The 68,169-nt window shown below is 50.1% G+C and overlaps 4 protein-coding genes and 1 long non-coding RNA gene across 12 annotated transcripts in view; 3 read left to right on the forward strand and 2 right to left on the reverse strand.

The window, feature by feature from the left end:
- Nucleotides 1-1,389, reverse strand: part of ZNF689 (zinc finger protein 689) — a 10,603-nt gene extending 9,214 nt beyond the window's left edge. Inside the window, exon 1 of the mRNA XM_027612653.2 lies at nt 1-1,389. This exon is cut by the window's left edge and continues 1,522 nt beyond it. The gene's annotated coding sequence lies outside the window, so the exon portion shown is untranslated.
- A 3,038-nt stretch (nt 1,390-4,427) lies between these two features.
- LOC113931803 (zinc finger protein OZF-like) lies at nt 4,428-8,865 on the reverse strand. 3 transcript variants are annotated; one of them, XM_027609854.2, is made up of 3 exons: nt 7,466-8,865; nt 6,780-6,893; nt 4,428-6,126 (listed from the first exon to the last, which is right to left on the reverse strand). In XM_027609854.2, exons 1-3 carry the CDS (start codon nt 7,605-7,607, stop codon nt 4,913-4,915), a joined length of 1,470 nt encoding a protein of 489 aa, XP_027465655.1. In that variant the 5' UTR covers nt 7,608-8,865; the 3' UTR covers nt 4,428-4,912. The 3 variants fall into 3 exon arrangements, with proteins under 3 accessions (XP_027465655.1, XP_027465654.1, XP_027465656.1); XM_027609853.2 differs by having other exon boundaries at nt 7,094-7,539; XM_027609855.2 differs by lacking the exon at nt 6,780-6,893 and having other exon boundaries at nt 7,094-7,539.
- Nucleotides 8,866-20,159: 11,294 nt separating this feature from the next.
- LOC113932831 lies at nt 20,160-24,676 on the forward strand. The gene is made up of 3 exons (XR_003523142.1): nt 20,160-20,437; nt 20,779-20,780; nt 24,665-24,676. It is a non-coding gene; the product is annotated as an uncharacterized LOC113932831 (long non-coding RNA).
- Nucleotides 24,677-31,907: 7,231 nt separating this feature from the next.
- Nucleotides 31,908-37,898, forward strand: PRR14 (proline rich 14). 4 transcript variants are annotated; one of them, XM_027614192.2, is made up of 12 exons: nt 31,908-32,092; nt 32,879-32,950; nt 33,075-33,243; nt 34,076-34,197; nt 34,270-34,468; nt 34,699-34,742; nt 34,927-35,036; nt 35,344-35,932; nt 36,271-36,340; nt 36,421-36,512; nt 36,809-36,880; nt 37,031-37,898. In XM_027614192.2, the coding sequence occupies exons 1-12, from the start codon at nt 31,923-31,925 to the stop codon at nt 37,248-37,250; spliced, it is 1,929 nt and encodes a 642-aa protein (XP_027469993.1). In that variant the 5' UTR covers nt 31,908-31,922; the 3' UTR covers nt 37,251-37,898. The 4 variants fall into 4 exon arrangements, with proteins under 4 accessions (XP_027469993.1, XP_027469994.1, XP_027469992.1 ...); XM_027614191.2 differs by having other exon boundaries at nt 31,919-32,092; nt 34,972-35,036; nt 36,971-37,893; XM_027614190.2 differs by having other exon boundaries at nt 31,921-32,092; nt 36,971-37,892.
- Nucleotides 37,899-38,626: 728 nt separating this feature from the next.
- Nucleotides 38,627-51,580, forward strand: FBRS (fibrosin). 3 transcript variants are annotated; one of them, XM_027612747.2, is made up of 18 exons: nt 38,628-40,368; nt 40,658-40,837; nt 41,573-41,608; nt 41,727-41,756; nt 42,846-42,894; nt 43,169-43,286; nt 44,731-45,032; nt 45,284-45,489; nt 45,605-45,649; nt 45,908-46,003; nt 46,250-46,318; nt 47,121-47,150; nt 47,530-47,601; nt 47,912-48,032; nt 48,138-48,218; nt 49,204-49,287; nt 49,439-49,646; nt 49,741-51,580. In XM_027612747.2, exons 1-18 carry the CDS (start codon nt 39,913-39,915, stop codon nt 50,345-50,347), a joined length of 2,790 nt encoding a protein of 929 aa, XP_027468548.1. In that variant the 5' UTR covers nt 38,628-39,912; the 3' UTR covers nt 50,348-51,580. The 3 variants fall into 3 exon arrangements, with proteins under 3 accessions (XP_027468547.1, XP_027468548.1, XP_027468546.1); XM_027612745.2 differs by having other exon boundaries at nt 38,630-40,368; nt 42,986-43,286; XM_027612746.2 differs by lacking the exon at nt 41,573-41,608 and having other exon boundaries at nt 38,627-40,368; nt 42,986-43,286.
- Nucleotides 51,581-68,169: the final 16,589 nt, after the last annotated feature.

Genomic DNA, 68,169 nt, shown 5'->3' on the forward strand with positions numbered 1-68,169 from the left:
CACCTGCTATGGGCAAAACGCTACCCCAAAGCCTGCAAGGAGTGAAGACAACATGTCAGGAATTCACAAGATAACCTAGGTAGCAAGAGATTCCAAGGACGATGACTTTGAACAGAGGAGGTAGGAAACACACACACAACTGCAGTAAACATTGAGTTCTACTCTGTCCCAAGCACAGTGACGGTTTATTGAACAAACTACTGGGGGAGCAGGTGGAATGTCAAGATTGCCAAAATAAGTAAGACAGAGTCCCTCTGAATGACTTTCCAGATTGATGCATCAGGTGGGAAATGAGTTTGGTTTATGAATGGGTAGGATTTAGGGAGGGCAGTGGTGCTCAATGTACATCTGTTGAATAAACAGCTGAATTCCATGGCCATAAAGATCTCTGGTACAAAGCCAGGAATTCAGGAAAGTTCTGAGTGTGGAGGGAATGAGGACACTTTCTGATGCAGTACAAAATACTGTTAGGGTAAAACTGAAGGATCGAAAGGATATGTTGGCACCAGATATTGGACAGCTTCATCCTGCACATTGGGGAGCTCCAAATCAGTCTAGAGGAGTGAATTACCTTCCAATGTTTTCGGAAAATTACTCTGGCAGTCTGTTTGCACGGCAAACTGATAGCTTTGTGTCTATGCTTTCTGCCTATACATAGTTCAGTTTGGAGAAATAAGAAGAACTTAGGCTCCAAGGGAATACAAAGGCCAATGGACAGCAAACCATTTCATTTGGAAGAAAGTGACTAAACAGAAGGCTGGAAAGGAATCTGTGGACATTTTGCCTAAATGGTAATGATGTACTGTCAATGATGCTGACATTGCACAGGAAGGATGATTAACTACTGAGGTGAAAAGGTGCTGAGCCCTCTTCCCATAAGCAGGAAATGGGAGGGCAGGCTGGGCTGAGGTGCAGCCTAGCCCTTTGGCCCTGGGCTGGGAAGGCCCCATTTGGCCTGGCTTGCCACCGTCCTGGTGGGAGCTACTAAGGCAGGACCGAGGAATCAGGCAGAGTCGGAGGCTCTTAACTGCGGGAGATATTTTGGAGAGAGAAGCACCCAGGACTTAATGTGAGAGCAGAGGTTCTTGCTCCTTTTCTGTATAAATTCCTGGATCCACATTGGGCACAGGGACAAGCAGGGCTCCTCTTGAAGACTGCCCACTGTAGAGAAGGATGGAGAAGATCTAGGGAGTCTACACACCAAGAGGCCACATAAAGACTAAAGACACCTTGTTTTGGACAAAAGGAAATGGTGTTGAGGGCCAACTAAGTACCAGGTGCCACCTTGTAGGCACATCGATATAGATGATCTCAACTGAAACTCACCTTCCAGGGGCACCTGGCTGGCTCAGTCGGAGGAGTGTGTGACTCTTGATCTCGGGGTTGTGAGTTCAAGCCCCATGTTGGGTGTAGAGATTACTTAAATAAATAAAAACTTAAAGAAAAAAAGAAAAAAGAAACTCACCTTTCAAAGTCCTTATGAGGACAGTTATCAGACAGTTGCGCAGCTTGCCCAAAACCTGTTAGTAAAGGCAGGGGTGAGATTTGAACCTAGAATGTCCTCTGCATTCCACTGGCAGCTCTAAGCTGGGTGCAAGGCTTTGAGATTAATTTCTTCTTGTTGCATACTCAGTGAGAGGGAAGTAACTGGCAGTGCAACCTTCGATTACAGCACACATGGATTTCACCTTATAGACTAACTGGAACCCAACCTTTGCCTCAAATGTCATTGCACCATGAACCCAGACTCCAGCAAGCAGTGTTAGTCCTGGGAGAAAGTCATGCCATGAATAATGAAGGAATCTCATCTTTTTTTTTTTAAGATTTTATTTATTTATGAGAGAGAGAGAGAGAAAGCACACAGAGAGAAGGAGAAGCAGACTCCCCGCTGAGCAGAGAGCACGACGTGAGGCTTGATCCCAAGGACCCTGAGATCATGACCTGAGCCGACATCAAGAGTCAGACACTTAACTGAGTGAGCCGCCCAGGTGCCCCTTGGCTTCTCCATGTTTGCCCAATGGATCCCCTGGTGGGCTTTCAGGGCAAACTTTCTCTGGGAGCTTTCCCCACGCTCAGTGCCATCAGAGTGGATGTGCCCATGGCTGAGCAGGAGGGAGGAGCAGGAGAAGCAGATGCCACATTCTGGGCAGGGGTACTTTCCTGGGTGTGTGTGCGTGTACCTGTGAATGGCGAAGGGTGCCTGTGGCAGAAGCCCCACGAACAGCCCCAGCACCGCTAGGGCCTCTTTCACGTGTGGATAAGCTGGTGCTGGAGATTTTCAGAAAGAGTACCATCCCTTCTCACCGCAGGCCTCCAGAACTGTAGCGCGTTCTCATAAAGAAGGGTTGAATTTTTTTCAGAGGGAAGCTGGCACCTCTCCCTGGTTAAAGGCCTTACATATGGACATTTCAGTGGAAATATTTCTCAAAAAAACAAAACAAAACAAAACAAAAAAAACAAAACCCACACCTCAGTGCCTTTGGAGCACACAAAAACACCTGTTTTCATCCTAAATGAAAGGTGGCAGTCATTAAATTCTACAGAGGGCTCTAGGCAGCTTCCCGTGGCAGGATATGCCCTGAGAAACAGGGGCAGGCCAGCGAACCAAGTGCACTTCTGGCCTCTTTCCAAGGCCCGTCAGAAATGCACCATGCCTACTCTCTAGGCTTAAGTTAATTAGAATGAAAAACTCACTTCCTTGGGCACAGGAGCCACATTTCAAGTGCTAAATGGCCACATGTGGCTAGTGCCTTCTGTGTTCGGCAGCACAGATAGAACATTCCCATAACTGAGGAAAGTTCTATTGGAAGCAATAATCTAAGTACTTAGAGGAAAGAAGGCAAAAGACCTCAAACCCCAACTGCTGCCTTGCCCCAACCCCTAGTTAGGGCCAGAGGGACCCGCTACCGTTGAACGCAAGGAAGCCTCCAGGTCTGGGAAAGAGAATTTTAGAAGAGAAGGTTCATCGGATTCTTAGGAATTGGGGTCCTTAAAGAGAAGGGTGCGGTGTAGGTGTGGCTGCGGGAAGAAAGGGCCTGCCCTGGCTCGCTCCCAAGAGAGGCTGCAGAACGTCTCACCCCCACTTTCCTCACCTAGAGCAGATCCCGTGTGCCTCGCCCCCTCCTCCGGACGTTTTCCGGGCTCCACGCCTCCTTCTTCCATTTTCAGGAGACGAAGGCGGCTTTGGGGTCTGCGAATCCTAACGAGAATAGGCCAACAACAGGCGGGGTGCGAGGATGGAGCCTAGACAAGGCGCTTCCTCTGCAGGGGTGGGTACAGCCTCCTGAACCCGAGCGGCGAAGACCCTCCCCAACAACACAGGCGCATCCGCAGCGATGCGCGCTGGGACCCTTTGATCATGCCCAGGTGGTCCGGGGTCAGGCGCATCACGTCCCTGCGGAGGGCCCAGTGCGTGGCACCAGGTCCACAAACCCTTCGTCCTCAAGGATAATGACACCGCTGGGCTTCACGCCCTTCTCCCTCCCGTGCACGGCCATTGGGTGGCGCGGGGCCGGAAGCCAGGAGCCGCGTTCTGATTGGGTCTCGGCGAACCACTCCGTTACGGGGAAGCCGGCGGCCGCGTGCGAGCCGGCCTTCCTCCTGGAGCCCCAGCGAACCCCGGGCCTCACCCGCCGAGCACCTGCTCGGTGCCCCGCGCGGTGTCGGGCAGCGCGTGCGAAGGGACGGGGCGGCGCAGCCCGGCTGCCCGAGGGCCCACAGCACCGCTCCTCCTCCCGGGCCCGCTCGGCCCCGGTCTCTCCAGAGCCCCGTCTGCGTCGCTGCGGGGGCTCCCTGCCGCCTTCGCACTCAGACTTGAACGACGCTCCCCCTTGCATTGAACGCGAACTTGTGTTGAGTACAGCTCTGGGAGCCGGGTCAAGAGCCGGGACCTAAACAAAGTCCGCTCGGCCCCGGAGGTTACATGGCGCTCCACAGCCTTCCAGATTCTCAGGTCCCCGCTGGGTTGGACCCAAGGTTTAATCCCTGAGCGCCTGCAGCTCTGCGTGTCTGGTGATGATTAAACGCGGCATCTCCAGACATAATGTTGGGGACTGGAATGAGGTGGCTCTAAGGGTGCCCGCTCTCAGCGGTGCTTGCAACTTGGTGAGACAGAGACCTAATACATAAGCAAAGGTCTGGGTGCCTAAGCCATAGTGACACACTGCAGGGAATTATGAGACAGTCTCTCATCTCTGAATAGAGCACAGGAAAAGATAAGCACTGTGAATCCCTTAAGGAAAAAATAAGGCAGTAATAGTTTCTAACTTGCTAAGACATGTAAAAGAGGTAGGAATTTTACATTAAAAGCCGTTGTTTTCAGCAGGGGTGATTAGGTAAGGCTGTTCTCAATATTCAAGAAACTAGTGTAACGTGCAAAGCTTGAAAGGATATACACAAGTGAGAAATATTGTACTAGACAGTTCTGACTGAATATGTATTATTTAATCCTCACAACCACCTCGGGAGCAGTATTAATGTACTCATTTTATAGTCAGAGAGATGTTGATGATGCAAGGGATGAGCCAAGATTGAACATGGGATAAACTGGTTCAAAGCCTATGATCCTCCTCTTACATTACGGCTCCTGGTCCAAGGAGGTTTGTTCTCCTGAGATCTACAGTCAGGGGAAACCGGAGCTGAAAGGTCAGAGGTCAGCAGTCCGGGCTGGGAGCTGACTGAAGGAGTCTCATGCTTTTCCTGACAGGTTCTTCACTCCGGATGTCCTGCCTCTCAGCTCCCAGGTCTCGCATAGATTCCAGATGTGGCTCAGCCCCCACCATCTCCATTTTGCCTGATTCCCTTTTTCTCCCCTCTCCTATCCCTTGCCCTCTGTGCACCTCCTTCCCAACACTTGATGAGGGAGAACCTTAAAACATTTGTTCCTTCACACTGCTTTACTCAGACACTCACACTACTGGAACATATCGGGAAAATGTCGGAAGTGTACGGACGGTTCCTGACCCTCAGGGACACAAGCCTGGGCTGGGGGTGGTAACAGAGGTCTGTCACCCCTCTGACTTGTCCCGCCTGTACGATGGATCCATTGGTGGGCTTCCAGGGCACTCTTTCGTTTAAAGGTTTTCCCACACTGGGAACAAGGGAAGGGCCTCTCAACAGAATGGATGCGTCTGTGGCTGTTGAGGACACAGGAAGAGGTAAATTGGTGCCCACACTCGGAGCAGGAGTAGGGCTTCTCCCCTGTATGTGTGCGTCTGTGGATAGCCAGGGAGCCGCTTTGCCGGAAGCAGCGGCCACAGTCGGGGCACGCATAGGGCTTTTCCCCTGTGTGAATGAGCTGATGCTGGAGCAGGTTATTTTGCTGGGCAAAGCGGGCACTGCAGTGGGTACAAGGGTAGGGGCGCTCACCAGAGTGGACCCGTTGGTGACTGGTCAGGAGGGAGGGGTAGGCAAAGCTCCGACCACAGTCAGAACAGATATGGGGCTTCTTCCTAGTGTGGGTGCGCTGGTGGATAGCCAAGAGAGAAGGGTGTGTAAAGTGGCGTCCACACTCAGTGCACACATACGGCTTCTCCCCACCATGTCTGTGTCTATGGATGGCCAGCGCCCCAGTCTGGCGGAAGCAGCGGCCACAGTCTGGACATGAATAGGGCTTGTCCCCTGTATGAAGCAGCTGGTGCTGGACGAGGTGAGCCCTCTGGGAGAACTGAACCCCACAAGGTCCACAGACATATGGACGGTCTCCAGAATGGATTCGCCGATGCCTGACCAGCATGGAGGGGTAGGCAAAGAGCCTCCCACAGTCTGGGCAGGAGAAGGGCTTCTCCCCTGTATGTATGCGCATGTGGACAGCCAGGTTGCCTCTTTGGCGGAAGCAACGTCCACACTGGCCACATGGAAAAGGCCGCTCCCCCGAGTGGACCCGCTGGTGGCTGGCTAGGAGGGAGGGGTAGCTGAAAGAACGGTTGCATTCCAGGCAGGGGTAGGGCCTCTTGGGAGTCTGGGTGCACTGCTGCTCTGTGTGTGCAGACAGCTGAGGCAATGGATGGCTAAAGTCCCTGAAACTAGGAACCAGCCTGGCCTGCACCGCTGGCGCGTTCCTCACAGGGGCTTCCTCAAGCTCCTCGGCCCCAATTTTGCTGCTGGGTTCGTTCTTTTTCTTGCTTTCTAAAGAGACAAGAGAATTGAAACAGAATTGTTGAGTGCTTGTACGACCATGCCTGTGTTTTCCCTCACGGTGGGGGGATGGAGACGAAGGGGGTGTTTCTCTGTTCTAGACCCTGTTACAGAGCCCCCCAGTCTCATCTCAGGCAGCAGCTCCCCACTCCATGGCCGCCAGGCCCTTTAGTCCCCCCTCATGTAGGGCTTGGAAAATTGCAGTTTGTCACAAGGTGAGGGATCGTACTACCTGTTGGAAACAAGCAATCACCTGCTGTGTTAAAGGCCCTAAATGCGGGCATTTCAGCAGGGACGGCGATTTCTCCAGGCACTGGAATGGACTGCAGGTCAGTGTATATAAAACCGGCAGTCACTACCTGCGCCAAAATTACCGGCGTCACGAAGTGAACGTCTGGCCCCTTTCTGAGGCATGCAGACACTCTAGGAACATGAGAGAGCAAGGCTCACTAAATTTCTAACTCCAACCTCACTGTCCTTGACCCAAGGTCTGGGAAAGGGAACTTTGGAAGAGAAGGCTCAGAGGATTCCCAACTGGGCTCTGTAAGAGAGGCTGTGTGTGGGAAGGAGGCTGCGGGAAGAAACGGCCTGCCCTGGCTCGCTCCCACGAGAGCTGCAGTCCGGCTCAGCCCCGCCTTCCTCACCTAGCCCAGATCCTGGGTGCCTCGCCCCCTCCTCGGGATCCTCGGCCTCCGGGCTCCACACCTCCTTCTTTCTCTCCAGCCAGGAGATGAGGGCCGGTTTGGGGCCTGCGAATCCTAAGGGAGGAGAGGCCGACAGCGGACAGGGTAAGAGGATGGAGCCTAGATAAGGCGTTTCCTCCGCAGGGGTGAGTACAGCCTTCTGAACCCGAGCGGAGAAGACCCTCCCCGACAACAGACACTCAAGCGCGTCGGGACCCGAAGTCTAAAAATCTCCGTGTCACAAAAAGGGAGAGAAGGGGCGGGCCGGGGCTCACCGAGCGCGCCCAGGTGGCCGTAGGTCTCCCGCATCACGTCCCGGTACAGGGCCCTCTGCGCGGGCCGCAGACAGCCCCACTCCTCGGGGGAGAAGTACACGGCCACGTCCGCGAAGCTCACGGCGATCGGCCTCCCTCGTCCCGACTGGGTTTTTTCCTGCCCGCCGGCGAGGCGCGGGACCCGGGGCGGCGCCATGGGTCCAGAGCCTACCCCCCACCCCCACCCCGGTTCGCCGGCGGGTCCGGGGTTCTAGACGCGGCCGGTGCTCGGGCTCAGAGGGCCGCCCAGGAGGCCCGAAGGGCACCGGGACCAGCCTCTCGTGGGGCCGGTGCAAACCCCTCCGGAGTTATTCTTACGGGTCCTGCAAGGACCTGGGTTAGAGCACTGCAGGATGCCTTTTGCCACGGTGGAAGCACCGGAGACGCTCGGCCGCAACGGGGCAGGAAACCCTTCGCCCTCAAGGATAATGGCACCGCTGGGCTTCACGCCCTTCTCCCTCCCGTGCACGGCCATTGGGTGGCGCGGGGCCGGAAGCCAGGAGCCGCGTTCTGATTGGGTCTCGGCGAACCACTCCGTTACGGGGAAGCCGGCGGCCGCGTGCGAGCCGGCCTTCCTCCTGGAGCCCCAGCGAACCCCGGGCGCTCACCCGCCGAGCACCTGCTCGGTGCCCCGCGCGGTGTCGGGCAGCGCGTGCGAAGGGACGGGGCGGCGCAGCCCGGCTGCCCGAGGGCCCACAGCACCGCTCCTCCTCCCGGGCCCGCTCGGCCCCGGTCTCTCCAGAGCCCCGTCTGCGTCGCTGCGGGGGCTCCCTGCCGCCTTCGCACTCAGACTTGAACGACGCTCCCCCTTGCATTGAACGCGAACTTGTGTTGAGTACAGCTCTGGGAGCCGGGTCAAGAGCCGGGACCTAAACAAAGTCCGCTCGGCCCCGGAGGTTACATGGCGCTCCACAGCCTTCCAGATTCTCAGGTCCCCGCTGGGTTGGACCCAAGGTTTAATCCCTGAGCGCCTGCAGCTCTGCGTGTCTGGTGACGATTAAACGCGGCATCTCCAGACATAATGCTGGGGACTGGAATGAGGTGGCTCTAAGGGTACCCGCTCTCAGCGGTGCTTACAACCCCTTAAGGTAGACACACAAATATACAAAGGCCTGGGTGCCTCAAGGGCTGGAAAAGCCCCGGATTGGAGCCAGCAGTCCCAAGGTAATAAAGACATCATAATGCAGTGCAGACTTCACACCTAGCTTAGTATGACTTCTAGAAGCATCTGAAGGCAGGCCAATCGGCCTCTTGAATATTTCACTTCAGGTGACACCCTTTTCCCAACATATTGGTAAACCTGTGAAGATTCACACGGGATCTACCATTGAGAAAGCCACAGTGATAGCACCGACTCACTCCAGGGAATTATCAGACAGTCTCTCAGCGGAGTTGAGAAAGACAGAAAAAGACAAGCATTGCGAATCAGTTAGGAAGAAGAAAGAAAGAAAAAAGGCAAATAGCTCCTCACTGACTGAAACCTGGAGAAAGAGCTAGAGAAATTACATTAAAAGCAGTTGTTTAGGGCTGTCTGGGGGGGGCTCTGTCAGTTAAGCGTCTGACGCTTGGTTTTGGCTCAGGTCGTGATCCCAAGGTGGTGGGAATGAGCCCCGTGTGGGGCTCCCCGCTTAGTGGGGAGTCTGCTTCTCCCCCTCTGCCCCTCCCCATGCTTGAGCACATCCTCCCACATTCTCCCTCTAAAATAAATAAATCTTTTTTTTAAGCAGTTGTTTAAAACGGATGATTACATAAAGCTGTTCAATATTCAAAAAAGCTGTGCTGTTCTCCAAACCATTAGGAGGCCTACTACAAACAAAATAAAACAAACAAACAAAAACAAAACAAAACAAAAAGAATAAAAGAAAAGAAGAGGTGCTGGCCCGGATGTGGAGTAACTAGGATCCTGCGCACTGTGGGTGGAGATGTAAATGGTGCCGCTACTATGGAAAACTGTATGATGGGTTCTAAAAAATTTAAAAATTACTTTATGACCCAGCAATTCCACGTTGGGTATGTGCCCCATGAATTCAAAGTATGGCCTTGAAGAGCTATTTGTCTACACGTTTATAGCAGCAAATTCACAACAGTCAAGAGATGGAAGGAACCCAAATGTCTGTGGACCGATGAATGGGGAAACAAAATGTGGTAGATAACATGCTATGGAATACCATCCAGCTGAAAAAGGAAGGAAATTCTGACACATGCTACAACTTGGACTGAACTTGAGGACATTAAGGGCGCTTTGGTGGCTCGGTCGTTAAACGTCTGCCTTCGGCTCAGGTCATGAACCTGGGGTCCTGGGATCAAGCCCCACATTGGCCTCCCTGCTCCACGGGAAGCCTGCTTCTCCCTCTCCCACTCCCCCTGCTTGTGTTCCCTCTCTCACTGTGTCTCTGTCAAATAAATAAAATCTTAAAAAACAAACCTTGATGACATTATACAAAGTGAAATAAGCCATACTGTATGATTTCACTTATATGAGGTGTCTTCTATAGTATCAAATTCATAGAAGCAGGAGGTTGGGTGATTGTGATAGTGGTTGGGTGATTGGCACAGGCTGAGGTGAGGGGGGAAGGGGGTTATTTAATGAGTATAGAGTTTCAGTTTTGCAAGAGGAGAAAAGTCTGGAGATTGGTTGCCCAACAATGCAAATGTATAGTTAAAAAATGGTTAAGATGGTAAATTTTATGTTGTGTGTATTTTACCACAAATAAAAATAAAAATACTTAACCAAATCCACTAACAGACCAAATCGAGCAACGTATAAAAAAGATTATATACCAGAATTGCACAGGACTAACCCAGAAATGTAAAGTTGGTTTAACATCTGAAAATCAATTAATATAATACATCATATATCAATAAAGACAAAACCCACATGATCATCTTAACAGACATGCAAAAAGCACTTGATAATATCCAACACCCCTTCATGATAAAACCACTCAAAAACTAGGATTCAAAGAAAATGTCCTCTACCTGATGAAAGACTGAATGCTTTCCCCCTAAGATCAGGAACAAGACAAGGAAGTCCACTCTTGCCACTTCTATTCTATTCTACTCACCAATTATTCTCATCACTTCTATTCCATTACATTGTACTGTTCTAGCCAGAGCAATTAGGCAAGAAAATAAAATAAAAACATCCAGATTAGAAAGAAAGATGTAAGACTATCTGTGGATGACATGATATACAAACTCTTGAGGAATTCATTGAAAAAGCCATTAGTATTGGGACGCCTGGCCAGCTCAGTCAGTAAAGCATATGACTCTTTATCTCGAGGTCGTTTGTTCAAGCCCCATATTGGGTGTAAAGCTCACTTTGAAAAAGAAAAAAAAAGCCACTAGTACAGCCATTTTATAAGACTGTCAATTTCTGGGTGCCTGGGTGGCTCAGTTGGTTAAGCGACTGCCTTCGGCTCAGGTCATGATCCTGGAGTCCCTGGATTGAGTCCCGCATCAGGCTCCCTGCTCAGCAGGGAGTCTGCTTCTCCCTCTGACCCTCTTCCTTCTCGTGCTCTCTATCTCTCATTCTCTCTCTCTCGAATAAATAAATAAAATCTTTTAAAAAAAGATTTTTAGGGTAATGATACTATAATGATTGGTGGATACATGTCATTATGCCTCTACCAAAACCCATAGAATGTACAAAACCAAAAAACCCTAATTTAAACTGTGGACTTTGGGTAATAATGACATATCAATGTAGATCCATAGGCTATAACAAATGTACCAATCTGGTATGTGATGCTGATAGTAGCGAGGCTAAGATGGGGGTAGAGGGTTATGGGAACTCTCGGTACTTTCAACTTAACCCTAAATTACTTTAAAAAATAAAATATATTAAAAATGTTTAAAAAATGATTCATGGAACAACATGGATGAACCTTCAAAACAGTATGCCAGGTGAAAAAAAGCCAGACACAAGAGACCACATATCTTATGATTACAATTATATGAAATGTCCAGAATGACAAATCAGTAGACAGAAAGTAGATTAGTGGTTTCCAGGGGCTGAAGGGGGTGGGGGAGAACAGGATCGTGATGACTAAAGGGTTTCTTTCCAGGGTGATGAAAACATTCTGGAGTTAGATTGTAGTGATGGTTGTACAACTCTCTGAATATACTAAAAATCACTGAATTGTTTACTTTAAAGGGAGGAAGTTTACGGTGTGTTAATTATATCTCAATAAAGCTATTTAAAAAAAAAACCCAACTATGTTGTAGTCTTAGACAAGGAAAGAGGGTTACGTAAATTATTTAAAAAAACAAAGCAAAAAACCCCAAGGCTTCCAGGAGGCATTCTAGAACAGTCCCTCCCTAAGTCTCAGCCCCGCCACTTTACCCCCTCTGTCCCCCATCCCTTCTAGGCCTTTTGCACGTCTGGGTGGTTTCCGTGGCTGCAGCTGTCGCCCAAGAACTGGTTTAGATACATTGTGAAAAATGAATGAGTGAGCAGCAAAAATGGGCAGAGCGAGCGCCCCCAAGTGACCTTAGGTCTCCGGCATCCCATCCGGCACAAGGCCTTCTGAGCCTCAGATTTCTCCCTTCCCCCAAGAAAAAATACACGACCACCGCGGCGAGCCTCCTCGGCTCCGGTCCAGGTTCTGCGCTCCAGATGGGGAGCAGGGCTGGAGGCGGCGCTTTGGACTCTTCCAGTCCCCAGATCCTGGATGCTCCAACCCCAGGGTCACTGTCTTTTCCGGGCTGAGGAGACACTGCCCCACTGGGCCCGGCGTCTGAGCTGGCCCGGACGTGGGGCCAAGCTCCGGCTGCAACGGAGGAATCACGGCATCGTGGGTCACTCTGGTACTCAGAGTGGGACCGGAAAATGCCCCAAGAGAATATGGCAGCGACCTGCCTTCACAACCGTCATTCAGATGCACTCGGAAGTTTGTTGTTATTCGTTCCGGTTGACCTTATCTGTCAAGTGTCAGCTCCGAACGCTCAGCTCCTACAATTCCTAAGCCCGTATTGGCGCTGGCGGAGATTGGCTAGAGGACGTTGCTTCTGGCAGCGCCCAGTGATTGGACCACTCCATCACTGAAATAACTAGGTCTGCGCTGGTTGGTCCCTGGGGCCAGACTCTAGGACGCTGTTGCTAGGTAACGCCTGGCAGGGGGCCGGTTCACACGCGCAGGACCAGGCGCTCCGACGAGGTTACTGTGTAGTGAGCCTGCACTGGTCAGAGTCCTCTGCGCGATTCTACCTCGGCTCTTTCTGTTCCGCTGACCCCCAGGCCTCCGGGAGTGCTTCCCGGCTGCAAAATGAACCGCGTTCCTGTCCCGAGAGAAGCCAATTCTAGGGAAATTTATGGAATTTCTTCATTATCTATGGAAATTTATGGGATTTATGGAATTTCTTCATTATCCCAGGTACACAACAGCCTCCGTGTGAATCATCTAATTCTGAGCAACGCTCCTCGTGAGGGTAAGGAGTGTGGTCCCTGTTTAAGAATAAGAACATTGAGACTAGCTCGATGGTACTCAGGCCTATCTGACTCCAAGTCCAGTGCTCGTTCTACTGATATAATCAGTAGAACTTTCCGTCCTGAGCCATCTCAGCCCTTGAGCAGTTCACACACACTCCTGGGATAGAAGTCCTGGCCACCAGTTGCACTGCAGTGGGTTACAGAAGCGCCCTCTTCCCTTTTATCCACCGCTCTGAAGGCTGAGTGGGCAAAGGCAGAACCTTATTCTTTGTTGTTCCTAAACATCTAATAACTGTAGTGTAATAACAAAACAACAACCCACACAATGTGCCAGAAACTGCAGAAACACTTCAATACGTTATCTCATTTAGTCCTCGAAACAACCCCATGAGGCTGATCATTTCACTTTCTGAGCGGGGGCACTCAAACTCAGTCCAGTAAGATACCCTCCTCTGTAACACTGCTAAATGAAGGAGCCAGCATTAGAATCCAATGTATCCGACTTTGAAGCCCATTTATCTTAACCACTGTGCTATACAGCTACGCCTAAGCACAGCAATTGTTCAAAAATATCAAAGGAATTAGGGCACCCGGGTGGCTTAGTCGGTTAAGCATCTGACTCTTGGTTTCAGCTCAGCTCATGATCTCAGGGTTGTGAGATCAAGTCCCACATCAGGCACTGGGCTCAGTGAGGAGTCAGCTTGATATTCTTTCCCCGTTCCATTCCCTCCCCCTCTTCTCCTCCCCATGCTCACGCTCTCTCTTTCTCTCAAATAAATAAATAAAACGCCTTTTTTAAAAAATCAAAGGAAGGAAACATTTTTTTCTTTGCTTTCCCCTTGCTCCTGTGCCCTACCCCCATCTACAAAAGAGATGGTCCTTCTACTTCGAGAGGTTTGCAATGGACCCTCAGTCTGTAGTTCACTCCCATTACAGATATGAGACACAGGACCTGTGATGGACTCCTAATTCAGCGGGAAGAGCTCAGGAGAAAGGAACCTCTCTTGAGCCCTGGCTCCACCTTTTGGCAGCTGGGTGATGTAAGCAAGTTACTTTACCTTGCCAGTGTAGGTTTCTTTGTAAGACTGGGGTTGTACCATCTGTCTCACAGACATGTCATTGAGATTTAAATAAGTTGACTGGGTAAAGTTTGGGGTCTGGTAGGCAGTTAATTGAAGAGAATTATTATCTGAAGGAGATGGAATTTGCCAACAGGAGAGATGTTTCCTACCATGTTCTACTATCTTGAAGCAGTGAGAAATGCCATAAGTTTATATTTTTTATTCTTGGAGAAGCTTTGAAGGGTGGGGGTATGGTCTTTGCCCCATCTTCTTCAGAGTCCCATCCCTTAGCTATTCAAGTATCTCCCAAATTTACATCCTTGGTGTCCCCCTCACTCTCCCAGACTCAACTAACCTAGACTTCTGGAAGATACCTGGATAGTGCTTAATGCCCTCAGGTGAGTCTGGATCTAAGAAAGACCCCAGTTCTTTTTGCTACTTCTTAACACGTTTCTGGATTTTTTTTCTACTACTGAGGGTGATTCTGTTGATGCTTAATCAGAGCTAATACATGGAAAAATATTTCAGCCCCTTGGGAAAGGTGTGAGGTCACTCCCCATCACTCATCCAGGTGATGTCCTTGTAAGAGCTAAAAAGGGCCCAGCACTTCCTGTACCAGTAGTGAGATATTTCTGGGCACTGCTTCTGTGGCTAATCAGTTCCTAGGCCCTAGAGAAGCAACAGTCACACCCAGGAAAGAGGCAAGGCCATGAACCTTGGTGCAAATCCAAGGTAGAAAGTTTCCAGAAGGCCCCGTTACAGTCAAGGTAACATATCTGATTCCAGGGTTTATAGTGGGGGATTAACACAGATGGATGCAGACCGCAGGTTCTAAGATGTCAGAGCATCATGAATGCCAGGCCATGGTCCTCAGTCTCAGGGTGAGGCACCTGCTCTGGCCCCAATATTTCTACCTCCCAAGGTTTTTTGGCTTTTGGTCCCTTCCTTCTGCATCTCCTTCCTCTTATTTTCTGCTGGAAAATAGGGAGAATCTCAGAACTTAGTCTGTAACCACTTTTGGTCCATGGAGGCAGTGGGTAAATTCACACTTGAGTCAGATCTCAAGTTGATTAAGAGAGGTGCCCAAGTCCCCACAGTTGGCTCACAGTCCTATAGAATCCTGGGACCATTAATCCCTCACCAAGAGCCCATCTTGTCGATGAGGATTGATAGAATACCTCAGTGAGGGCATTATTCTCCACCTGTGAAGGTAGACTCCCCCCAACACTCCTTTCCAATAACAGGAACCCTCTAGGGACCTTCTAGGACTAGCTCAGGAAAGACAAGGGCCCTGAGATCCTCACCCTATAGAGAAACTACTTCAATACTCTTTCCATTTTAGGTTTCTAAAGGCCCAAGATTAGTAACACATGAGTGTTCAGAAAAATGTCGCTGGAAATCTGGGGAAAAAAACCCACTAGATTTTAACCTCTTTTTAATGAGTGGCATACTAAAATCCTGATCTTCACCTTGAAGTGATCATGAACATCAACTTACCTCATACAACTCTCCCACCCCAACCAAAGAAAATGTACCCTGAACTCCAACACTTAATTCATTTTTGGGACCCTTTCCAAAGAGTTTGTTTCCTTGTGAATTCCCATTTATAAAGCACTCTGATCCTATGCTCCCCATTAGCAAGGGACTAAAATTCTCTGCCTTAATTTTCTTACCTATTAAACATGGATAATCATTTCTTTTTCTTATGGATGTTGTGAAGATTAAATGAGATAATGTAATTAAAGATTCTCTTTAGGAACACTGAGTTTCAGGACCTGAGTTCAGTAAGTGCTGAAGAAAATTTATTTCTCTTCCCCAGTTCCACATCAGGACACCCTCTCTCTGTATCATTCATTGGAGAAAAGATGTGTGGAGAAAGAATAGTCAAGGGTTATTTTTAGAAACTTATTGTTATATTCCCCAAAACTAGAAGCAGCTTGGTACCACTTGTAATCTGAGAAAATGGAACTAACCTAGAAAAGGTACTGAATTTGCACCAGATAGATCCTTTAGAGGGAGATCTTTGTGAGGGATGGGTCCTTGAGGCTTTCCAAGAAGTCTAACTTCAGGCATACATTGATCCCCTCAACTCAACAGACTTCTCTGGGATATGCCTTGTCTTTGGCATCTGGAGCTTAAGAGAACCACAGACCTCAATTTTTTGTCCTACCCAAGAGACAAAGGTTCTCTCAGATCCTAGGGAAGAAGAAATGAGTCAGAGATGGTATAGGAGTCCAGAGGAAGTGTGTGTGTGTGTGTGTGTGTGTGTGTGTGTGTGTGTGTGTGTGTCAGCGGTGGGGGGGGGGGGATACAACTCCTGCGAGGCCTCAGGTAGGCATTATTGGAACCATTTTAACATTAAAAAAACCTGGAGGCTCAGAGAAATTAACTGGTTTGCCCAAGCCCACACCACATGTAAGAGAATCAGGATCAGAATTCAAGTCTCTCTAATATCAGTGCCCAAGTACTTAACCACTTAGAGGTACTGAATATGCTACCTCTGGGACCCACAGATTGGAGCTTCAGAAGCATGGCCTAGGCTGGTGGGAGGCAGAGGGTCTTTGGCCCCGGGCCTTATTTTCAGGAACTCTGAAATGTAAACTTTTTTTTTAAAGATTTTATTTATTTATTTATTTGAGAGCGAGTGAGCGAGAGAGCAGGGCAGGGGTAGGGGCAGGGGCAGAGTGAGAGGAAACAAACTCCCCGCTGAGCGGAGAGCCCAATGTGGGACTGGATCCCAGGTCCCTGGGATCATGACCTGAGCCGAAGGCAGCTCCTTAACTGACTGAGCCACCCAGATGCCCCTAGAATGTAAACTTTTGATTTTATCTTCAAACAAGTAGTCTGGACCCAGAAACTATTACTAGACCTTCCCTTATGTATTATTTTTCTCTTATAGTTATTTTGTGAATAGCACAATTACACTGCAGTGTATTTTTGTATTAAAAGCATCAGTATTCTAAATGCATTTAAGATACACCACTGCTGTACTTTTTGTTTTGTTTTTTTAGTCGTTACCTGGCCCCCCCCCATTTAAAAAATACGGCCGCTTGGGAGGGGGTGGGTATGTAGGGCTAGGACTTCTACCGACTTCTTAATTAGACCCACGTCGGCCTGGGGCAGCGCACCCAGGACGCCTCCTTCTCGCCCAGGGATCCTCCCCACTCGGAGCCCCAGGCCGCCCCTTAAGTTTAGGAGCCCCTTGGAGGACCTCTCATTTTGGATCTGTATCCTGAGAAAGTCCCGTAGAAAACCTGGCGACGCCAGCTTCACCGGGGCTGCCACAGCCGTGTGAGGACCTTTCCTCGCTAGGTCAAGTTCACCTCACTAAAGCAAGCACGGCTGGCGCTCCAGGCTCTTCACTGCCTTGGGCGCTGGGGCACGCGGCTCTGGGCGCCGCCGGAGCTGGGGGCCGTCCCACGACCGCGCTCGTTGATAGGCCATTTCCGGTAGAACGCTGAAACAAGCTGCATGGTGATTGGGCCTCGGGGGCCGGGGAGGTGTGAATGGCCCCTGCGTGGAGTGACCTGCCGCCGCGCCTCTCTGGATCCTAGTGGGGCGGGTGACCCCGATACCTGGAGGAAGAGGTGGCCCGTGGCTGCTCTCACTTGCAATGCAGCGGCCAGAGTGAGGGGGGAGAACCCAGGCGGCTCTCCCCGCGGAGCTCGGGGTTAGCTCCGGGGCTGCTGGATGGAGGACCGCGGCCTTCCCACTCCGGAGTTCAACATAGCAGCTCCTCTAGGCAGCGAATTCGAAATCCATGTGCAAGTTTAGGTTTTACACATCCTCAACAACGGTCAGTTTTCTCCTGAAAAATAGGGGTGTTGATCCCCAAAGATTGTAAAAAAAAATTCCCACGAAGAGAGGTCCTTGTGGGAGTCAAATTAAAATGTGTGAAGGTTGGGCGCCTGGGTGGCTCGGTTGGTTAAGCGACTGCCTTCCGCTCAGGTCATGATCCTGGAGTCCCAGGATCGAATCCCGCATCGGGCTCCCTGCTCAGCAGGGAGTCTGCTTCTCCCTCTGACCCTCTTCCCTCTCATGCTCTCTATCTCTCATTCTCTCTCTCTCAAATAAATAAAATCTTAAAAAAATAAAAAATAAAATAAAATAAATGTGTGAAGGTTTATATGAAATGTCCAGGATAAACAGATCTGTAGAAGGGCTGGGGAGGGGGTTGGGAAATAGAAAGTGACAGTAAATGGATATGAAGTTTCTTTTGGGAGTGATGAAAATGTCCTAAAATTAGGTTGTAGTGATGCTAATAGAACGCCTTCGAATTGCACTCTTCGAAGAGGTGAATTATGTGGTAGGTGAGCTCTACCTCAGTAAAGCTGTTTTTAAAGTGTGTGAAAGTTCTTTGTCACCTCGCTAAAATTTGAGCGCACTCTAGTATTCCAAAACTTCCCCGTGTATTATCTAGTTTGTCCTCCATCCAGTTCTTTGAGTTGAGCAGAGTTTTAGAAAGGAACACAAATAATTGCAGGGCAGAAGGGACAGTGAGAAATGCCCTAGAAGATCAGAGGAAGGCACTTGAAGAAGGCTTCAGGGAAGAGGTGCCATTTGATCTGGGCCTTCAAGGATGGACAAATGGAGACCTGAGGATGGCCTGGGAGAGGGTGGGAAAGCATAGGATACATAGCATGGTAATAATTAGATCACTTTGGCTCTAGTGTAGAGTATCTGAGGGAGAGTTTTTGCAAATGTCCCCAGAAATGTTCAAGTCCTAATCCCCAACAGCTCAGAATGTGACTTTATTTGAAAATAGGGTCTTTGTAAATGTAATCCCGTTAGGATGAGATCACACCCAATTAGAGCGGGCCCTAATCTAATAGAACTTGTGTTTGTATGTATGTATGTATGTATGTATTTATTTTAAGTAAGCGCTATGCCCAACTTGGGGCTTGAATTCACGACCCCAAGATCAAGAGAGGCATGCTGTACAGACTGAGCCAGCCAAGTGCCCCAGTGGCTGGTGTCTTTATAAGAAGGGAAAACAGACACCCAATGACAGACTCAAAGAGAATGCCATGTGATGACAGGACAGAGATTATAATGACGCAGCTGCAGGCTAAGGAATGCCAAGGATTGGTGGCCACCATCAGAAGCTGGGAAGAAGTAAATTTTGCTCAGGGTCTCAGAGGGACCATGGCCCAGCTGACACCTCGATTCTGGATTTCTAGCTTCCAGAACTGTGAGAGAATAAATTTTTGTTGTTTGAAGCCACCCAGTTTATGGTTCTTTTTTTTTTTAAGATTTTTTTTTTTTTAATTTGACAGAGAGAAAGACAGCGAGAGAGGGAACACAAGCAGGGGGAGTGGGAGAAGTGGGCTTCCCGCCGAGCAGGGAGCCCGATGCGGGGCTCGAACCCAGGACCCTGGGATCATGACCTGAGCCGAAGGCAGACGCTTAACAACTGAGCCACCCAGGCACCCCCAGTTTATGGTTCTTAGTTACAGTAGCCCTAGAAAAGGGAGGAATCCCTTTCTCTGAAAATGAAACAAGAATTTTGGTCCTTACGCTGTAGGTGGCAGGGAGTTATTAAATGTTCTTGAGCAAGGGAGTTATATGGTTTTAAGATTTGGAAGAGGAGAACCCGGAGGTGAAAAGAGGTTTTTGCTTTTGTTCATTCACATCAGAGTAAACAGGGGTCTTAATTCATGGAAGAGTAGTAGAAATGCACAGGAGTGTCCTTTCCAGAACCTTCTGTGGTCTACTGTGTTCTAAAAGAATGGCATGGTCTCATACTGTTTAGAAAATTCTCTTTTTTAGATCAACTTTTTATTTTTTAAAGTATTATTTATTTACGTCATCTCTATGCCCCAAATGGGGCTCAAACTTGAGACCTAGAGATCAAGAGTCACATACTCTTCCGGTTGAGCCAGCCAGGTGCTGCAAGAGAAAATTCTTAGGGCTCCCAATCCAGGAAGCCAATCTCTTGAAATTAGTCTGAGGAAGCTAAGGGTCGGGTCCAGATCCCATTTCATGCTTTTCTCCAACGTAATTTGTTTAGGGCTCTGCTCCCTTCTTCCTTCCTTCAACAAACATCCTCTTTCCCTCTTGAGAAGGGGAAAGATTGATCCTCTGTCCTTTCGAAGACCCTCCAGGAATGAAGAATGGTGGTGGAATACACCTTTGCTTTCTCTCTTCCCAATTTCCCTGCAGCTTCACCCTCTCTGATTCTTTCTCTCTGCTTTTGACCATGTTGTTCCATATTTGCCTGGTCCCTTTCTCGTTGCTAGCTACCAGACTGCATCTACTTTTTCATCACCTGTCTCACCTAGTTGTACACAAGCACACACAGACACACTGCAACAGGGTTTTGTCATGCAATTCCATTAAAACAATTCTCTCCCAAGTCCTGCCAACTTCCTCATTAAAACACTCTGCCGCTTGCTTTCATTGGCTTATGAATCCCTTTTTGTTTTGGTTTGGTTTTACTTTTCTGGTTTTTCTGTCTTTTGTTACAGCCTTCTTTTTTTTTTTTTTAATTTTAAGTAGGCTCCATACCCAGTGTGGAGCCCAACACGGGGCTTAAATTCACAACCCTGAGATCAAGGCCTGAGCTGAGATCAAGAGTCCAACACTTAACTCACTGAGCCACCAGGTGCCCCACAGCCCTCCTCTTTATTTACTTATTTTAAAAAATTTTTAGGTCCATTTCTATATCAGTCAGGGAGGACGTTAGGTTTGAGGTTGGTGTTGAGGAGAATAACTACCATGACTTCCAGTGCTTTGACGAAACCTCAGATGCGAGGCCTTCTGGCCAAGCGTCTGCGATTTCATATTGTTGGAGTGTTCGCTGTATCCCTGGGGGTTGCAGCTTTCTATAAGTTTGCTGTGGCCGAACCAAGAAAGAAGGCATATGCAGATTTCTACAGAAATTATGATTCCATGAAAGATTTTGAGGAGATGAAGAAGGCTGGTATCTTTCAGAGTGCAAAGTGATTTGGGAATGTAAAGAATTTCTTTGGGTTGAGTTCCATTGAAGTCTGTCACTGACCTGTGTTCTGAACTATGAAACACGCGTGCTTATGGAATAGTTTGTCTTGATAAATAAACAACTAACAAATAAAAAAAATTTTTTTTAAAGTTTATCTGTTTATAAGTAATCTCTGCACCCAACGTGGGGCTCGAACTCATGACCCAGAGATCAGGAGTCGCATGCTCTTCTGACTGAGCCTGCTAGGTGCCCTGACAATCTTCATTTTTAAAGTACATTTCCCCAGGATTCAGGGATCCAACCCCTTTCCCTTGGGTTCAATTGTCATTCTATCCTCTAGGACAGTGATCCCCAACTGGCGGTTGGGTGGTGATACCCCTTCCCCGGGAACGCTTGGCAATGTCTACAGATATTTTTGGTTTTGAGGAGGGAGGGCGGTGGCAGAGAGAGGAGGACAGGGAGGGTTGTGTATGCTACTGACGTCTAGTGGGGAGAGGTGAGGGCTACTTCTTCTAAACATCTTACCATGCTCCTCACAACAAAGAAGAATCGGGTCCAAACTCTTACTAGTGCTGAGGTTGAGAGGCCTCCTCTAGGCCTCCACATCAAACTGGCTGCTTGTCACTTTTTCTAGATATTTTAATTGACTATTCAACCACACTTCACTCCTGTTACTGGCATATCAGACTTACTGATATCTGACCCCTTCTTTTTCATGGCTTTTCCCTGCCAATCCTGAGAGTCTGTTATATACTAGAAGCTTAAGATAAATCAGTGAAGGGGCGCCTGGGTGGCTCAGTTGGTTGAACGTCTGACTCTTGGTTTTGGCTCAGGTCAGGATCTCAGGGTCGTGAGATCGAGCCCTGCTTCGGGCTCCATGCTCTCAGTGTGGCATCTGCTTGAGATTCTCTCTCTCCCTCTCCATCTGCCCCTCCCTCTGCTTGTGCTCACTCTGTCTCTCAAATAAATAAGTAAAATCTAAAAAAAAAAAAAAAAGATAAACCAGTGAAAAGGTAGGCAAAGATCCTCTCAAGGAGCTTACATTGCAAGAAAAGAGTATAAATAATTTCTAATAAACAGAAGTAAGAGATACTTCTAGATGATTGCTTTACCCTTGCTATCTTTTCCATTCCCATCATTCTACCTATGTGTAATACATGGCCTCAAAATTTTTAGCTTTTTTTTATGTTATGTTAATCACCATACATTACATCATTAGTTTTTGATTCAAAATTTAGTAGCTTAACAACAAGAGTTATCATCTTGGTTTCCATGTGTCAGGAATTTGGTAGAGGCTTAGCTGGATGGCTGTAGGTCAGGGTTTCTCATGAGGTGGCAGGCAAGATGTTGGCCAGGTCTGCAACCATTTGAAGGTTTGATGGGGCCTGAAGGATTTGCTTCCAAGTTCACTGACGTGGCTGTTGGCAGGAGGCCTCAGTTTCTCTCATGTGGGTCTCTCTATAGGATTCCATAGAGCCACTTACAACATGTCAGCTGGCTTCCCCCAGAGCAAGTGATCCAGGATAGAGCAAAAGAGGGTGTCTTTTTATGACCTGGTCCCCAAAGTCACACGTTGTCAGTTCTGCTTTCTTCCATTTATTAGATTCGAGGTACTAGGTCCAGCTCATACTCAAGAGGAGGGAATTAGGCTCCAATTCTGAGGGGAGAAGATTCTAAGAATCAATGGATATACTTGTAAAATCACCACACCCCCCCTCCCTATTATATCTAGCCTATTTTAATAACTTGCCCCCATATATAACTACTCCCAAATTCATCTTGCACAGGAGTTGCTAAATCTTCCTAAAACATCATCTTAATTTTGTCTTGTCCTTCTTCAAAAATCTCCACTATAGGGACACCTGGGTGGCTCAGTCGGTTAAGCAGCTGCCTTTGGCTCCCACCATGATCCCGGAGTCCTGGGATCAAGCCCTGCATCAGGCTCCCTGCTCAGCAGGGAGCCTGCTTCTCCCTCTGCCTGCTTTTCCCTCTGCCTGCCGCTCCCCCTGCTTGTGTGTACTCTCTCTCTGCCAAGTGGATAAATAAAATCTTAAAAAAAAAAAATCTCCAGGGCGCCTGGGTGGCTCAGTCATTAAGTGTCTGCCTTCAGCTCAGGTCATGATCCCAGGGTCCAGGGATTGAGCCCCACCTCAGGCTCTCTGCTCAGCGGGAAGCCTGCTTCTCCCTCTCCCACTCCCTCTGCTTGTGTTTCCTTTCTCGCTGTGTCTCTCTCTGTTAAATAAATAAAATCTTTAAAAAAAAATCTCCACTATAAAATACAGGTGCTAAGTGACACATATGTAAAGGTTATCATTGAAGCATTGTTTATAGTACTGAAACGTAGAAAACAACTTAAATCCAATCAATAGGCGAGTGATTAAAGAAACTGTGGTATAGTCACACAATGACCAAGTAGGCAGCTGTTGAAAATAACACAGAAGTGCTCTACGCACTGCCGAGGAAAAAGCTTCTGGATGTATGGATGAGAGCAGAACGGTGTGTGTTGTATGCTACCTTTTAAGTATAAACAAGGCAGGGGGAAGAAGAGTAGATTGGATATTTGCTTTTATATGCACAAAGAAACTCTGGAGGATAGATAAGAATTTGATAAGAATGATTTCCTATAGGGAGCTAGGACTGACTAGAAAATTATTTTAAAAATATAAACCATGTGAATATACTACCTATTAAGAAGTGAATTTTAGGGGCGCCTGGGTGGCTCAGTCGTTAAGCGTCTGCCTTCAGCTCAGGTCATGATCCCAGGGTCCTGGGATCGAGCCCCGTGTAGAGCTCCCTGCTCCGCGGAGAGTCCGCCTCTCCCTCTCCTGCCTCTCCGCACCCCCAGCTTGCTCTCTCTCTCTGTGTCAAATAAGTAAAATCTTTAAAGAATAAAAAGTGAATTTTATTTACTTATTTTAAAGATTTTATTTATTTGAGAAAGAGTGCATGCACAAGCAAGGGGAGGAACAGAGGGGGAGGGAGAAGCAGACTCCCCGCAGAGCAGGGAGCCCGACGTGGGACTTGATCCCAGGACCCTGAGGTCATGCCCTGAGCTGAAGGCAGATTTAACCAACTGAGCCACCCAGGCGCCCTAAGAAGTTAATTTTATTTTAATTTTTTAAAGATTTTATTCATTTATTTTAGAGAGAGAATGAGATAGAGAGAGAGCATGAGAGCGGAGAGGGTCAGAGGGAGAAGCAGACCCCCCCCGCTGAGCAGGGAGCCCGACGTGGGACTCGATCCCAGGACTCCAGGATCATGACCTGAGCTGAAGGCAGTCGCTTAACCAACTGAGCCACCCAGGCGCCCCCCTAAGAAGTTAATTTTAAAAGTCAATAGTTTCTTATTACCTGCAAGCTTCCATTCACTCATTTGTTCTCGGACTCACTTAACAAATCGTTACGGATTACAAGCCTATTAGTCCCACCTTTATCCCCCCACTACATTTTTCCTCCAACTAAGCTGACTTTCACTGAGCTCTAAATAATCTTTTCACCTCCCACTTCTTTGAGCATCCCTCCCCAGTTGCTGATCTTTTTTTTTTTTTTAAGATTTTATTTATTTATTTGACAGAGAGAGACACAAAGAGAGAGGGAACACAAGCAGGGGGAGTGGGAGAGGGAGAAGCAGGCTTCCCGCGGAGCAGGGAGCCCGATGTGGGACTCGATCCCAGGATCCTGGGATCATGACCTGAGCCGAAGGCAGACGCTTAATGACTGAGCCACCCAGGCGCCCCCTCAGTTGTTGATCTTTATGCTCTAAATCTGTGGCCCTAAACCAGTGGCTTTAAACAGGGGACAGTGCTACCCCCTAGGGAGTGTTCTGTGAATTTGTGGGGACATTTTTTGGTCACAGTGATGGAGGACCTATTGGCATTTAATGGGTGGACCCAAGGATATCAGTTGTCTTACACAATAGCAGATAGCCTTGTTCAATGAAAAACATGTCCCTTGTCCTCCACCATTTTCGGAATGATTCATGGACCTTCATGTAGGTCAAAACACATTTATGATTATCCAAGTACAGAACCTAAATCCATTTTATATATAAACACACATTTATAAGTATAGTTCTAATCCTGGTGTACCTGGCTGGCTCAGTCGGAAGAGCATGTAACTCTTGATCTTGGGGTCATGAGTTTAAGCCCCACATGGGGTGTAGAGATGACTTAAATAAAACTTTTTTAAAAACTGTTTTAGGGCGCCTGGGTGGCTCAGTTGGTTAAGCGACTGCCTTCGGCTCAGGTCATGATCCTGGAGTCCCGGGATTGAGTCCCGCATCGGGCTCCCTGCTCAGCAGGGAGTCTGCTTCTCCCTCTGACCCTCTTCCCTCTCATGCTCTCTATCTCTCATTCTCTCTCTCAAATAAATAAATAAAATCTTTAAAAAAAACCGTTTTAAAAAGGAGCACAGGTTTTTTTTCAAAGATTTTATTTATTTATTTGAAAGAGAGAGAGAGGATGAGCGGGGTGAGGGGCAGAGGGAGAAGCAGACTCCCTGCTGAGCAGGGAGCCTGGTGTGGGGCTCCATCCCAAGACTTCGGGATCATGACCTGAGCCAAAGGCAGACACTTAACTGACTGAGACCCCCAGGCGCTGCAAAAAGAGTAGTTTTAATCCTCACTTTTCCAGAGAAGCAGACACCTTTATATACCAAGGGAAGATTGTATTTTGTTTTGTTTGGAATCTCACCAAGAATTATTTGCCATTTTGGAAAATCATGGCACAGATGGGCCCACTTGAATTTGAGTCTGAGCTTGTAGCTGCTGAATTCATAGAGATCCTGCATGCAGATGCAAGCATATGATGACTTCATTATGACCACTTCACTAAATCTTCTGACAAAGCCCTCCCCAAGCATTGACATATTGCGATATACATTATTTAATTTTTTAAAGAATAATATAATACAGGGGCGCCTGGGTGGCTCAGTCGTTAAGCGTCTGCCTTCGGCTCCGGTCATGATCCCAGGGTCCTGGGATCGAGCCTGCTTGGCGGGAAGCCTGCTTCTCCCTCTCCCTCTCCCCCTACTTGTGTTCCCTCTCTCGCCGTCTCTCTCTCTCTGTCAAATAAATAAAATCTTTTAAAAAAAAGAATAATATAATACAGAAAAGTGCACAATTCTTAAGTGTAAGCTCAATGAATTTTCACAAAGTGAATACATCCACATAACCAGTACCCAGATCAAGAAACCAAAACATTTCTAGCACCCTAGACCCTCCCATGCACCTTCCAGTCAGTGTCCTTCCCAAGGTTACTAGTCTGATTTCTAACATTATAGATTAGTTTTGCCTCTTTAAAAAAAATTATATATATATATATTTTAAAGATTTATTTATTTGAGGGAGAGAGCGTGAGTGAGCCGCAAGCTGGGGGAGGCGCAGTGGGGGAGAGAGATGGACAAGCAGACTCCATGCCGAGTGCAGAGCCCAACATGGGGCTCGATCCCAGGACCCTGAGATCATGACCTGAGCCGAAACCAAGAGTCAGATACTTTACCCAACTGAGCCACCCAGGCACTCCCTAAATATATATTTTTAAGTTTATTTATTATTTTTTATTAATCTCTACAACCCCAAGGTTAAGAGTCACAAACTCCTCTGACTGAGCCAGCCAGGCACCCCTAGTTTTGCCTCTTTTTAAATGTAATACAAATGGAATCACACTATATATATACATATATGCATATATGCTCTTTTGTGTCTGGATTCTTTTCCTTCTAAAATTCGTATTGTTGCCTGTAATTGTAATTTTTGATTCTAAATTATGTATTTAATTATTATATTATACTATTGGATACACATTTTAAAATAAATGACTTTGTCTTTTATAGTGAGGATTATATTGAGTTTTTAAATGTGGCACTGTAGGGGTGCCTGGGTAGCTCAGCCAGTTAAGCACCTGCCTTTGGCTCAGGTCATGATCTCAGGGTCCTGGGATCGAGCCCTGCCTCTGCTCAGCAGGGAGCCTGCTTCTCCCTTTCCCTCTGCCTCTCTCTCTCAAATAAAAATCTTTTAAAAGTAGCACTGTAAATGTGTTACTTCTCCATTCATTTCATCGTAGTAAAAGGAGCATTCAAAATATTCTAAAAGGCAAGCAGTAGTTCTGATAGGCTGCCGAGCAAATTGTTTGCAGCCTCCTGAGTTTGCCCTCTAGCCCTTTGCACAGTTGAGGTAATCCAGGGAAAGCCTCCCTTCCTGACTCCCTTTCCTTCAATTCTCAGATGATTCATCACTTTCTCAGAGATGTCTCCTTCTCCAGCTCTGCTTCTGTGCTCTTTCAGGAACCTGTACACAAGTTGAGTTCAGCATTTATCTCACTATGCTCTGTGTCTATTTACTTGTCTCCCTCTGTCTCGTTCACCATGGTAGCTTTTGTGTCTGGTATGTGCTTGGGATTCAACAAATGTGTTGAGCAAATAAATGGACACCTTAGCCCATATTTAGAGCTTTCTCCAACAGCCAGGGCCCTTGCTGTCCCCCATCTAGGCCTCTCTCTCTGAAGGAAAGATCATGGAGGTGTGAATCTGTGTGTGTGTGTGTGTGTGTGTGTGTGTGTGTGTGTGTGTGTGTGTGTGTGACGGAGCTCCCTGCCCCAACATTGTCACTGTAGCCCTGAGTACCACTGTCCCTCGGCCTTCCCAGCCTGCAACACCAAGCACAGTCATTTCCAGAAACCTCTACCTACACTTGTTTCCTGAGTGCTGTCTAGAGCTGACCTGCATCTGAAACCAGATGATGCCAGGGATTGCCTTTAGACGACATGGCGGCTGTCCAGCTCAACTTCCTCCATTCCAACTGAGCCAGCTGTTCTCACAGGCACCATCTGCGCTCATTTTCTTCTTTCTTTCTTTCTTTTTTCTCCTCAAGTGTGAAAGGAGCATTCAAAATGCCTTTATGGAATATGTCTGCAATGCAGACTTTAAGCCTTTCTTGAAAACGGCCTACTCTCTCAAGTATCTGCATGTAATTACAGTAGGGACTCTCAGATCTTCTGTTTTATTTAATGATAAAATACTAGTATTTTTGTTGGCGACAGCGTAAGTCTGCGTCCAATCAGGAGGGGGAAAGTACACAGTAATTTGAACAAGGACAAGTTTATTCTACAGAATTATTGGGGCAGGGGCACCTGGGTGGCTCAGTCGGTGAAGTGTCTGCCTTCCGCTCAGGTCATGATCCCAGGGTCCTAGGATCCAGCCCCATGTTGGGCTCCCTGCTCAGCAGGGAGTCTGCTTTCTGCCCCTCCCTCCCCACTCATGCTCTGTCTTCTTTATCTCAAATAAATAAATAAAATCTTAAAAAAAAAACAGAAGAATTATTGGGGCACCTGGCTGCCTCAGTCAGTGGAGCATGAAGCTCTTGATCTCAGGGTTGTGGGTTCAAGCCCCACACTGGGTGGCGAGATGGCTTAAAAAAAAAATCTTAAAAAAAATGAATTATCAACTATAACAGGGTAGAGAAATGAGGGCTTGGAATGTGTATTAGTTTCTCAGGGCTGCCCTAACAAGTTACACAAACCAGGTGGCTTAAGACAACACAAATCTATTCTCTCATAGTTCCGGAGACTGGAAATCTGAAATCAAGGCAACAGCAGGGCCATACTCCCTCTGAGATCCCGGGTAATAACCTTCCTTGCCTCTTCCTAGCTTCTGGCGATTGTTAGCAATCTCAGGCATTCCTTGGCTTGGAGATGCATCACTCCACTCTCTGCCTCTGTTGCCACATGGCATCTTCCTGTGTCTCTGTGCATGTCTTCACGTGGCGTTCTCCTTTCTATCTGTGTCCAAATTTCCTTCTTCATACAAGGACACCAGTCATTGGATCAGCACCCACCCTAATCCAATATGACCTCACTTATAATCCCAAAGATTCTATTTCCAAATAAGGTCACAGTTACAGGAACTGGGGGTTAGGATTTGAACATATATTTGAGGCGGGGGGAACACCATTCTGCCCCCTACAGATAATAGGAAGTAAAGATTCTAAAGAATGCAGGAATAGCAGATGTAAGAAGTCACTACCTCAGCTGGGGATATAGCACTCAAGGAATAGCCTCTACCTGGGCCTCCCTGGGGTGAGATCCAGAACTTTTTGGAGAGAGCACAGAAGTTGCTGGGGTGCTGCCTCTGGTGGCACTTGCTGGAAATCAGGGAAACTTGCTGGGATGCCAGGGAAAACTGTTCACAGGAAGGTGTCTCAGAGGCACTCCAGCAGAGAACCGTCCAAGGAATATACCGGGGGGAGCTGCTGGCCCCGCCCGGAGCCCGCCAGGAGCCCGGCACTGGAGAAGCTGCCTGCATTTCAGAACCTGGGAGCGGGGGAACCCACTTGTACCCCAGGAGCCTGCCAATAGGGCTCACTGGAACCAGGCAACGAACCCCTTTTTTTCTGCAATGGCTCCCCAGCTGTCTACTGACAAATTTAATATGATGCCAGTTGGCAAATATATTTAAAGGGCTCAGATCCTTTTCACAGAGGAGGCAAGAAGGATGAATTTGGAGCTGATAGGTAATAATTTGGCAACTGGTATAGCGACATACCATTGTTTCAGATATTAATGGACATCTCCCTTCAGCCTTCTTGATTCTACTTTCCTCAACCTTCTCCCCATCTCACCATAAGCCCTATCACTTTATCATTCAGTTCTTCTACACTTGACACCTTCCTATCATCTCTCCCTCAAAAAGAAAAGAAAGAAAGAAAAAGGAGACAAAGAAAGAAAGAAAAAGGAGACAAAAAAGAAAAAGAGAGAGAGGAAAAAGGAAGGAAGGAAGGAAGGAAGGAGACAAATACAGTACTGGTGGCAGGTGGCTCTCTAACTGGGCAAGTGGAGTTAGACCAGAGGCAGGACCAGCTTTCTCAGACCAATATAAATTCTGGCAACTCATAGTAGCTGACCAGAGTGGAAAGCCCCGACAGGTGGGTCTTGAAAGCTCCTCACCTGGGGAATTAAATTGATCAGGAATTGCTGACACCTGGCTGGGACAAGCCCTTTAAGGGGAAAGAGAGCTGAAGCTGCAGGAAGTAGCAGTAAATGCCAATTTTGTATACAGAGACGAAAACTCCAACTTCCTGGGGATAAGCACCTGTCTATCGCCAGGCACAGCATGTAGGAGGTGTTGAAATCTTGTTAAATGGCTGATGCCAACCAGACCAGCAACCCAAACTCAAAGCTTCCTGTCATTTTTCAGGGGTGGTTCTTAGCAAAGGAGCTCTAGCTGACCATCACACCCCTCCCAATACCCAACAACCCAACACAACCTGCCCTACCCTGGCTGATCTGGAGCTCAGCCTAGAGGCTTCCGCAGACAAAGGTATTGAGCAGAGCTGGCTTGAGGGCCAGAAGGGATAGTGTACTCTGAGAGAAAGAAGAGATAGTTTTATCATCTGCATTTTGCCTGTAACCCGAGACTTAATTTATCAGGCACATTCAGATGTGTCTTCTCATTTGATCTTGATCTTTCAAGTCGATTTTGAGAGAGGCATGACAGCGTTTATTGTCCCCATTTTACAAGTGAGGCCACTGAGGCCCAGAGTCTAAAGGGGCCCAGAGTTTCTGGAGAATGAAACATTCATGTGTCAACCTCCAGCCACATCACCTGCCCCACTGAAAGCTATGTGGGGCCTCTTGCCACTGGATCAGCACACACTGGCCATGCCCTAGAGCGTGTACACAGGTGGTGGGTTAAGGTAAGAGTTGTTGAAATGGTAGTCACAAAGAAGGCAGAGGTGAGACCGTGAGGCTCTTAGGCTCACCATTAGTGGCCTGGGCGTAGGGCCAAGACACCCCAGTCTACATTAGACTTCAATTTGATGAACTCCAGCACCCCAGCTTAGGGTCTTAGGGCTGCGCCCTCTCTACCAGATTCTCAGGCCCAGGCCCTTTCCTTAGGCTACTTCCTTTGTCCTTCGTGTTTACTTCTTCAGGAGACCCAGAGAATCAAAACTCTCATCAGGCATGCTCTGCCCTTGAAAGCTTTTCTTGCCCTGGGGCTTAGGAAGCACCTGTTTAAGCAGAAAAGTGAGAGCCTGCAAGAGGGGCTCTCAACTCACCAAGGTTGAGAAGGTTCTCCAAGCACTCACAACTGGAAGCATCACCATACCCCTAAGGAAACATCTTCAGGCACCACACAGCCAGCTGGGATCCAGGGGAGAGAAAACCTCTAGCTGAAAGAGCTGCTGCCCACCCTCATCAGAAGTTTCATCATGGATTTCCAGAGGTCCCTGCAAGCCTTGTGTTACAAAGAGTTGGCTGTAGTCCTGGGAGAGCTATCTGGATAAGTCCTTGCCTTACAGAGCTGGGGAGGAGTCTTCACTTTCCACACCAGCTCTTAAGGGATTTTGCTCTTTGCATATCATCCTCTCTGTGTCATTACTTTTACCACTAAGTCCCAGAAGAGAGAATTCGGCTGGGCTGGGTACTCTGCACCTTCATCTCAGACCCAGGATTCTAGGCTTCAGGCTTTCTTGTTCCACCAAGAAAATAAGTACAGGTTTGGACCAGAGAATTCTGGCGAAGAAGAACTAGTGGAAGCGCAGGCTCTGGTTTGGCGGTGAGGATGCCTTCACAGTGCAAGAAGTTCGTGCATGCCCACTTCCTTCCCACCAGTAGCCCAGCTCCAGGTAAACGTTTCATGATACAGCCTCTCTAGCAGCGGGATTTCATCCCCGATCCCTTAATAGTAAAGACTACTACTATTACTACTACTACTATTACTAAGGACTGTTTCCCTTGAAACAGGGCTCGTGGTAGCCCGGAACAGAGAGGAAAGCTGCCGAACACCACCGAGCACGGCAAGGTGGTTATTGGTGCGCTGCAATGACGCCCCTATACTGAGCCCTCGGCGCGGGCCACACAAACCCCCACAACTCCGGGAAGAAGATCAACGCCCCCAGCCTCCTCCCAGTTTTGGCTCAGCCCAGGCTCTCCGGGACGTCGCGCAAACACTGGGGCCGGAGGTGGCACTATCCCTAGTCCCCGGCTCCTAGTCCCGCCCCCAAATCTTCTCTGCGACGTGGGGACCCTTTCGAGGATTCTCGGAGGGTACCGGAACCGCTCTCAGTGAGGCCTCTCTAGGAAATTGGGAATTTCACATGTCGTTAGTATTCAGTTCACGTTTATTGGCCTAAGAACTAAAGAACCGGAAGATGCCCTTAAAAAACGTGGCGGCGCTCTATTCACTACAGCTGCCTCAGTAGCTCAAGAAACTTGGCCTAGTGTTCAGCCACTGACTGACTGGCCTTCAGAAAATGACACCATCCGGTCCACTTCGGTTGATGGGGGACAGAGCTACCTGCCCTCAACTATAATGGCGGCGCTGCCCAATTTGGCTTCTTGCCCCTAGGGAAGATGGCTGCCAGATGGCTTCACTTAGTTTCTCACTACCCCGGAAGACGGGGACCGGCGATTGGGCGGTGCCCGAGGGCTCGGAGAAGAAGGCCCTTGGCGGTTGGGCAGTGCTGGCTAAGGCTAGTTTTAAAGGAGCCGGAGGTGGGAGCCGTCGAAGACCCGGGATTCGCGGGAGGCGGCGGTGAGCGGCGCGCGGGGGAGGGCACCGAGCGGCTGGAGAGAGGGCGGGAGGAGGGAGGGAAGGAAACATTTGAACCATCTGGTCCCGGGCTGGGGAGAGCGCGGGGCGGGGAGCCGGGGAGGGGGGAAGGAAGGGGTCTGTGGGCGGGACCTCCCGGGATTGGAGTGAAGGGGGTATCTGCTTGACAGTGGATCCCCGGGGATCCGGACTGAGTTCGTGATGCTCAAGCTCGGGCCGCCCCTGTCTGAGTGGAGCTTTGCGGAGCCCAAACTCACAGTGAGAGGAGGATCCTCGCGGCTTCTCATTGGAGGAACCGCGCTGTAGGATTCTTTCCGCAGGGATCTAGTCTAGGGGATCTGGTGTGGCGGTGGGGGGGGGAACCATCGGTGTGTGGGAGTATTGCTTCGGAGTTCTTGGCCACTCGCTGGCAGTGGATGAGGATTACAGAGGGATCCGGCGGAAAGTGAGCCTCCCAGGACCGGGATCCCAGCCGATCCCGGGAGATCTCAGGGCGGATTCTGCAGGGACAAAGGCCCCAGAAGCTCACTGGGGCCTCTGCAAGCCAGGTTCTCCCGGCAAGTGCCAGTCAGGGCGCGGGTGATCCACTGATCTCGGGCGACGGCAGCGGGAAGACATCCGCTCCGGGCGGCCAGCCGGGGGCGCCCTGTCACGCCCCAGGGCTTCGGCCCGTGGGCTACCGGGAGCCGCGGGCGGACCATGAAGGGCGGAGCCCCAGGGGAGGGGCTGGCCCTCACTCCCCGCTCCCCCGCTCCCCCCCCATCCCAGGCTGCCGCCTGGGATCCCCCAGGGACTCCCCGGAGCCGCCGCTTCCCCCATGGACTTGCCCGGGGACTCCAGGTGAGAGCGCACCCCGCCCGCCTGTCTTGAGCACGGGAAACGGGGAGCCTAGCGGCCGTACCGGGGAAACCACAGAGCCAACGACAGGCTCAGGCGACCGTCCTCTGCTTCTCTCATCCTCCAGTCCACCTGGCCGGCCACGTCTGTGTCGCCAGCCTCTGGCTCGAGCATTATGGGGAGCCAGGAGCCCCAAACGGCCGAGACTGCAGTCTCTAGCGGCCCCTTCACCTTTGGAAAAGGCCTCTCGGCGGGTTTTGGCTGTGGTGCTGGAAGATGTTATGGCTGCCCACATGGTGAGCCCCCCGAACTGAGAGGCCCCCCTTCTCCCTGAGGCCCCCTCTTCAATACCAAAGTCAGACCAGATCACTAGTGAGGATAATTGAGATCCAAATACCTCATTCTCACACCCATTGCTAGGCAGCCTCCCTAATGCTAGAGTCCTACTTGGCTCTCACTTAATCCAATCTAGATTTGGGCAGGGTCTCTAGTGCCCATTCCCCACCATCAACCCTGTTGGGCTGGAACCACATCTCTACAACTCTTAAATATGAGAAACCCTTGCTTTCTTCCCAACCCAATGTCTAGGCAATTCTTGGGAAGCAGGCTGAGGTCTTTGGCTCCATTGCATAGGTTAGAAAAACAGGCCCCAAGGGCGCCTGGGTGGCTCAGTCGTAAAGCGTCTGCCTTCGGCTCAGGTCATGATCCCAGGGTCCTGGGATCGAGTCCCACGTCGGGCTCCCTGCTCAGCAGGAAGCCTGCTTCTCCCTCTCCCACTCCCCCTGCTTGTGTTCCTGCTCTCGCTGTCTCTCTCTGTCAAATAAATAAATAAAATCTTAAAAAAAAAGAAAAGAAAAGAAAAACAGGCCCCAAATAGGGCAGTGACTCACCCAAGGTCACTCCTTTTTCATTTCTCCAAACAGCCTGGCTGAGATTACTGCTGCCCAGGATGCTGTAATAACTGGCCCTGAGACTGATTCAGTCCAACGCACTTCTTTGGGTTCTCAAGTGAATTCTAGCCCTAATCTCTGTCACTTTTGTGGCATACGGCACTATTAGGTTCAGGGAGGTCCTGTCCAGTCTGACCTCATTTCATCACCTTGCTCTTGACACTTCCTCCTCAATTAGGTTCCCCTGGTGCCCCAAGAAGAGACCCCCACCCCACGGCACCACAGCAACCAACGGGATTCTGTCCGCAGCCAGCCACCTGCCTCGCCACCCCAACAGGCCACGTGGTCCTCACAGACCAGGTGAGCATGGCGGGATGGAGGGTAAACTAGAGGCATACCGGAGCCCCACTGATCTTCCTGTTTCCTCTCTAGGCCTCCCAACCCACTGGACCCACTGCGCTTATGCCGAGAGCCCCTGAGCCGCATCCACCGGCCCTCTTCTACCCTGAGGCGGCGATCAAGGACAACCCCTGGCCCAGAGGAGGGCCCTTCACAAAAGGTGGACTGGACCCCCCAGCCCACTCTGGTGGTGATGCTAGAAGACATTGCCAGCCCAAGACCCCCAGCTGAGGTATGAGAATGTGGGGGTAAGGATGTCAGGGGTTCAGCTGGGATGAGTTTTGCTCAGAGCAAGGAGAACAGCATTTTAGACCGAAGACGCTGAGGAAAGACCTATATGAAAAAGTCTTTGGTGTGAACCTGGCAGGCTTCTGGACACTTGAGAGGGTCAGAATGTGGGGAGCTAGGGAGGCCATAGGGGGCTTCCCTGCCTCCCCCAGAACATCCTTTGTTTACATCCAGGGCTTTGCTGATGAGACTCCCAACTTCCTCATCCCAGCGAGAAGGTAAAAGGGCTGGGGAAGGGATTATCGAAATGTCCAGGCAGCTAGAGCTAAGGGCATCAGAATTTACTTGTCCAGTCCTTGCCTGTAGCACCTTCTGAAGCTTTAAGGGACAGGGGAGGTGCTGGCTCAGGTGGGATCTGAACCTGGGAGCTCCCTCAGCCTTTACTTTGCCCCTTCACCCCAGAGCTGAGCCCATGACGATTGTTCACCAGTCAATGCCTCCGTCCAGGGACCCGGATCCCCCATTCCAGCCATCTGCCCTGCCTGAAGACCCTCCAGAGACCCCACCACCAGGTAAGGACTCAGAGGGATGAGATTTAGGGCTCTGGAAAATCCTGGCTGAGCTTCAAAGGGGCAGGGGCAGGGCAGAGGCGGGGGTGAGGCTTATCTCCCTCCCTGAGGGCAGTTTGGTGTGTGAAGTTGGGGTATAGACTTCACAGGCCTGATGTTCAACTCCTAAATTTAGGGCTCGGTATTTTAGGTGTGGGCTTCTACCTCTGTGGGCAAAGCTTAGTGTTAGGGGGAGGGGCTGAGGCTACTGAAGTAGGGCTTAGGCACTTGCAGCCGAGGAATGCCCACCTGAGCCTCTCCTTTTCCTCAGCCCGGGATCCTCTACTGGAGCCCCCATCGATCCCACCGCCGTCCAGCCTTTTACGCCCCCGCCTCAGTCCCTGGGGCTTGGCCCCCCTCTTCCGTTCCGTCCGCTCCAAGCTGGAGAGCTTTGCTGATATCTTCCTCACACCCAACAAAGCCCCACGGCCCCCACCCCCATCACCCCCCATGAAGTTGGAGTTGAAGATTGCCATTTCAGAGGCCGAGCAGTCCGGGGCTACTGAGGACACTGCGTCTGTCAGTCCCCGGCCCCCTATCCGCCAGTGGCGGGCCCAAGACCACAATCTCCCCGCACCTCTGTCTAAGCCCTCTCTGGGCCGAAGCCACTCTTGCCCTGATCTGGGGCCCCCTGGCCCAGATACCTGCAGCTGGCCCCCTGCTCCACACCAACCAAGCCGGTCACGGCCCCGGCGGCACACTGTGGGTGGTGGAGAGATGGCCCGAGCCCCACCACCCCCTCGGCCCTGTCTCCGGAAAGAGGTCTTCCCTCTTGGAGGAGTGGGAGGCTCTCCTCCCCTTGTCACATCTTGCTCGTCCACCGCATCTTCTTCCTCCTTCTCTGAACCTGCAGAACCCAGGTAGTGCTCTCGATAAACCCTTCTTTTTTTTTTTTTTTAAAAGATTTTATTAATTTATTTGAGAGAGCGAGCGAGCATGTGCACAAGTCGGGGGGAGGGCGAGGCAGGCTCCCTGCTCAGCAGGGAGCCCGACATGGGGCTCAATCCCAGGACCCCGAGATCATGACCTGAGCCAAAGGCTTAACTGACTGGGTGAGCCACCCAGGCGCCCCTCGATAAACCCTTCTTAAAGCCCTGGCACAGTCTGGGCTCAGCCTCCTTCCCTGTTATCCAGTGGGCAGGCGATGGGGATATTGCTATAAATGTTATTTGTCCCTGAACCTTGACCTTCTCTGCAGGTTGGGTTCAACCAAGGGGAAGGAGCCAAGGGCCTCAGAGGACCAGGTGCTTTCAGACCCTGATACCAAGGTAGGAGTACAGATGGGGGGAGGAGACAGGTGGGAGCCTGAGGCCATGCTGCACCCTTATCCTTTGCCCTATTTTTGCAGAGCATGGGAAAGGTTTCTCGATTCAGAATACGCAGGACGCCAGCCCGTTCTCAGCTCAACCTTACACCAATGGGGCTGCCTCGACCAATCAGGTGAGTGGCTCAGTGTACACAGAGCTGCCTTGGCCAGACAGGTTGTAGGCTCAGATCCCCTGAAGTGTGGCTTTGTCTTCTCTCAGGGAACACAATCCAGCTTGGAGGAGTCAATCTGGTCTGGACATGGTTTGCCCTTAGAACTATCTGTCTGCCTTAGGCAGCACTCCTGGCCGTAGCGTGTCCCAGAAACTGAAATATAGACCAGGCCTTGCTTATCCTTTTTCCAGGGTACGATGGCCCTGAGTTTTTCAATGGCCTTGGGTTTTTCAATGGCCTCTGCTCTTTGCTCCCAGGTTGAACAAGAAGGAGTTCAGCTTAGAAGAAATTTATACCAACAAGAATTATCAGTCGCCTACAACCAGGAGGTGAGAAACTTTGAAGGCTTGGGGGTGATAGAGGGAAGGCTGGAACCAGGGGCCATGCTGGTAACCAGCACCCCTCCCTGCCTGGTCCAGGACCTTTGAGACCATCTTTGAGGAACCCCGGGAGCGCAACGGGACTTTGATTTTCACCAGCTCAAAGAAGCTTCGGCGGGCTGTAGAATTTCGGGACAGCAGCCTTCCTCGAACCCGGCGGCCCTCTCGTGGGGTCCGGGCTGCAGCTGGCAGGACCCTTACCCCCAACCTGGCCCCCAGCCCAGATGTGGGACCTCTGCTGCAGCAGCGGCTGGAGGAGCTGGATGCCTCACTCCTGGAAGAGGAGGAAGTGGATAGGGAGCGGCCCCATCGGACCTAGGAGCTCCATCTGTTTGTTCATCCGTCCTGAAGCATCTGGGGCAGTTATATATTTTTCTCTATATTTCTAGTAAAGTTTTCGATATGTTTCTGATCCTTTTGTTACGTCTCTAGCTGAGTTTGAGATTGACCGTACTGCCTGATGTTTCTACTTTGGCCCCCAAAGACTGGGAAATGGGGGAGGTGCCAGGGAAGACAATGAGGGTTGGATACAGGAAGAAGTGGGGGAATGGTCACCGGAGCTACTTCCTTGATTTGAGAATTTTCCTGTGTGGAGGGATACTTCGGAACCTGCTTCAGAAGATATTGTGACCCTGGACCCTGCTCAGGGTTCTCTAAATTCACTTACAGCAAGAAGGAGACTGAGGGACCCAGAGTGGACCAAGGCCTTGATCAAGATGGCTCTGAAATCCTCCTAACATGCAGGCCAGGACTGGCTTCTGGATTCAAGAGATAAAAGTAATCAGCTATAATTGAGCACCTCCAACAACCTGTCATATGTATTTGACTTGCACATAGTCCTGTGAAAGGGAATTATACCCATTTTACACATAAGAAAGTAAGTTGAGGGGCTCCTGGCTGGCTCAGTTGGTGGAGCACACAACTCTTGATCTCGGGGTGTCATGAGTTCAAGCCCCACGTTGGGTGTAGAGATTACTTAAAAAAAAAAAAAGCAAGTTGAATGTTATAATGTAATGTCCTCATTAAAACGGTAACCCAGGCAACCAGAGGCCAGAAGTGGCGTTCTCCCATCTTTTTGAAATTTAGAGGCAGAATAGAGCAGTGGCTAAGAGCACAGACTGTGGAGTTAGACTTGAGTCCAAACCCTGTGTAGGAAACTGTGCATCAATTCCCCTCCCTCTCTGTAAAATGGGGCTAATAGCAGTACCTTCCTAAAAGAATTCTTACTGCCAAGTGAGTTAACATGTGAGAAAAGTAGCCGGCGCACGAACGCACGGTGTATTTTTCCTTATTAGCACGCGGACACCACAAGCCAGCACTCTCCCATTGAAGGGAGCGATAACGGGAGCAGTTTCCTTCCCAGCGCGTCTGGCGCTCGCAAGGCACGCCGCGTGCTCCGGCAGCCCGGCACCGCGGGGGATCCCACTGAGCTGCCAGCCGCTCGACAATATCACCACGCGCGTGCGCGAGAAGCCAGGCGGCCTGTGGGCTAAGCCAAGCGGCGCAAAGGCGGAGACGACGTAACTGGTAGTCGAGAGGAACCTTCCGCGGCCACACGCCGCCAAGCGGCCAACGGCCCCCTAGGACTCGCGCACTACATCACGACTCTTAGTCTCGGCGCTGTCTGAAGACGGACCAATGAACAGAGAGCAGGAAGAGGCGGGGTCACCTGGGGGACCGCCCCAAGCGCCTACTTCTAACCAGTCGAGTCACAAGACCCGATGAGGGGCGGGGATAATCTGACGTATACCCAATCCCAGATTTGAGGGCGGTTACATATTACCCACTCCCCGGAGCTTGACTCCGCCCTTCGCCTTGTCGTACACTTCTCAACCTATCAACGACTAAGCTGTGGAAGGGCGAGGGGAAGGGGGCGGAGAGTGGGAGGAGGCCCAGAGAGGAAGGAGGCGTAGGCTGAGGAGGAAGAGGGAGGAGGGGCAGGGAAGTCCTGGCGGAGAAGAGGCTCAAGACGCCAAAGGAGACAACAGGAGGGTGCGCTGGAGCTCCCCCGCCTCCCAACGGCCGTTCCGGATCCCTTACGGCGCAAGTCAGGCAGAGACGGAGGAAAGGAGGAAGAGACTTTTATGTCGGCAGACAGAGAAGCTCTACCCGTCACCGTTGCCTCACATCCGGGGCTTTGGAGGGCTGGCCCCGCGGCCCCGCCCCCCCCCCAGCCTTTCATGGCGACCGGAGGCGGAGGCTGGAAGAGCCGGGCCTGGAGGAGGCCCCTTTAAATCTCCTTAAAGGGGTGGCCGGTGAACTCGGCGACTACAACGGCAACCTTAAAGGGAAAGCCATCGAACAGAAGCTGACAAACTGAGAACTGTGCTGTTGGGAGACCTGGAGCGAGTGGGGATTCTCACCTCCTTTTCTCCTCCACGCAAGAAGTTCTTTAAACTCAGCTTAAAGGGGAAGTGGCCGCTTGGTGGAGGACCAGAAACTTAACTCCCGAGTCCTTAAAGGGGCGGCCTGCTGTTTGGAGGACCCTGGACTCCTTAAAGGGGTGGCCTCTTTTAGCCGGAGGACTGGAGACACTTTTAAAGGGGAGGTCTGCGTTTCGGGGCGAGCTTTCGGTCCCTTTTAAAGGGGTGGCCCTTCCTCTTCCTCGGGGAGACTTGTCTCGACCCCTGGCAGGGGGCGACCACCGCACTAGGCCGCCTGGACACCATCGGGTCGTCTTAAAGGGGTCAGGGGCTGGACAACTTGAGGCCTCGCCTTAAAGGGACGGCCGCCCTGTTTTCGCCTTATCGGCCCCGCCGGCCCCACAGGGGGGGCCCTCGGGCTTGTCGCCCCGGGGGCGGCGCCGGCTCCCCGGGCTTTGGCCTTGGGGCAAGCTTGGGGCCAGTAGATCCTGCTTTAAAGGGGAAGCCGTGGCCTTTTCGTCCCTGTGCAGCCGTCAGCGCCGCGCCTGCGACCCCGGGCCTGCGGACAGGCCGCTTCGGGCCCCGCCGCCTCCGGATGCGGCGCTGAGGGCGGTCGCCATGGAGACGGCAGCGGCCGCGGCTCCGGGCCCGGGCTGGGCCGCCGAGGGGGAGCGGCGGCGGCGGCGCTGCTCGCGCCGAGACCGAGACCGGGAGCAGCGGCGCCGCCGAGGTCCCGGCGGCGATGCGCCCCGGGCCCTGTTGGCCGCCCCGCGCGGCTCCTCGTCCTCCTCGTCGCCGCCACCGCCCGCCAGGCCTTGGTCGTCAGCTTCGTCCGGAGAGCGGCCCGGAGGCCCGAGACGACGGCGGCCCCGTCCCAGGCCTCGGCCCCCGCGACCCCGAGCTCGGAAGCGGCCTGCCGGCTCGGGCAGCCGCGGGGAGGAAGAGGAGGAGGAGGAGGAGGGGGGCGCAGACGACGGGGAGGCCGAGGAGGAGCCTGAGGAGGAGGAAGAAGAGGAGGAGGATTTGATCGATGGCTTCGCCATCGCCAGCTTCGCCAGCCTTGAGGCCTTGCAGGTGGGGGCTGATGGAGCTGGGGACCTTTGGGGGCTTCAGAGGGGCGGAGAGAAGAGTATGGTGCCTGGAGTGGGTGGAGTTGAGGGGGGAATGCTGGCACCCCAAACCAGAGCAACCGGCTCCTCTGGCCAGGTCTCTGCCCCACCCTGGGGTGGGAGGAGGTAGAGTTAGTCTCCAGGGACCAGCCAGGTTACCCGGCCTGAGAGCCACTTTGGTAGCTTGGTCACCCCTAGAGAGGTCGGGAGATTGCCTTTCTCCATCTACTTTAGTCCCACCTCCTCCTCCACAGAAGGATGCATCTCTTCAGCCCCCAGAGCGACTGGAACATCGGCTGAAGCATTCTGGGAAGCGGAAGAGGGGGGGTTCCAGTGGGGCCACTGGGGAGCCAGGGGACAGCTCTGATCGGGAGCCTGGCCGGCCCTCTGGGGATCGGGCCCGAAAATGGCCCAATAAGCGGAGAAGGAAAGAGGTGAGCTTGTCATAGATCCTTGTCATTTAAAACTCTGGACAGAATGTCCTTCACAGAGACTTGTTTTCCATCAGCAATGCTACTGCCCATCATAAACAGTGATTTTATTCTCTAACAGCAGAGAAGAAGGCAGAGCAAAATTGAGCCCTCACTCCTCAATCCAGGTCTGATAGAGAGATGCCCACAGTCAGACTTTTCCGCTTTTGGCTGGCCTTGTCTATTTCAAACATGTTGATTAATCAGAGATGTTTAGACTTAATGGAATCCTAAATGAATTAGATACGGTCTCAGATCTCTCCAGGCAATAGCAGTTTAGCAAGAAAGAAACAATCTGAGCAAATACCTAGATCAAAACCTGAGAAGCTACAGAAGGCAGAGATCTGGAAGAGATGCTGCAGAAACCCACATGAGGAAGCCACTCATTCTGCCTGGGGGATGGGAGGAGGGTTGTGGTTAGGGAAAGCCCCCTAGGATGTCTTAGGCCTTGAAGGATAGTCATAAGTTTGCTAAGAGGAGAAACGCGCTAAGTTGTTTTGAGCAAAAGCACAGAGATGTGAAAATATATTCAGAAAATGGCGAGAGCATTGGGAACAGGGGTGAGCCATAGCAGAAGCAGCTAGAGAGAGATTGAGAGTGTGTCGTGAGGGGCCTTGAGTTCCTTGCTAGAGAGTTTAGACTTTATCCAAAGGCCTCGCCAGTCAGCCTTCCTTATGTCTGGACTCTGGTCTTTCTCAGGCCTCCTCCCGTCATTCTCTGGAAGCTGGATACATAGTAAGTGCTCTCCACCTGTACGGGCCCCTCCCCTCTCAATTCCTCTCTGAAAGTCCCCTCTCTCCCTTGGGCCCCACTCTTCTTCCCTCTTGTGACACCTGTCTTTCCTTTTCCCCAGTGTGATGCAGAAAGCGATCTGGACGAGAGGGTGAGTAGGGCTAGAACTTGTTGGGTGGGCAATGTTGTAATTTGTAAAGTGAAGTCCTGTTTAGGGGTCTCCTACGTGCAGCAGACAGAGCCTCCCCTTCAGTGGGGAACATAGGTTAGGTTGAGCCATGACTGGATTGGGGAGTGGGAGGGTGGGCAGATCGAATGGGTAAAAGACTTTTTTTTTTTTTTTTTTTTTGGTAACTAGAGCCAGTTGACCAAAGAATAGAAAGCCCGTGCCTTGGTGTACCATCTTTTCCAAAGCCCTTGGAGATACCAGTGGTTCTCCACAGAAATTCAGGTGGCTGTCGAACTGAGCTGGTCATTCCTGCTTGCGTTAGTCTGCTCTCACAGATTAGAGTCTGAGCAGAGACCACGGTTATGGCAGCGAGGACACCAAACCATGTGGTCAGTGTAAGAACGTGTCTTAGAAAGTTGTATTTCGGTTTATCGTTAGGTCAGATTTGCTTGTTTTGGAATAACGTGTTCTAGCAGCTCATGCTCTACCCCTGTAACAACTAAATTTGTATTCCCTGATGTGTGTCTTGTTTTAGTTTAAAAAGTTGGTTGGACAGGGACTGTGGTGAACCAGAGTTCTTGTCTGTCTAAAGGAGGTGACCACTGTCTAGTTCTAGCTAAGTGTTGCCATGCAAGAAGAGGAGCCAATTCTTAAGGGAACCTGCAAGTCTGAGTGTTTGTGAGCAATTCCTGGGTTTGTAAATATCAGCAATTAGTTTAAAAGGTTTTTGCTGACACTTATGAGCCAAACAAATCTGTAAGTCAGGTAGTCATATGGGCCAGCACTTAGCGATACCTGACATTTTGGCTTTGATGTGCCTACTTCTCTGCAACGTAAGTGCCACCTCAGTTCAGTCCTCCTGGCCTATCAAATTCTCAGGCTCAGCTCTCCTACCCCTCTTCCCAAGCATAGGCGCCCTGAAGCCCACAGTCTTTGCTGGATTTCAGCTAAGCTGATGGAATAGACTTGCCCCCACTGCCGCTTCCTAGCAGGCTCTGGGGGCTGTTAGTCTTCCTGGGTGAGGGCCTCGCTTGACCAGAACCTGACCCTGTCCCTGCCCTTCTTCCCCAGGTCTCCGATGATGACCTCGACCCATCCTTTACTGTCTCAACCAGCAAAGGTTGGTCTCAAGGGCTGGGGCTGGAGACGAGGGAGGGAAATTGGGGGAGTGTGGGCCTCAGCTGAGTAAGTCTGCTGTGCTTTCCTCCCAGCCTCGGGCCCCCACGGCGCCTTCAATGGGAACTGTGAAGCAAAACTCTCCGTAGTCCCTAAAGTGTCGGGCCTGGAGCGGAGCCAGGAACAGCCCCCAGGGCCCGACCCGCTGCTAGTGCCTTTCCCCCCGAAGGAACCACCGCCTCCACCGGCCCCTCGGCCTCCTGTCTCACCCCCTGCAGCCCTGCCGGCCGCCCCCAGTCTGCCACCCCCCCCACAGCCCCAGCTGCAGCTCCGGGTCTCGCCCTTCGGCCTCCGCACTTCTCCCTACGGCAGCAGCCTGGACCTCAGCACTGGCAGGTGGGTGGTCCGGGGTTTGGTCTGGTCTGCAAGGACCTGGCCACTTGGGCGCCAACCCCTGCATTCTGTGGCTGGGACATGGGATGGTACCTGCGGGATGTGACTTGTAAAAGGGATTCAGAGGCTGAAAAGCTTGAGAGACACTGGGTGAAAGAACCGTCAAGTGATTACTTGCTGACAGGACTTGGCAGAACCGTTTCACCCGGCATTCCCGTGCAGGGGAGTCCACTTGGTGCCGATTCCCAACTGTATGTGCTGGTGTAGACCTTTTTGCAAGACACATCTGTTAGGAATAGTGTTCTTCAGAACATACTTTGGGAAATGCTGACATGATTAAGGGTGCTGGCTTTGGTGTTAGTCAGACCTGGTTTCAAATACTTAATCCGCCACTTGCTTAGTGGCTGTGTGATTTTTGACAAGCCACTTAATCTCTCTCAGCCTCAATTTTCTCTTTCTGTAAAAAAAGAAATGGTAACGGTATCTTTATCTTGGTAAAGCTATTGCGAGGATCAATGACGAGTTCATTCAGTGTTTCCCAAAGTGTGTACGTGCATCATTACCAACATGCGAGATCATTTCAGCTGTTACGGGGGCAAGTTTTTTTTAGCTGTTAAACGAGCTTTAGAAAAACACGGTTAGTACCTCAACCCTTTGATTTCACATGTGTTGCTTGGGTGAGGCTAAGTAAAAAAGCAAGAAACCGAGTTAAGTGAAAGAAGTAAACGGTACAAGTGGTTACGTGGATGCGGCAGCCGTTGGGAAGGTGGTGTGACATGGTGGAGATTTGGATTAGCATGTAAAGCGGGTGCCAGCACTTGGCCTACAGTAAGTGCTCGCTAAAGGGTAAGAGTCACTGATACGTTACTATCATCGGTGCTGTTTCTAGTATCGTCATCGTTACCGTCCTTTTTCTTGTTCTTGAGAAAACTAAGGCTCAGAGAGGGGCAGTGACTTGCTCAAGGTCACCCAGGGTGTTACTGGCAAGACAGGCCTGGAATTGAGGTCGTCTGACTCCTAGGCCAGGCCCGTGAGGTGCTGCTTCCACTGTCTTAGGGCGGGAACCCAGGTGGCCTGTTGTAATGAAGTGTCAAAGTGAGTGACGTGTTTTGTGCTGCGGTTGAGGCAGGAAAGGGCATGTCCTGTGGCCGGAGACGTCCGAGGCAGCTGTGTGGAAGAGACCTAGAGAGAGGGAGAGAGAGAGAGAGAGGGGGGGGTTGCCAGGTGTGGGGGGGTACCTCAGTGTGAGGATGGGCTCCCTGGGGGAGGAGGGGCGGCGGCGGGGGGGGGGGGGGGGGGGGGGGGGGTGGGCGGCCCTGGGGGCCGGGTTCCACCACCTTCCACGTTGGAGCGCCAGGGTCAAGGTATCGCCTAGGCTGCTGATCCCCCCCCCCGTCAGAGCTGGCACCTCCCAGCCCCTCACTCATCTCCCCACTTCTCTCCCCAGCTCTTCACGGCCGCCCCCCAAGGCCCTGGCCCCTCCCGTGGCTCCGCCTCCCCCCTCATCATCCTCTTCGTCCTCTTCCTCCTCATCTGCCTCCTCCTCGTCCGCGCAGCTCACCCACCGGCCCCCGACGCCCTCACTGCCCCTGCCTTTGTCCACCCACAGCTTCCCCCCCCCCGGGCTGCGGCCCCCCCCACCCCCCCACCACCCCTCCTTGTTCTCCCCTGGCCCCGCCCTGCCCCCACCCCCACCCCTGCTGCAGGTGCCAGGGCACCCTGGGGCCTCAGCTGCTAACGCCCTTTCTGGTGAGTGTGGGGTCCTGGCCGGGGTTGGGGGCCGGGGGGGGGACGCGGTGGGGGGGCGGCGGCGGCCATGGCCCCGGGCTTGGGCCCAGTCGGCTTTGGGGCATCTGGACCTCAACAGATATCAGGGCTTGAGGAGGGAGTGGCTCAAGGCCAGAAGGGAAGGCCGGTCCCCCCACCCCACCCCCCGGGCCCAAGGAGGCTGACCTGGTGGCACCAGACGTTAAAGCCTTCTCCCCCCTCCCCTCCCACAGAGCAGGACCTGATCGGCCAGGACCTGAACTCTCGCTACCTGAATGCCCAGGGTGGCCCCGAGGTGGTGGGGGCAGGGGGCTCGGCCCGGCCCCTGGCCTTCCAGTTCCACCAGCACAACCACCAGCACCAGCACACCCACCAGCACACCCACCAGCACTTCACCCCTTATCCCCCGGGCCTGCTGCCACCCCACGGCCCCCACATGGTGAGCTCCTCACTGGGCCAGTGATGAGGCCCGGAGACTTGGGGGGAGGGTGTGGCTTCCAGGGGAAGGTCCTGGGTCCCTGGCTGGCAGCTTACTCTTCCCTTCTCTTCCCTAGTTTGAGAAATATCCAGGAAAGATGGAAGGCCTTTTCCGGCATAATGTGAGTGTGTGTGTGTGTGTGTATGGGTGGGTGTGGTGTGGTGTGGTGTGTGGTGTGGTGTGGCGTGTGGGCACAGACGCATCAGGGTGTGTGGTGGCCCTGACTGTTGGGGTCCAGTCTTCAGCTTCAAAAGCAAGAGCCTTGAGCCTGGGAGAGCTCCCTGGGGGGTTTTAGGGTGGAGGCCCGAGGACTGATGGGCAGACCAGACGGGGGCTGCACCTCCACCCCCGGCTTGGACTAGTCCCCTTCTCTCCGCAGCCGTACTCGGCCTTCCCTCCCGCAGTGCCCGGCCTACCTCCGGGCCTCCCGCCGGCTGTCTCCTTTGGCTCCCTGCAGGGGGCCTTCCAGCCCAAGGTGAGCTCCCAATCCAAACACCACCACCTCCCACCCCCTACAAACCCAGACACCACACCCCGCCTCCCTGCCCCCCAGATCCACATACCTCCTTCCATTTCCCAAAGCCATGCCTGTTCTGCCCTCCCCCTGTGGACGAGCTTTCTTCAGAGCCATCCTCCCTCCCTGTCCCAGCCCCCAGCCTTGGTTCCAGACCCCTTTTATGCCTGGTGCCAGCTCTCCTGACTGATCCCTCCCCTTTCCCAGAGCACGAACCCCGAGCTGCCACCACGACTGGGGCCAGTGCCAAGCGGGCTTCCCCAAAAGGGGACACAGGTGAGGGGGGCCAAGGCAGGTCCTGGGGGAACTAGAGTATCTGTTGAGGGAGAGCAGGGTTGATTGAGAGCAAACCACTGATTGTTGCCTTTAATGTACGATCAGGGGTATCTCTGAGAATCTGATGAGAGGGAATGGCTGTAGATGACAAGGTTTCCCAGGCACGAGGAATAGGAATTTCATGAAGTTGCCCCAGAAATAAGATTACTGGGACAGTGGTTTTTGTGGGAGTGGTTCAAATTTTTTAAGTCACAAAAATCTTTTTTTTTTTTTTCCTCAAATGACATCATACCAGGAAGTCCTGTCCGTAAAACAATGAAAAGATAAGCTGCCCCTTTGTGAAGTGGCACAGGGAGCAGCTTTCGAGCCCGTGGCTCTGGGAACATCGGGAAAAGCACAGGATGTGTTTCCTAAAGGAGAGACTAGACCAGATACCTTGCAGGGTCTTCTAGCGGCAGTAAAGGTTTTTTTCTAAAGAAATTTTAAGTAGAGCCTCATGACATAAAGCTGTTAATAGGAGAGTTTCTCTGGTTGAGAAACCTGTCCTGCCTGCCCGCTAACCCATTCCCCAGTCTTCCAAGCAGGGCACATCCTTGGGGTCTGATTCAGGAACTTAGTGCTGGAAGGGAAATGCCCAGAGTGGGAGAGATGGGGAGAGGAGTCTTAACAGGAGCGGGAAAGGCGTGAGGGAGCCACGCAAGGTCTCCAGTGTTTGGGTGGGGATTAGGGACTATGGAGATGAGGTGCCCAGGACAGTAAACAGGTCTGAATCGCCACCAATCTCTTGCTTTGCCATCCCCAGATCCCCGACCATTTCCGGCCACCTTTGAGGGTGAGTTTGGTGAGGACCTCAGACTGCATGAGGCTGGGGGCTGGTGTCAGGGTGTTTGGTTGAGGGCGGGTCTTGCTTGGGAATGAGCGAGAAGCCCAAGACATGGAGGCAGCCAGATGTGGAACAGCAGAAAGGGCAAGGCTTATATGCCACAGACCTGGGTTCCGACGTAACTGGCTATGGGACCTTGGGCAAGACAGTTTCTCTCTCTGAGCCTCAGTTTCCTAGGCCATGAAATGAACCTAGTCATCCCTCAGTTGTAGGGATGATGAATGGGGATGTTGTGTGGAAAGGCTGGGCTGAGGACCAGGCCTGGAGTGGGTGATGAGTGAACGTTCTTTCCTTCCCTTTCCCTTTGGTTATTCTTCTGGGGCGGCAGAAACCAGGGAAGTGGTGTGCCATGCACGTGCGCGTGGCTTACATGATCCTGAGACACCAGGAAAAGATGAAGGTACTGGGGCTGGAGGGCTGGGGCGAGTGGGCTGGCCTGAGCCTTGGGCATCTGCCTTTGGCCGAATCTTGGCCAGAAACATCCCCTCCTGTCCCTGGTCACTGCCTGAGTTCTTTCGCAGTAAAGTTAGCACTAGGTTCTCTGGCTAACTAGGGGGGATGGTCCGAGAAGGCGCTGAGAGAGGCGGAGGCTAGGCACCCAAGCCCCATCTCGGCTCCAGCCAGCCCTTGGAGGGGACCTAGGGGTGGAAGAGCAAGAGCGGGACCTCCCTTGGCTCCTCACTCACCACCCCTCTCCCTGTCCCATGCAGGGCGACTCCCACAAGCTTGACTTTCGGAACGACCTCCTGCCCTGCCTTCCGGGGCCCTATGGGGCCCTGCCCCCTGGGCAGGAGCTCTCCCACCCGGCCGCCTCCCTCTTCACTGCGACTGGTGAGTCTGGCCAGCCCTCTTGGGGCTTGAGGTTCCCTGTCTCTAGCCCAAGGCCCACCTTGCGCCCACTCAGCCTCATCAGAATCTCCCACCTCTCTGCCCCAGGTGCCGTCCACGCTGCAGCCAACCCTTTCACGGCAGCTCCCGGGGCCCACGGACCCTTTCTGAGCCCCAGCACCCACATTGGTAAGAGCCAAGGGCACGTTGGGCAACCCCAGCCTGGTCCCTGACTTTCAGGCGTTCTCAAGCTGGGGATGGAAATTAGGCCAGAGAGGCAGCTGGAATGGGGGTAGGCCTGGTGCCACTTGGTTTGTGACCTTGGACGAGTTACTCTAACCCCTCTGAGCCTTGATCTCCTCACCTATGAAATGGGATAGGGCAGGGCAGAGAGACTGCCAGGCTCTGCCGGCTCAGATGCTCTCTGAACTAGCCAGTGCTGGGAGTAGTGTGCCACCTGGGCGAGGAGGCTGGAGGAAGGCTGTGCGGGCCCAGGCGGAACGTCGGCACCGGCTCCGGCTCCTAGCAGTCTCAGTGGGCTTTGCAGGGAGATTTCACCGGGGTCTGGGTCAGCAGGAGGACATGGAGCCTGATGGCGTAGGGAAAGGTGTTCCTGGAAGAAGGAAGTGTGAGCTGTTCCCGTAGTAGAATAAATAAGTTAGTCGTTCTGACTGGCTACAGGCATGAGATTAGGGTCAGGTCGGGAAGGGCCCTGCATGTCAGGTGGGCGGAAGCCGGCGGGGATCTTCAGGCAGATGGCTTGCTGTAGAGCTGGTCTGGGTGGCTGGTGTGGGGGATTGTGGGGTTAGAGCTTGATCTCTGGAGTCACAGAGGCCCTGGCTTGGGGGGTACCACTTCCTGGTTAGATGACTGACCGTTGGCAAGTCACTTCACCTCTCTGAGCCTGTTTCGTCATCTTTAAGTGGGAGCGGTCCTGTCTGCCCCATGGGGCTTGTCGGTTTGTGAGGTTAAACGACACCGTGCGCGTCACAGCTCAGTGTCTTGCGAGGCCCAAGGGAGCGCTCAGCACCCTGTTGTTACGACCAAGACCAGGCGGCCGGTGGGGCTCCGGGGCCTTGCTCCGGAGCTGGCTCTTCCCTGCCGGTCTTGGTGCCTTGGTGCCTGCTCAGAGCCGGCAGCCCAGGGCTCTGACCATCCCCCTTTCCTCCCACAGATCCCTTTGGGCGTCCCACAAGCTTCGCCTCCTTGGCTGCCCTCTCCAACGGGGCCTTTGGAGGCCTGGGCAGCCCTACATTCAGTGAGTGCGGGCGGGGCCGGGCGGGGCCGGGCGGGGCCGGGCGGGGCCGGGCGGGCGGGCGGCTGGGGGGTAGGGGGGTGGGGTCCCCGAGTGGGGCGGCCGCCGCCTCCTCGCGGCTCCTGTCACTCTCTCCTTCCCCCCCTCTGTCCAGACTCCGGCGCCGTGTTTGCCCAGAAAGAAAGCCCAGGGGCCCCACCAGCCTTCGCCTCCCCCCCAGACCCATGGGGCCGCCTGCACCGCAGTCCTCTGGCCTTTCCTGCCTGGGTCCGGCCCCCTGAGGCCGCCCGGACACCAGGCTCAGACAAGGAGCGGCCTGTGGAGCGGAGGGAGCCCTCTCTCCCCAAGGAGGAGAAAGACAGGTGTGCTTGCCCGCCCCGCCCGCCCCGGCCGCCCGGCCGCCTGGCCGCCCGCCGGCCGGCGCCCACCGCTGGAGGACCTCTCTTCTCTCCCCAGGGACCTCCCCTTCTCACGGCCCCAGCTCCGCGTTTCTCCCGCTACTCCCAAGGCCCGGGCTGGCGAGGAAGGGGCCCGGCCGGCCAAGGAGTCCGTGCGGGTAAAGGAAGAGCGGAAGGAGGAGGCCGCCGCTGCCGCCGCCGCCGCTGCCGCCGCCGCCGCTGCCGCCGCCGCCGCCGCCGCCGCCGCCGCCACGGCCGGGCCCCAGGGCCTTCACCTGCTGTTCGAGAGGCCGCGGCCGCCCCCCTTTCTGGGCCCCAGCCCCCCCGAGCGCTGCGCTGGCTTCCTGGAGCCCACCTGGTTGGCAGGGCCGCCTCGCCTGGCCAGGCCGCCCCGTTTCTATGAGGCCGGTGAGGAGCTGACGGGCCCCGGGGCCGTGGCGGCCGCCCGCCTCTACGGTCTGGAGCCGGCCCACCCCCTGCTGTACAGCCGCTTGGCGCCCCCGCCGCCACCGCCGCCACCGCCGCCCACCGCGGCCCCGGGAACCCCTCACCTTCTCAGCAAGACACCCCCAGGAGCCCTTCTGGGCGCACCACCTCCACTGGTGCCCGCCCCCCGGCCTAGTTCCCCACCGAGGGCCCCTGGCCCAGCCCGGGCTGACAGGTGAGGGGAGGGGAGGGACGGGGGAGGGGGCAAAGCTCCGTTCCCCCTTTCCTTTTGACAAGGTCCTAGAGCTGAGGTTTCAAGCCAGGGCTGGAGGGCAAAGGTCACGACCTCACCAGCCACCTCTGAGGTCATGGAACCTGGGAGCAGAAGCCCCCACCCCCACAAGACCAAGCTATCAGATGGACCTTGGGGTCACCGGGAGGGCAGAGGTCACAAGCCTCTAGAGAGAGGTGTGTGTGTGTGTGTGTGTGTGTGTGTGTGTGTGTACATGAGAGGTGAGAGTGGGGGTCATGTCAGAGGTCATAGCTCGTGATCTCCTGAGGTACACCATCCCCCCCTCTGAGGGCCCCTAGGCCCTTGGCCTGCCTCCCCAAGGGCTCACTAAGCCAGAGGCCAAAGTGCCCCCCTCCCCTTCACCTACCACCCAAGTCCTCATGCCCTCTCAGGGCTGGGGGAGGAGGGGCTAACGGAAGGGGGGTTCCATGTACATATTTATCTCCCCTTCCACATAGCCCCCCAGACCTTTTGTACATTTTTACAGGGGTGCCCCTCCCAATAATCCCCCTTCCTGGTTAATTAAATCCTCAGACTGGTGCTGTGTTCCTAGCCTCTGGCCTCTCTGTGGGGGGAGGGGGGATTGTAGAGGGAAGAGCTGGGAGGGGACAGGCCGGAACCCAGGGCTTTTATCCCTGGGAATATGGAGTCAGCAGGAGACAGAGCAACTCGGGAAGGGACCTGGGTACCTAGGCTGGAAAGAAGGGCAGATGCTTCCTGCTTGGCTGACAGCCCAGGTCCGCCCCCCACCCCCCCACTTGTTCCTGTTACCTCTGTGTGCCACCACCCCCAAAAGGCTCAATCTCTAAGCTTCAGCCTCTTAGTGGCTCAGTTCCCCCTACTCCATTTCCAAGTGCCCCCAGGACTCCTGGGCCCTGCCCTCCAGAACCCTGTTCCCCAGAACCCTGCCCTAGGCTGGGGAGGCGGGCAGAGAAGGTCACCATGTACCACACACCAAAGAAGGGGGTCGGCCCGGGGGCGGGCCACACAGGCAGCTCCTTCAGCAGCCTCTCAGCGGCAGCCCCAGCCTTCCCAAAGCAGCAGGCACCCCCAGGCTGGGGCCCGACCTAGAAGGCAGGGCTCAGTTTAACAGAAACGTAACGTTGACTTTTTTTCCCCGCTGGGGCTTATTCTGTAACATGACTTGCGGATATTTATATAAAAACGAGTGTTACAATGAGGCCCCTTGGCTGCTCTTTCAGTGTGTGTGGGTCATCTGGGGGTGGGGGGGGTACCGGGTCAGGGAGGGATGAGGGAGGACAATACTAGGCCTGTCCTGATGAAGGTTCGCTCTCCCTCCCACCTGGGAGAGCTGTTCTTTTACTTGTGGATGGTTGGATTGGAGCATTGGGCATTGAAGCTTTTCAGTTTCTACAACCCGTACATATTATGCAGGATTCAAACAATACAGAAGAATAGCAAAACTAAATTTCCCGTTTACCTGCCAACCCATGCTAAGCTTTGTGCCTTTCCTGAGGTAACCACTCAGTCGTTTGGTCTGTGCTCTTCAGGCCCATTTTTGTGTGTTTATCTACACGTGTGTACATGCATAGTTCTGTTAGAAAAGATGTACAGGTTTTTTTTTTTTTAGAAACTATTGGTTTTTCTCTTATATATGATCACTATGAAATGAATACAAATACATAGCACAAGGGGAAAGTGCCTTAGAATCTCACCCCTCAGAGGTGACCACTACTAATTGTCAGGAATATATCTTCCTCTAGTTATTTTTCTAGCTGTATGCTTCAAATACTGTGAAAAAGATGGGATCCTGTGAGATGTATGATTTTGCAACTACCTTTTTACACTTAACGTTATTTTTTGATGCGGTCATTAAAAACCAAGTGACTAAACTGAGCTAGAGAGGCTGGCTCCCACCCAAGCCGCCCGGAATTGTCCTGTTCCACTGTACGCATCACCTTAAGGAAGATGGCCGCCAACGTTCTCTGCTCCACATGCCCAAGGCCTCTAGGGAAGGCTCAAGCCTTGACTGTTACAAACAGAAATCAGAAAGAGTTGACCAGAAAGACATGGCAGTCCTTGTTTTCAACTTCTTAAGAAAAATCTAAAAATCTGTTGACACTATACCTGCTTTCTCTGTGGCTGCCCCCTTGAGATGGGGCATGATCTCTCCAGATCGCCACTGTCTCCTCCACACTTGTTTAGGAAGGAGTCGTCGTCACTACTGAGGTACCTCCCTGGTCCCCGTACACATTTGAATGTGGAACTCTCAGAAGAATACCTCCTGGATACGTATGCCCAACGTCTCCTAGACCCCCCAAAAGTAACTTAGATACCCAGTCGTCTCCCAGATCAGATGCTGTATCCCCTAGCCCGACCCACTTCCATCTCTCTTATCAGCACCCAAGTCAGAAAGCTCCCTCTTACTTCACTTGATTCACGGTCGGAACTAAGCTCCCTCTTACTTCACTTGATTCACGGTCGGAACTGCGTTGTATTCTTTCTACCACTGTTCTTTTGATCACCCCAGCCACTGACGTCGTGGCTGGGGATACAGAGGTAAACAAAACAAAAAAAACCCCAGCTCTCCTGGAGCTTAGGCGCCGGTCCTAGGAGGAGTAACAGCACATGCTTCCAAAAGACAAGGAGGGTGAAGGGCACGACTCCCCAGGGCTACCTTTTTGGGACCTGTCCTTAGAACCACTAGGCTTCATTGACCCATCTTTGCATGATCTGATCTGAACTCAGGAGCTCCTCAGAGGTAAAAGAGGAATCCAGAAGGACTGAATGCCAGGGAAAGGCAAAACAAAACCAAAATCGTTTCACCATGATGAGGCTGCTATTTGGAAATGCATTTTTTTGTTGTTGTTGTTTTGAATGAACTCAGAAGTGTAGCTGTGTAATCTTAAGCAGTGTGCTTATTTCCGAGCCATGGTTTATTTGTAGAATGGACAGGGTGTTTTTTTTTTTAATTTGAAGATCTAATTGACTCTATTAAATGATTCATGGATTGGGCGGCACCCCATCTAGCAAATGGAGAGGTGCTCCTAAAATGGAGGGTTTTTAAACAACTTCACTGAGATAAAATTCACCCCGTCTTTTATGACTGGCTTCTTTCACTTAGCATGATAAGCATTCCTTTTTATTGCCAAACAATACTCCATTATATGGATGTACCACATTGTGTTTATCCATTCTTCAGTTGATGGACATTTAAGTTGTTTCTTTAAAAAAGATTTTATTTATTTTGAGGGCGGGGAGAGAGAGTGCCTGCGGGGGGTGGGGGGCGGTAAGAGCAGAGGGAGGGGGCAAGCTGACTCGGGTGAGCACAGAGCCTGATGGTGGTGGGGGAGGGGGCTGGATCCCACAACCCTGAGATGACCTGAGCCGAAACCAAGACGCTTAACTGACTGAGCCACCCAGGCGCCCTAGGTAATACCTTTCTGGTTTGAAACTCCAAGAAGCAGATCTTAGAGCTCAGTTAAGGAGAATGGCTTACTTACATGAAGTTTATTGGGAAGGCACATTTTTCAAAACAGACTTTGAGGTGAGGAGCATCTATCATAGGGGCAGAAGTCTGAGCCAGTGAAGAACACAGGTTTAGAGCCGCCTTCATCTGACAGACCAGAGTTTGAGTTCGCCTCCACCAACTAGCTCTGAGACTTTGGTCTTTAGCCTGCTTCCGCTTTTCAAAGAAAATGACAATCCCAGCCCACAGGTTCATTGTGATAGTTACATGCAGGTAGAGGGTACTGAGCACAGAATTGAGTACACAGTGGACATTCACCAAATGAGAGTGTTGTTACTGATTGCAGCGGGAAAGACTATAAACAGGTCCCCTATTTCAAAATAGGTAGGTTGAAGTTCAGAGAACTTTATATGAGGCATGGAGTTAGGAGAAGAAAGGAGACATACACATTTGGGGAGGAGATTAAAAAAATAAACTTGATTATTGTTAAAACAGCTTTAGAGGGGCACCTGGGTGGCTCAATCGCTTGGGCATCTGCCTTCAGCTTGGGTCATGGTCTTAGGGTCCTGGGATCGCGCCCTTCATCGGGGCTCTCTGCTCAGCGGGGAGGCTGCTTCTCCCTCTCGCTCTCCCTCTATGCTCTCCCTCTCTCAAATAAATAAAATCTTAAAAAAAAAACAAACGAAAACAGCTTTAAATATACAAAAAAATTGGCAAAGATAGTAAGCGAGTACAGAGACTTCCTATATGCCCCGAACTCAGTTTCCTATATTAACACCTATTAACATCTCACATTTGTTACAATTCATCAATCAGTATTGGTGCATTATTGACTTAAGTCCAACTTTATTCAGATTTCCTTGTTGTTGTTTTTTTTTTAAGATTTATTTATTTGAGAGAGAAAGAGAGGGAGATTGCACCAGCAGGAAGGGCAGAGGGAGAGAAAATCTCAAGCAGCCTCTGCGCTGAGCAAGACCGACCTGGAGATCATGACCTGAGCCAATAACCAAGAGTCAAAAAAAAAAAGAGTCGGACGCTTAACGGACTGCATCACCCAGGTGCCCCCAGTTTTACCTAATGTCCTTTGCCTGTTCCAGGATCCCACAAGGACACCACATTACGTTGTCATCATGTCTCCTTAGGCTCCTTTTGACCATGAGTTTTCTAGACTTTCTCTGTTTTTGATGATCTTGAGTTTTGAGGAGTATTGGTCAGGTATTTTAGAAAATGTCCCTTATTTGGGATTCATACGTTGTTTTTCTTAGGCTATAGTTTTTCTTAGACTAGAGTTATGGGTTTGGGGAGGAAGCAGAGGTAAAGTGCTGTTTTCATCACATTGAGTCAGTGGTACATGCCTTCAAGATGATCCATCCTTGTGGCTGAGGCAGTTCCTGTCAGTTTCCACTGCAAAATTACTCTTTCCCCCTTTTTTGCATATTCTACTCTTTGGAAGGAAGTCATTCTGCAGCCCAGACTGTGGGAATTGGGAAATTATGCTCCACCTCCTTGAGGGTGGAGTATCTACATAAATTACTTGGAATTCTGTTTAGGAAATGTGTCTCTTCACACTTTATTTATTTATTCAATCATTTATTTATATTAGGATGGATTCATGGATATTTCTTTTCTTCTTTAGGTTATACCGCAGTACTCTTTTATTTATTACTCCCCGGTTTTCATTTGGCTCCTGTGTCCCTTTCATTGTGGGGTTTTATTTTGCTTTTTTTTTTTTTTTTGCAGAAGCTGATTTTTTTTCTGTTTACCCTTTTGTATCTTTTGGTTTTTGTCTCATGTGCATGTATTATCTGTTCTTAAAAGTTAAAAACTGCCAGTGTAATTAACATAAAAAGTTTGTAGCTTATAAAAGAAGGTAGAATCGGGGGGGGCACCTGGCTGGCTCAGTCAGAAGAACATGCGACTCTTGATCTTGGGGTCATGAGTTTGAGCCCCACATGGGGTGTAGAGATGACTTAAATAAAAGTTATTTTTAAAAATTTATTTTTTTACTTTTTAAAATATTTTATTTATATTTTTTAATTCTTTTTAAAAAGGAGGCGGAGTAAAAAGTCTCCTTCCTTCCCCTGATGACTCCTGCCTTGCTCCATTTCAGCTTTTCAGAGATACCATGTTGATTTCTTGTTTGTGTCTCCAGAACAGTTCTTTTTTTCTTCTTTCAAACAACTATTTACATATTACACACTGTTCTGTATGCTGTTTTTCTCGAGTAACTATCTCTTGCAGGTTATAGCATTCCTTTGTAAGGCTATACCATAATATATTTAACCAATCTCCATTAGTGGACATTCATGTTCTTTCCAGTCTTTTACTAGAACAGGGAGTGCTGCAGTGCCTACCCACCTCTTTGTATACCTGAGCAAATAAACCTGCAGGATAAATTTCTAGGCAGAGAATTGCTGAGTCGAAGAACATAGGCGCTCAAAATTTAGACGCTAAATTGTCCTGCACAAACCTCATGCCAATTGCCAGTTCTCACTCTCACCAAGAACGTAGGAGAGGACCTGTTTCCCCACACCCTTGCTAACCGGAGAACTAACAAGCTTTTTGATCTTTGCCAATCCCACAGGTGAAAGAAGGTGACTCATAGAAGTTTGAATCTGTGTTTCTTTTATTATGAGTGAAGCCCAACATCTTGCTGGACATTTACAAATCCTTTGTGTCTTCATTTTCTGTGAAGATGCCTTTTCAAACGTCTGCCCATTCCACTCTCCCCTGCTGTTTTGTGTGGTTTTTTTTTAAGATTTATTTATTTATTTTTATTTGAGAGAGAGAGAGAGAGAGAGAGAAAGCACACACAGAGGGAGAGGGAGTGGGAAGAAGCAAGCTCCCCACAGAGCAGGGAGACCGACGCGGGGCTCAATCCCAGGACCCTGGGATCATGACCTCAGCCGAAGGCAGACGCTTAACGACTGAGCCACCCAGCTGCCCTCTTTGGTTTTTTTTATAATCTTTGTTTTGTGTCTCAGTGAAAGCTACTCATTCATTTCTTCCACTAACAAATATTTATTTACCTACTGTATATCAGGCTCTGTTTTAGCAATGTGACAGTGACCAGAAAGAGCGAAGGTATTTTTCTTTGGGAGATTAAAATTCTAGAGGGGGTAGACACAGAGTAAAGGAACAAATACATGTTGGCCGGCAATACCTGTTAGGGGGAAAAAGTAGGGTATGGGCTTGAAAGTTCTGGGGTGCTATTTTATATAGATGGATTGAAGAGGGTTTCTCTGAGGGATGCTAAGGGAACAGAGATGGGAATAAAGTGAGAAAAGGAAGCATGCAGTCGTCTGCGAGAAGCGTGCTTCTGGCAGAGAGCAGCAGGGCGAAGCCCCTGAGGTAGGAACGTGGTGGCTGAGCTGGCAGATCAGCTCAAGGGCCAGCGTGGCTGGAGCAGAGCGAGCGAGAGGCAGAGGGGCTGGGACACGAGGTTTGAGAGGTAAGTGGAGACCAGATCATGCAGGGCCTTGCAGGCCTTTGTAAGGACTTTGGCTTCTACTCTGAGTGAGGTGCTAGCCATTGCAAAGTTTGTTTATTTTGCCTATACCTTTTTTTTTTTTTGGACAGTTTTGGAGCAGAGGAATGACATTATCCAATTTAGCTTTTTAAAGAACCATACAGGGTGCCTGCATGGCTCAGTTGGTTGGGCATCTGCCTTCAGCTCAGGTCGTGATCTCAGGGTCCTGGGGTTGAGTCCCGCATTGGGCTCCCTGCTCAGTGGGGAGTCTGCTTCTCCCTCTCCCACTCCCTCTGTACCCATTCTCTCTCTCAAATAAGTAAATAAACTATTTTTTTAAAAAAATAAAAGACGAAACAATAGCACGGTCTAGGAATTGAGACATTACAGTACATGTGTCACTGGGGGCATTTCCCATCATCAGCCTGTTCAGCTGGAATATTTAGGAGACTGGCCTGCTTTTTTTTTTTTTAAGATTTTATTTATTTATTTGAGAGAGCGAGAATGAGAGAGAGAGAGAGAGCACATGAGAGGGGGGAGGGTCAGAGGGAGAAGCAGACTCCCTGCTGAGCAGGGAGCCCGATGTGGGACTCGATGTGGGACTCGATCCTGGGACTCCAGGATCATGACCTGAGCCGAAGGCAGTCGCTTAACCAACTGAGCCACCCAGGCGCCCGACTGGCCTGCTTTAAGCAAATCCCCAATGTGTGTGGGGCGCCTGGGTGGCTCAGTCATTAAGCGTCTGCCTTCGGCTCAGGTCATGATCCCAGGGTCCTGGGATTGAGCCCCGCATCGGGCTCCCTGCTCCGGGGGGAAGCCTGCTTCTCTCTCTCCCACTCCCCCTGCTTGTGTTCCCTCTCTCCCTGTGTCTCTCTGTCAGATAAATAAATAAAATCTTAAAAAAAAAAAAAAAGCAAATCCAATGTGTGCAATTTCAGATGGACCTGATTTTCTCTAACGGACTGGGCAGTCATTGCCATGACCATGGGCTCAATTTGGCAGGGCTAATGAGGTGATCCCAAGCCTCTAGTCCCAGAGCTTTTGCTCATGGGTGACAAATAAGCCTACCTTTTTTTTTTTTTTCCATTGGAAGGAATCATCTCCCCAAAGCTCAGCAACCACACTCTAGAAGTGCTTCCTGCTGCTGCCTTTGTACAAACCCATAAATATGTGTGTTCAAGAATGTTCTCAGAATTAGATAGGTGGTAATAGCTGCACAACTTTGTGAATATACCAAAAATGCCTGGATTGTATACCTTAAAGGGTTGGAATTTATGGTATATGATTTGTAATTCAATAACACCAATAAGAGACATTCCTAGAAACCCTGTTCATCATAGGACAAAGACTGGAAACAAGTCTATCCACGGGGATCTGTTAAATGCACTTCTGGATCATCAGTGGGTAAACATGGAGACATTAAAAAGAATGAGGTGTGTCTGCCTTTGCAGATGTGGGAGAGAGAGAAAGCTCTCTGTGATGGACTGTTAAGTTTTAAAAAATGAAGGTGAGGAACTGTGTGTGTAGCATACTACCATTTGTATTAGAAGAGTGTGTACTCATACACGGAGACTATTTCTAGATAGTTGAGAATTTCTTAACAGGAACTTTTAGGGAGTGGAGATAGGGTTTTACCTTTACTGATGGTTTCTACCCTCTTTACTTCTATTCATTTTTAAAAAGATTTTTATTTACTTATTTGACAGAGAGAGCAAGAGAGCATAAGCAGGGGGGAGCAGCAGAGGGAGGGGGAGAAGCAGGCTCCCCACTGAGCAGGGAGCCTGATGCGGGTCTCGATCCCAGAACCCCGGGATCACGACATGAGCAGAAGGCAGACCCTCAACTGACTGAGCTACCCAGGTGCCCCTACTTTTATTCATTTTTAAAAAGATTTTAAGTAATCTCTACACCTAACGTGGGGCTCAAACTTACAACCTTGGCCAAGATCAAGAGTCACACCCTCTTCCAACTGAGCCAGCTAGTTGCCCCTCTACTTAAAAAAAAAAAAATAAACATATATGTTGGGACGCCTGGGTGGCTCAGTCGGTTAGGCGTCTGCCTTCGGCTCAGGTTGTGATCACACGGTCCTGGGATCGAGCCCCGCATCGGGCTCCTTGCTCAGCGGGGAGCCTGCTTCTCCCTCTCTCTCTGCCTGTCGCTCCCCCCACTTGTGCTCTTGCTCTCTCTCATCAAATAAATAAATAAATAAATAAAATCTTTAGAAAATACATATGTTTCTGTATAACTTTTATGCACACATACATTTTAATTATCACAAGAAAAATTAAAAAATACAAAAATAAAGAATTGGGGAGAGGAATGCTTCAGGCAGAGGGAGCAGGAGTGCCCAGTGGCTGAGGTAGAAATGTGCTGGGTGGACTGGGGGATCAGCCAGGGGCCATGCGTGGCTGTTGCTGGCTACTGACCGAAGAACAGACTGTGATGAGCATTTGTGGGGCACTTTTTACATGGTGGGCGAGATTGAGATACTTTCCCAATTCCTCCCAACTCCCAGAGTTGGTGGGAGGCCCCAGGTCTTGGAGGGCGTCCTCTCTTGCCTTCTTTCACCCCCTCCCACCTTTTCTCCAGGACCCATCAATTCTGGAGTAGGCAATGACCCTTGAGCAAAGGACTTCACCTTCCTCAACCTTAGTTTCCCCATCTGCAAAATGGGAATATTGATAAAGCCCATCTCAGTGGATTTATGAGAATTATCGGTGTCCTAAAAGTAGTGAGAAATACTGCGAATGTTAGTCTACCTCCGGCACTGACTACTTGGGTTGCCTATTGAATAATAAGAGTATAATTATTCTCACAACTATACAGAGAGGTAGGCAAGGCTGGTATGACTATGCCCATTTTGTACATAAGTACAGTGAGGCATGAAGATGAAAGGGGCTTTCGAACTTAGTGAAAAATTCAAAATGAGCAGAGTTTAGGGTCGTACAGAATATGAGTTTGAATCCCTGCCCTGCAGTCTATTTGCTTTGTGACTTTAGGCTAGTTAGCTCTCTGAGTCTGAGAGTTAACCACACCACCAAAAAGGGACAAGGCCTCAGACCTCACAGGACTTCAAGGATTAAAAGCTGCTGGAAAAGAGAAAGGCCTCCCATAATGCTTGGTCCAGGAAATAGCTGCTATTAAGGTAATTATTCTGTAAATATTCTGAATGATAATAATATTTATGGACCGAGGTGTCGCCTATGTTAGGTGCTGAGGTCAGATGAGAGACTAGGTCTTGTGGTCTCTATCTCTTTCCCTAATAGCGGCTCCTGCCCTCCGGAGCCCCACAGTGAATGAGGAGGAGAGGCCCTCAGTGATGCAAATGAATGTTGACTTTTTCATTAACAAAACAATGAGCTCGTTGACACAGACGGGGGGGGGGGGGGGTGGGGGGAATATTTAAAACTTTGAAAGGAGAAAAATCGGTTCACAAGTATTTGTTGATATACTCACACCCTGCTCTCCTCATCAATAAACATTTCCCAAGGCCTGCGGGGACAACCCGGGGTTGGACTCCTGGTGAGGTCTCTAAAATGCTGTGTGAACTGGGGCCTCACAGCGTTTCAGGCTAAAGGATGCCAACCCCTCAGGGCTGGGGGGCGGGGCTTTGGTGAAATGTGTACGAAGAGCCTGGGACCACTTAGAAACAAAGCAATTTTTCTTGTCTAAAGAAATCAGTTTATTTTACCCCAAACCTCCCCCCGCCAACCCTTAGCTTCAGGAGGACGCTGACCACAACCTTTGGGGATCACAGAGCCGCCGTCAGTCTCCTGGGGAAGACATGGGGGAGGAACAGGGCGAGGAATAAGGAATGAGGACACCTAGGGCCATTGTGCTGGGTGCAGAACAGGCTGGTTAGGTAAGCAATAGAGAAATACCAAAAACAAAAAAAACAAAAAAAACAAAAAACTTTTTCATATACGTGAAGATATTCACTACAAGTGTATCCACTAAAGTATTGCTTCTAGAACCTAGAGAATGAAAACAATTCCAGTGTCCAAAATAAGAGACAGATTAAATACATCATTTGACATTCACCCAATGAATGGACCAATACGGCTTTTTAAAATATAAGGTAGATCCTAACATGAAGATCTGGGCTAATCTTCAAGATTTATTATTAATAAGTAAGCGGAGATATCTTGTGTTCATGGAGAGGAAGACAGGATTGTGAAGATAGAATTTTCTCCAAATTGATTTGTAAGAGTCAATACAAAACCAATAAAACAACAGGATTTTTTTTTAATGAAACTCAAGAAATCAATTAAAAAATAGAAGGGGGGGGCACCTGGCTAGCTCAGTCAGAAGAGCATGTGCCTCTTCATCTCAGTGTCGTGAGTTTGAGCCCCACGTAGGGTGTAGAAATTACTTAAAGATTTTTTATTTATTTATTTGACAGAGAGATATTTATTTATTTGACAGAGAGAGAGAGAGACAGTGAGAGCAGGAACACAAGCAGGGGGAGTGGGAGAGGGAGAAGCAGGCCCCCCGCCGAGCAGAGAGCCCGACGCGGGGCTCGATCCCAGCACCCTGGGATCATGACCTGAAACGAAGGCTAACGCTTGATGACTGAGCCACCCAGGCGCCCCTAAATAAGTAAAGTTTAACTATAGGGGCGCCTGGGTGGCTCAGTCAGTTAAGCATCTGCCTTCAGCTCAGGTCATGATCCCGGGGTCCTGGGATCGAGCCCCACGTCAGGCTCTCTGCTCAGCAGGGAACATGCTTCTCCCTCTCCCTCTGCCACCCCCCCCGCTTGTGCTCTCTCTCTCAAATAAATAAATTATATATATAATATACGTGTGTGTGTATATATATATAGAGAGAGAGAGAGAGAGGAGTAAAGGGGCAAGAACAGGAAGATGCTTCTAAAGAAGAATAAAAAGAAAAGGCTTGTTCTACCAGGATTGTTTAAAAGTTATAGTAATGAAGACAAGGTGGTGTTGGTAGCAATAGGAATCACCAAAACCAGCTCATGAATATAAAAAGTTCTGATAAATAACCAGGGTGGCAGAGCACATCAAAGGAGGGACTGTTCAATAAATGGAACTATAACAAAAATTGTCATCCATATGGGAAAAAATGAAGTTAGATCATTTCCTCACACTATGCACAAAACCCAGCTCCAGATGTAAGAACTTAATTATCAAAAGCAAAATTTTAAAACTTTTAGAAGAAAATCTAAAGGAATTTCTTTCTAGACTTGGGGTAACAAAGAATCTCTCTTTTTTAAGATTGTATTTATTTAGTTATTTTAAAAATTTATTGATTGATTTTTACAGAGAGAGAGTGTGTGAGCCGGGAAGGGCAGAGGGAGAAGGAGAGAATCTCAAGTAGGCTCTGCGCTTAGCACAGAGCCCAACGCAGGGCTTGATCCTACGACCCTGAGATCACGACCTGAGCCAAAATCAAGAGTCAGACGTTCAACCGACTGGGCCACCCTGATGCCCCTCAAAAATTTTATTTTTAGGGCGCCTGGGTGGCTCAGTTGGTTAAGCCACTGCCTTCGGCTCGGGTCATGATCCTGGAGTCCCGGGATGGAATCCCGCATGGGGCTCCCTGCTCAGCGGGGAGTCTGCTTCTCCCTCTGACCCTCCCCCTTCTCATGTGCTCTCTCTCTCTCTCTCAAATAAATAAAATCTTTAAAAAAGTTTTATTTTTAAGTAATCTCTACACTCAACGTGGGGCTCAAACTTACAACCCAGAGATGAAGAGTCACATGCTCCAGCAACTGAGCCAGCCAGGCACCCAAAAAAGAATCTCTTAATTAAACAAAACACAAAAGAGTACTCATAAAAGAAAATATTAATACATGAGTTATGTATTTTAATATATAAGAAAAGAAAATGAAATGATAAGTTATAAATTTGCAGAAGAAACGTGCAAACATACAACCATTCAAGGATACTTTCGAGATACTCTAAACACCTTCTGCAAATCAATAAAGAACAATAAACCAGTAAAAAAAAAATGAGTAAAAGACTTGAAAATGCACTTGAAAGAAAAGGAAACGTGGCTGAAAATCTCAAGAAGGGATCGATGCTCAGCATCACCAGTAATCAAGGAAATACAAATCAAGATCACAATGAGATGCCGCACCAATTTATATGCAGTCTGTGGCAACAATTAAGAAGTCAGATAACACTAACTGTTGGAGAAGAGCAATAGGTCTCCTGTCCATAGCTGGCGGGAATGTATATCCATTTAGCCATTTTGGAAAGCAATTTATCATTTTCTTATAAAATTGAACACTCATATACCTTAAAACCCAGCACTTCTGCTCTTGGGCAAATATCCAGGAGCACGTCTTGCACGTGTGCTCAAGGAGACGTGTATATGAATATTCATAACAGCAGTGAATAAATGGCAAAAAAACATACAAACAAACCTCAACAATAACAGAAAGAACTCCAGCTGCCCTTCAACAGAATGGATAAATACATGGGGGTACATTGACCAAATGAAATATTACAGAGTGAAATTTGAATGAATCACAGCCACACATAACCGTATGGATGATTTTTTTAACATTTATTTATTTGAGAGAGAGAGAGAGAGAGAGCATGCACGCATACAAGGGGAGGGGCAGAGGGAGAGGGATTGAATCTCAAGCAGACTCCGTGCTGAGCTCAGAGCCTGATGCAGGGCTTGAACTCACGACCCTGAGATCATGACCTGAGCCAAAATCAAGAGTCGGCTGCATAACCGACTGAGGCACCCAGGCGCCCCAGGGATGATTTTTATTAATATAATACTGAGTGTAAAAAAAAAAACAAAACAAAACAGAAAACAGAAAGCCAAGAAATACCTACACCATGATACCCCATTTCTAAAATTCAGAAACACTACAACTAAACAATATATCTTTAATCATCACATCAAGGACAAAGCTACAAAACTAAAGGCAAGAAAACAATAAATACACAATTCAAGATTGTGGCTTCCCGGTTTGTAGAGTGGAGAAGCAGCTTGAATAGGATAGAGGTAGAGGTCATCAGAAGATGTGAATTATTGTCAATATGTGGTATTGATGAGGGAGGGGCAAACAGGCACCCTTCATACCCTGTTGGTGGCAGAAATTGGTGCAGCTACTTTGGAGGGCAATATTTAGTAGTGTCTGTGGAAATCTTAAATGCACATATTCTGACCCAGCAAGTCTCTTCCACTTTAAGAATTTTCTTGGGGCGCCTGGGTGGCTCAGTCCTTAAGCGTCTGCCTTCAGCTCACGTCATGATCCCAGCGTCCTGGGATCGAGCCCCGCATTGGGCTCCCTGCTCGGCGGGAAGCCTGCTTCTCCCTCTCCCGCTCCCTCTGCTTGTGTTCCCTCTCTCGCTGTGTCTCTCTCTGTCAAATAAATAAATAAAATCTTAAAAAAAAAAAAAAGAATTTTCTTTACAGGGCGCCTGGCTGACTTAGTAGAGCATGAGACTCTTGATCTCAGGGTCATGAGTTCGAGCCCCACTATGGGCATAGAGATTACTTAAAAAAAAAAAAAAAGAATTCATAGATTCACTTGTACAGCTCAAGATAAAAGTGTACGAGGTTGCCATCACAGCACAATACAAAATCAGCTACACACCATGGTATATCCACTTAAGTGAGTTTTCAGCAGCTATTTAAAAGTGAAAGATAAGTCTTATGTATTAACCTGGAAAGATGTTACACATATATTAAGTGTAAAAAGACAAAACGTAGGACAATATATAGTATGATATCATTTGAAGACATAAAAGACACACATACTCATGGAAAATTCCTGAGCAAATGCAAACAACTGTTAACACCCGTTACTTCTGGGGAGTGGAATTAAAAGGGTAAAGGAAAGGACATACTTTTTGGTTTATATTTAATACTGGATTTTATTTTTTATAAAAAGCAAACACTTATTACTGCTGTAATAAAAAAAATATTTTAGGGGTGCCTGGGTGGCTCAATTGGTTAAGTGTCTGACTCTTGATTTCACTCAGGTCTTGATCTCAGGGTCATGAGTTCAAGCCCCATGTTGGGCTCCATGACCAGCATGGAGCCTACTCAAAAGAAATAAAAATTAAATTAAAAATCTATTTTAGGGGCGCCTGGGTGGCTCAGTCGTTGGGCGTCTGCCTTCGGCTCAGGTCATGATCCCGGGGTCCTGGGATCGAGCCCCGCATCAGGCTCCTGCTTGGCGGGAGGCCTGCTTCTCCCTCTCCCACTCCCCCTGCTTGTGTTCCCTCTCTCGCTGTGTCTCTCTCTGTCAAATAAAGAAATAAAATCTTAAAAAAAAATCTATTTCAGAAGTTCAAAACAAAGCATTATATGTCAATTATATCTCAGTGAAGCTGGGGGATAGTTCATAAATTAAAAAGAAGCAATGTGGGGTACCTGGCTGGCTCAGTCCATAGAGCATGTGACTCTTGATCTTGGGATTTGAGTTTGAGCTCCATGTTGGATGTAGAGATTACTATTTTTTTAAGATTCTATGTATTAATTGTGTGTGTGAGAGAGAGAGAAGGCACGAATGGGGAGGAGAGGGAGAAGCAGCCTCGCTGAGAGTAAGGAGCCCCCATGGGACTCGATCCCAGGACCCCGGGATCATGACCTAAGTTGAAGGCAGACGCTTAATCGACTGAGCCACTCAGGTACCCAGGAAGTAGAGATTACTTAAAATAAAATCCTAAGGGGTGCCTGGGTGGCTCAGTCGGTTGAGTATCTGACTCTTGTTTTTTTTTTTTTTTGCTCAGGTCCTGATCTCATGGGTTGTGAGATCCAGCCCTCCCTGCCCCCGCCAAATTGAGCTCTGCGCTCAGTGGGGAGTCTGCTTGAAGATTCTCTTCCTCTGCCCCTCCCCCCACTTGTGCACGCTCGCACACGCTCTTTCTCAAATAAATAATCTTTATTTTTTTAATGTTTTATTTATTTATCCATGAGAGTCAGAGAGAGCTTGAGAGGGAAGAGGGTCAGAGGGAGAAGCAGACTCCCCGCTGAGCAGGGAGCCCGACGCGGGACTCGATCCCGGGACTCCAGGATCATGACCTGAGCCGAAGGCAGACACTTAACCATCTGAGCCACCCAGGCGCCTTCAAATAAATAATCTTTAAAAAATAAAATCTTTTAAGGGCGCCTGGGTGGCTCAGTTGGTTAAGTGTCTGCCTTCGGCTCAGGTCATGATCCTGGAGTCCCGGGATCGAGTCCCGCGTCGGGCTCCCTGCTCAGCGGGGAGTCTGCTTCTCCCTCTGACCCTCTTCCCTCTCAAGCTCTCTATCTCTCATTCTCTCTCTCTCAAATAAATAAATAAAATCTTTAAAAAAATAAAATAAAATCTTTTAAAAAACATTTTATTTGTTTATTTGAAAGAAGGAGGGAGAGAGTGAGAGAGAGAAAGAGATCTCGAGTAGGGGGGAAGGGTAGAGGGAGAAGCAGACTCCCCGCTGAGCAGGGAGCCCCATGTAGGACTCGATCTCAGGACCCTGAGATCATGACCTGAGCCGAAGGCAGATGCTCAACCTTAACTGACTGAGCCACCCAGGTGCCCCATAAATAAAATCTTTAAAAAAAAAGAAGCATTGGGGGCGCCTGGGTGGCTCAGTCATTAAGCGTCTGCCTTCAGCTCAGGTCATGATGGATCGAGCCCTGCACTGGGCTACCTGCTCAGCAGGAAGCCTGCTTCTCCCTCACCCACTCCCCCTGCTTGTGTTTCCTCTCTCGCTGTGTCTCTCTCTCTTTGTCAAATAAATAAATAAAATCTTTTAAAAAAATAAAAAATAAAAAAAAGAGCAATGTGGGGTACCTGGGTGGCACAGTCGGTTGATGCATCCAGCTCTTGGTTTCGGCTCAGGTCGTGATCTCAAGGTCATGAGATCAAGCCCCACTTTGACTTCGCACTTAGTGGGGAGTCAGCTTGAGATTCTCTCTCCTTCTCCCTCTGCCCCTCCCACTCATGTTCTCTCTCTCAAATAAATAAATAAATCTTTCAAAAAAGAAGGAATGTAAAAAGAAACAATTTTTTGCTCACTGCAAAAAATTTTTTTAAGACAATATAGAAGCATATGAGGAAGAAAAGACAGTTTTTGCCTTCTTATCCTCAACAAGGGGTGACATTTAATAGTTTGGGGTATATTATTTTATTTTGTTTAAAGATTTATTTATTTATTTATTTATTTGAGAGAGAGAGAATGAGAGAGAGAGAGAGAGTACACGAGAGGGGGGAGGGTTAGAGGGAGAAGCAGGCTCCTCGCGGAGCAGGGAGCCCGACGCGGGACTCGATCCCGGGACTCCAGGATCATGACCTGAGCCGAAGGCAGTCGTTTAACCAACTGAGCCACCCAGGTGCCCCTGGGGTATATTATTTTAAAAATTTTGTCTGCTTTTTTTGTTTGCTTATTTAGATATATTTAGTTAGTTAGTTAGTTAGTTAGTTTATTTATTTGTCAGACAGAGGGTCTGCCGTTGGCTCAGGTCATGATCCCAGGGTCCTGGGATTGAGCCCCGCATTGGGCTCCCTGCTCCGCGGGGAGCCTGCTTCTCCCTCTATCCCTCCCCACCTGCTTGTGTTCCCTCTCTAGCTGTCTTTGTCACTATCTGTTTCTCTCTCTCTCAAATAAATAAATAAATAAATAAAATATTTAAAAAAACCCAAAATGGAATCATCTACCTTATCAGTTTTTTCCACATTTTACCATGTCAATAATATATATGTACAGTATCAGTTGTTTCCAAAACCGGAAATAACTACTTTTTTTCTGATTAGACAAATGTGATTCACAGAGAAAATAACTCTGTAGCTGTGTGGCTAAATAAGAAATGCAAATTGTTGGGGCGCTTGGGTGGCTCAGTCATTAAGCGGTTGCCTTTGGCTCAGGTCATGATCCTGGGGTCCTGGGATACAGTCCCG

This window comes from Zalophus californianus, chromosome 10, assembly GCF_009762305.2.
Source record: "Zalophus californianus isolate mZalCal1 chromosome 10, mZalCal1.pri.v2, whole genome shotgun sequence".
NCBI classification, from domain to species: domain Eukaryota; kingdom Metazoa; phylum Chordata; class Mammalia; order Carnivora; family Otariidae; genus Zalophus; species Zalophus californianus.

Bases quoted from the DNA above. Each gene is read 5' to 3' on its own strand.
- LOC113931803 (XM_027609853.2), bottom strand. From the start codon at position 7,289: ATGGCGCCGCCCCGGGTCCCGCGCCTCGCCGGCGGGCAGGAAAAAACC. The intron at 6,894-7,093 runs GTGAGCCCCGGC...CTCCTCCCTTAG, and splicing joins CGGCCACCTGGGCGCGCTCG to GATTCGCAGGCCCCAAACCG. The intron at 6,127-6,779 runs GTGAGGAAGGCG...TTGTCTCTTTAG, and splicing joins GCACCCAGGATCTGGGCTAG to AAAGCAAGAAAAAGAACGAA.
- PRR14 (XM_027614190.2), top strand. From the start codon at position 31,923: ATGGCTTCACTTAGTTTCTCACTACCCCGGAAGACGGGGACCGGCGAT. The intron at 32,093-32,878 runs GTGAGCGGCGCG...CCCCCATCCCAG, and splicing joins GGGATTCGCGGGAGGCGGCG to GCTGCCGCCTGGGATCCCCC. The intron at 35,037-35,343 runs GTAAGGACTCAG...CCTTTTCCTCAG, and splicing joins TCCAGAGACCCCACCACCAG to CCCGGGATCCTCTACTGGAG.
- FBRS (XM_027612745.2), top strand. From the start codon at position 39,913: ATGGAGACGGCAGCGGCCGCGGCTCCGGGCCCGGGCTGGGCCGCCGAG. The intron at 41,757-42,845 runs GTGAGTAGGGCT...CTTCTTCCCCAG, and splicing joins AAAGCGATCTGGACGAGAGG to GTCTCCGATGATGACCTCGA. The intron at 42,895-42,985 runs GTTGGTCTCAAG...CTTTCCTCCCAG, and splicing joins TACTGTCTCAACCAGCAAAG to CCTCGGGCCCCCACGGCGCC.